The 71,703-nt window shown below is 42.7% G+C and overlaps 2 protein-coding genes and 1 pseudogene across 2 annotated transcripts; 2 read left to right on the top strand and 1 right to left on the bottom strand.

Moving 5' to 3' along the window:
• Window positions 1-3,575: 3,575 nt before the first annotated feature.
• LOC127690829 (upstream-binding protein 1-like) lies at window positions 3,576-7,494 on the top strand (annotated as a pseudogene).
• Window positions 7,495-18,689: 11,195 nt separating this feature from the next.
• Window positions 18,690-36,626, bottom strand: Dydc2 (DPY30 domain containing 2). Its single transcript, XM_052190685.1, has 5 exons — window positions 36,546-36,626; window positions 33,290-33,338; window positions 26,940-27,095; window positions 26,501-26,623; window positions 18,690-19,418 (listed from the first exon to the last, which is right to left on the bottom strand). The coding sequence occupies exons 3-5, from the start codon at window positions 27,084-27,086 to the stop codon at window positions 19,269-19,271; spliced, it is 420 nt and encodes a 139-aa protein (XP_052046645.1). The 5' UTR covers window positions 27,087-27,095; window positions 33,290-33,338; window positions 36,546-36,626; the 3' UTR covers window positions 18,690-19,268.
• A 1,620-nt stretch (window positions 36,627-38,246) lies between these two features.
• Dydc1 (DPY30 domain containing 1) lies at window positions 38,247-54,706 on the top strand. The gene is made up of 6 exons (XM_052190202.1): window positions 38,247-38,393; window positions 38,830-38,931; window positions 41,157-41,249; window positions 44,831-44,884; window positions 50,345-50,449; window positions 54,677-54,706. Exons 1-6 carry the CDS (start codon window positions 38,247-38,249, stop codon window positions 54,704-54,706), a joined length of 531 nt encoding a protein of 176 aa, XP_052046162.1.
• The last annotated feature ends 16,997 nt before the right edge of the window (window positions 54,707-71,703 follow it).

The raw sequence follows: 71,703 nt of genomic DNA on the forward strand, positions 1-71,703 counted from the left end.
AAGGACCATTCCTCCCACTGATGCCCAACAAAGCCTTCCTCTGCCACATTTTTGTCTGGAACCATGGAAAAACACAGTTTTTCATTCGCATTTAGCAAGGTTTGCTTAAAATTATTTTCTGCAAATGAAAATCTTTTGTGCATATGTTTTGAGTTTTATAAAGGACTCAGAATCGTGTGAGAGAACTTGAAGCAACACAGAAAAGCATAATAAAACACAAACTTAGTAGTAATCCTATCACTCAAATGACCATCTTTCTAGACAGCTCTTCACACATACATATAAATATACATGAGCATCTGCACATACGTATAAGCACGCATACATAAACACATGAATGCATGCATGCATGCACGCACACACATGTTCACCCTTCGACGATGCATTTGTTAGGACAGCTGACTTAAGTTATCACTCTCTCAGCTACATTAGAGCCACAGTTCCATAATGAATTCCGTTTCATCTAATTATATACCTGAAATAGTTAAGAAATGTAAGTGCTGTGCCAAAATACTTTTTATATAATCCCTTCTCTAACGGCTAAGTTCACATTTGTGCTTTTTTTTGTTGTTGTTTTTGTTCTGTGAGGGTGCTTAAGGAAATGTTCAGATCTTTTAAGAAAAGGGTTGCCGGGCGTGGTGGCGCACGACTGTAATTCCAGCACTTGGGAGGCAGAGGCAGGCGGATTTCTGAGTTCGAGGCCAGCCTGGTCTACAGATTGAGTTCCAGGACAGCCAGGGCTACACAGAGAAACCCTGTCTCGAAAAGAAAACAAAAGAAAAGGCTAGATGGTATGCAGATCTATACATCAGAATCTGGTGTATAGAGCAAGATTATGGAGTTTAATCCACTAATCGTGAAACCTAAAATGTTTACAGGAGGAGATGGTCTTCAGGCGGGTCGCACCTCCTCACTTGCCTCTCATGGCTCTGTGCTGCCCTCTTGTGGTGGAGAGGTAACTGATGCTGTTCTTAGCAACCTCCAGCTAAGCCTGTTTTTTTTGTTGTTTGTTTGTTTGGTTGGTTTTTTTTTTGTTGTTGTTTTTTTCCTTCTTTCTCGGGTATTTAAAAGAAAAAAGTTATAAAACGAGGAAAGGATTGTTTGGTGACAAAATTTTCCCTGGAGAGACTCAATACACATCTACTCACAACTGACTTTTCTGCGAAGAGATGAATTGAGATTCTGGAACTGACCTTCATAAAGGTAATTTCTGCAGGGAAGAAGCCCTAGGCAAGTCTTTGTGATAAGGCATGGGCTCCGGAGCACAGTGTCCGTTCAACCTGGCTGCACACTGCTGCACGTCCTCAGGCTTTGGGGTTGGCTGTCTTCCCCTGAAGACTGTGCGCCTCTGGGCTCGCTTGGGAGTTTCACTCACCGATTCTTTCTCAGCACTCCTCAGTTTCTTCTGGGACAACTGCCTTCCCCAAACATCACTCTATTCGGTCTCCTAAAGAACTGACTTGGGTTTTGTCATTACGGAGCATTAAAACCCCCAATCTTCAGGAGGATATTATTTAAACATGTGCACATGAACTGCGCCTCCCTATATTATACTGTTAGTTTTGGGGAGAGTGCCTAAGAAATTTGCTCTTAACCTGGGAGCTTTACCCAGGGCAATGATAAATCCTCTAACTTTCCATTCAGGAAGGATGTAATTATGGTTATTAATGCAAATGTAGGCATAGTCTTTGAAAATCCCTTTGCGGATTTCCTTAGTTTTGTTGTTTCTCGCAAAGTCAACGATTCACTCTTTAAAATCCTCTCCATTAAGGGTTTTGTTCTAAATATCTTGATCTTTGGATGTTATTTTATATAAAAATTATCTGAACATCTTCTATTCTAGTTAATCCTATTGGTAAAGATGTCTCTTTTCCCCTCCATAGTTGGAATCGAACCCAGTGTGTGTGTGCTGGGAAGCACTCTACCATAGAGCAAATCCTTAGCGTATTTTTTCATTTCATTTCATTTATTATTTATTTATTTATTTATTTATTTATTTATTTATTTATTTATTTATTGGTTTTTTCGAGACAGGGTTTCTCTGTGTAGCCCTGGCTGTCCTGGAACTCACTCTGTAGACCAGGCTGGCCTTGATCTCAGAGTTCCGCCTGCCTCTGCCTCCCAAGTGCTGGGATTAAAGGCGTGCACTTTATTTTTTATGTGGGTGTTTTTGTGTTTTTTTTCTTAAAGACACGAGACGATATCTCACTATGTTGCCGAGGATAGCTCTTTGCTCACTCTGAAGCCCAGGCTAGACTTGAAGTTCTGATATCTGTATCTCTGCCTCTCTGATAGATGGGACCATGCCCCCAGATCCACTTCTAAGGCTAATATTTCAGCTAAATACGTTCTAATTGTGGTACTGGAAATGTTTTCACCCCAGACAGAATTTTGGGAATTTTTTTATTTCTAGATTTATCCATCAATTTGGCTCAAATAATCTGAGAAATACATGTGAGATGTTGTATGTTGGTTAAGCTCTTTGCAGTGTGGTGACCTTTAGTGAAATACTGTCCTATTTACATTTGTATATTGATGGCATACCCATTGATATCACTTGAGGAAATGTACCCTCAAACACCCTTACAAGTCCCTCTCTCTCTCTCTCTCTCTCTCTTTCCCCCTCTCTCTCTCACACACACACACAAGCTAATGTACATGCACATACACACATACATACACATACTCATTTACATAAACATACAAAAACACACGCTCACACCACGTGTTTTGGACTTGAGTGTTGAGTTCTTTGTATGAGGATCCCAGGTTACTTCATGGTTAACTCATTTTGTAACAAGTGATTTTTGAGAGGTCTCATAAACATGTATTTTTTAATTCTTATTGGGCATTTAAATAATCTGATTACCTGTTCCTCCACCCCCTTCAAATGCTGAAACTCAATCCTCAATGCTATAGCAAGAGATTGAGCCTTCAGAAGGCAGTTTGGGCATGAAATTCTGCAGGTAATGTATTCGTTCTGTCTGCTTGAGGACACTCAGAAGGCACTATTCATGTATTAGATACAAAATATACCAGAAAATTAATATTGGGCCACATACAGGCTATACAACTATAAACAAGAAATGATTACATTTCATAAATTCCCCAGTCTTAGGACATTTTGTCACAGCAACACACGGGAACCAAAACACTATCGTTCCTGAGGATTCTCATTGGCTGAGCTCATGTATAGAATTTATTTCCTATGGTGATAATTCTTGCAAAGTCTCAATTTAAGCTATTTGTAGCCATGTAGCTCATTTCCTGAGACTCATTTCCTGGCCCACTAGGGGCTTAGAATATATTCTTTTTCTATGGTGACTTCTGTTGTTGTTGGGATAATTGCAGTTTGGCGACTAGGGTGGCATCATTAGGGCCAATGACTCTTCATTAATTTACACTTTCTGGACATTGTATGCAGAGTCTTTTCAGCTGTCTTTAAAACAAGATTTTTAAAAATTAAATTGTGTATATATACATATACTGTATAAGCACATGCATGTGAGTGCAGGTGCCTGTAGGGGTCAGGGGCGTCGCCTATGTTAGAATTATAGGCAGTTGTGAGCTTCTCAATGCGGGTACCGAGAACTGAACCCAGGACCGCTGAAAGATCAGTATGCACTCTGAACCCCCAAGCTGTCTCTGTAGCCAGCTCTTTTTCAGGTGTCTTTTGTGGAACGATTTTGCCTAATAAATCTTAGCTATAAACTGTACATTTTTTTTTGTTATTTTTTTTCCCAATGATTGTTGCAAGATGTTTCCTATTTACTCACATTGAGGCAGTGAGAGGCCAATGATTGGAGGGGAGGGAGGAGGAGGAGCTAAGAGAAGCGAGGGGTGGAGAGAGGCTGGCTGGACCAGATGAGCAGAGACGCAATATCCAGATGGCTTCAGACGTTATTTCTGGTGTTTTGGAGAGGTTAGAAATATTGGGATAAGACTTATCATTGTAACTTGGCATTATGTAATTGGGAGCTTTATATAATAAAGATATTTGGTTAACTATTCAAGTTTAAGAGTCATGCTTTACCGGATACTTGGATGGAGTGGTGCCAAGGCTTGGTGGGGGGGCGAAACTCTTTATCAACTAATTACCCACTACAAGTGATGAGGATACAGACCAGGGTCTCATATGTACTACACAAGTGCTGTCCGCAGAGTCACAGCACAAGCCCTCTGATACTTTTTCTATTATTATTATTATTATTATTATTAACCTTTATTAACAGGTTCTTGAAATTTGTTGACTTTTTTTGAAAAAAAATCAAGTTGCAAACTTTATTACCAATTAAAAATGAAGTTCTTAAAAATCTCAGCTCGAGGAGCCCGAGCCAGAGCGGCGTCTAAGCTGTGTCTGGGCTGGCCGAGCGGAGGGCCGCACTCCGCGCCGCTGCAGGTGGCCACTCCTCCGAGACACCGGAGGCTTCACCGTATCCTCCCTCCGGACGCGCCCTCGGAGCTTGGGCGCCTTCGCCCGGGACCCGGAGGCCGTGCTGTGCTGGGCTGCAGCGAGGCCGGAAGATGGCCTGGTGCTCAGTGTGGACGAGGTGATCAGTATGGAGTCCGGGCTGGTGCGCGACTTCAACTCCAGCCTGTCCAGCATCGGGCAGGAGCTGAGCCTGTACAGCATGGGTGATGTGTTGGCATTGCCCATTTTCAAGCAAGAAGATTCCAGCCTTTTCTTGGAAGATGAAGCCACCCCCCCACCCCGCCCCATATGTAATGTGTGCTGCAACTTCGCCAGCCGCGAAACTGCACGGTGAGACTTACTTACTTGAACCAACAGCCTCATAAGGGTGGTGTTCCAAGCCAGACGGCTACAGTGCACACATCATCAGCTTGAAGGCTGGAAGTGGAATGACCCAGGAGACAGGCTTCTCGATTTGGATATTCCAATGTCTGTGGGAATAATTGACACAAGAACAAATCCAAGGCAGTTCAATGCAGTTGAATTTCTGTGGGACCCTGCCATGCACACACATCTGCCTTCGTTCAGGTACAGTGTATCAGCGCAGAATTCACCCCGCGTAAGCATGGAGGTGAGAAAGGAGTGCCCTTTACGATCCAAGTTGACACCTTTAAGCAGAATATAAACGGGGAATACGCAGATCATCTTCACTCAGCTAGCTGCCAAATCAAAGTCTTTAAGCCTAAAGGTGCGGACAGGAAATGAAAAAAAAATGACCGAGAAAAGATGGAGAAGAGAGCGGCTCATGAAAAAGAAAAGTATCTTATGACACCACCATTCTCACAGAGGCTTCTCCGCGGCCCGACACCCCTACAGCCTGTGTGACTAGCAGCCCTTCCCTAGCACCCGCTTTCACCCCCTCACAGCAGAGCACATGCGGTGTCCCAGAAAGCAATTCTTTTTTTTTTTAGTTTTAATTTAACTACTTCCTTTTTTATTATATATTTTTATTTTCTATATTCTTTGTTTACATTCCAAATAATTTCCCCCATCCCAGTTTCCCCCTCCCCATATGTCCTATAAACCTTCTTCTCTCCATCCATTCTCCAATCACCTCCCTCCTTTTTCTCTGTCCTTATATTCCCCTCCAATGCTAGATCAATCCTTTCCAGGATCAAGACCCTCTCCATACTTCTTCATGGGAGTCATTTGTTATGCTAATTGTGCCTTGGGTATTCAGAGCTTCTGGGCTAATTAATATCCACTTATCAGAGACTGCAGTCCATGTGTATTCTTTTGTGATTTGGTTATCTCACTTAGGATGATATTTTCCAGATCCAACCATTTGCCTAAAAATTTCATAAATTCATTGTTTTTAATTGCCGAGTAGTATTCCATTGTGTAAATATACCACATTTTCTGTATCCATTCCTCCATTGAGGGACATCTGGGTTCTTTCCAGCTTCTGGCTATTATAAATAAGGCTGCTATGAACATAATGGAGCATGTGTCTTTATTGCATGCCGGAGAATCCTTTGGGTATATGCCCAGGAGAGGTATAGCAGGGTCCTCCAGAAGTGTCATGTCCAGTTTTCTGAGGAACCGCCTGACTGATTTCCATAGTGGTTGTACCATCTTACAACCCCACCAGCTGTGGAGGAGTGTTCCTCTTTCTCCACATCCTTGCCAACACCTGCTGTTTCCTGAGTTTTTAACCTTAGCCATTCTGACTGGTGTGAGGTGAAATCTCAGGGTTGTTTTGATTTGCATTTCCCTAATGACTAATAATGTTGAGCATTTCTTAAGGTGCTTCTCGGCCATCCGAATTTCTTCAGATGAAAATTCTTTGTTTAGCTCTGTACCCCATTTTTTAATAGGGTTATTTGGTTCCCTGGGGTCTAACTTTTTGAGTTCTTTGTATATATTGGATATTAGCCGTCTATCAGATGTTGGGTTGGTGAAAATCTTTTCCCAATTCGTTGGTTGCCTTTTTGTCCTTTTGACAGTGTCCTTTGCCTTACAGAAACTTTGTAATTTTATGAGGTCCCATTTGTCAATCTTGATCTTAGAGCATAAGCTATTAGTGTTCTGTTCAGGAACTTTCCCCCTGTGCCCATGTCCTCAAGGGTTTTCCCCAGTTTCTTTTCTATTAGTTTCAGTGTGTCTGGTTTTACGTGGAAAAGCAATTCTCAAATTCATCTGGAATAACAAAAAACCCAGGATAGCTAAAACTATTCTCAACAGTAAAAGAACTTCAGGGGGAATCAGTATCCCAGACCTCAAGCAATACTACAGAGCAATAGTGTTAAAAACTGCATGGTATTGGCACAGTGACAGGCAAGTGGACCAATGGAATAGAATTGAAGACCCATGAATGAATCCACACACCTATGGTCACTTGATCTTCGACAAAGGAGCGGAAAAACATCCAGTGGAAAAAAGAGCCTTTTCAACAAACGGTGCTGGTTCAACTGGAGGTCAGCATGCAGAAGAATGCTAATTGATCTATTCTTATCTCCTTGTACTAAACTCCAAGTAGACCAGAAAGCAATTCTTCACCCCCAAACCACCAGGGAGCTGGAGTTAGTTGCCCAAGCATCTGGGGAACAAATTCAGCCTCCACTCTCTAACTTTTCAGGTGCTGAATCATTAGAGCTGACGAAAGAGGATGTAGTTCAGATCTGTGGTGCAGCCGATGCATGGAATTCGGCTCTATAATTCCCTAAAGTCAAGGTCGGTTAGGCCAGGCTTAGCCACTGTGTCTGCCAGGAGCAGTCGAGCAGCAAGGTGCTTCAAGGGCAGCCCCAAGCTGCAGGCGGTGGAGGCGAAAGTGGCGGTGGGACGCCTGGCGTTTCTCCTGCAGTCTACATGGAAGAAATGGTTGCCTCAGAAGTTGCTCGAAAACTTGCCTCAGTGTTTAATATCGCTTTCCACCGAATTAGCCAGGTTTACAGACAGGGCCTCATTGCTATCCACATTCTTGCTAGTGACCAGATGGTTCAGAACTTTCAAGATGAGACTTGTTTTTATTCTCCACAGTAAAAGCTGAAAATAACGATGATATTCACCTAATTCTGAAGTGATACCTTATACGGACTGAACACTATTCAGTGCCGAGTAAAGTCAATGCTTAAAAATGTGTTTTGGGGTTGGATTTTACTGTGAAATGTATCATATTGAAAACACACAAAGACGACCTTCCTAATGAGCTGAAGGAGAGACAAGTCTCCTCACTGTCACTGTCACTGCCATAGCCCCAGCGTCCTCGTGAGAGCGAGCGTGTCAGGTGACATGCAGCCCAGCTTCTAGCCTTGCTGGGCACAAGGACTTGCTTCCCTGGCAGGGGCCGATGGACAAAACCCCTGGAAGCAGTCGCTGCTGCTTTTCACACTGTGTGCGGTTTGAATTGAATGTCAGACTCCACCGTGGGCATTTACCTTTCTGTGCCAGTTTGGCTTTTGTTACCTGACCTGGGGAGGAAACAGGGTTGCCTCCGGGGGAGCTGCTCTGTACGCAGGTGAGGACAGGTGAGGTGGACATCAGAGGGGATCACGTCAGACCATCAAAGAGCCGAGAGGATGAGCAGACTGCACTGCTAGCCAGACCTTGTGCGAGGTCAGTGTAAACCCGAACAGGTACAGAGACTTGGGTGTTTGGCTTTTGCTTCCAGTTTTAGCATTCTAGTTTCTGGATTTCACCTTTGAGACCTCCTTGCCTTTTAAACTCATGAGGTTTCCTTTCCTCATCTCCCCCGCCCCCCACGAGTCTCCCACTCCAGGTATGCACTCACTTGTCTTGTGCCTGCTCTGTTCTTAAACAGGTCTAAAGCCCTTCCCCGGACACCAGAGCTAGGTGAGGGAATGGGGGAAACACTATCACTGTTGATATAGGGATTTTTTTTTTTTTTTGAGTGAGACAAAATTACCCATGGAAACACTAGATGTCATAACAAGACACTAAAATGTGCCATAAACCTTCCCTTTCCCGCTGAGACGCTGACTTTCAATACAATCGTGGATAGTGTGGTGAATGGTGGGGGGCTCTACACTCTGCATCCTTCTTGCTTAGTCCATGACACACGTGTCCATGAGTCATGCATGCTTGCACGCCGCTGTGACCTCTCATGAGGCCTGCAGCATATGCGAGTTTTTAAAAACTTACTTCCATTTTAATTATGTAGCATTTCCACCCATTCGCTCGGCTGCTGGCTGTGTTCGCGCTTGTCTGACCATTGTTATTCAGGTGGGTAGGAATAATTACGTTTTAAGTGAAATCTCTCCCAGAAGACAGGCTACTTCAATAGGTAAAGGCTTTAACAGCTAACCTTAGTCATACTAGGGGTTAATTACTTGCCACAAAACAACCTGTCTCCATGTTTCCCCCCTGGGTTTGGTAGTGCTGTAGCCCTGCAGGCCCTGCAGGAGGGAGCTCCCTTCTGTCCTTCCGGCTGTCCTTCCCTTTGCATGTGACCACGTGCTTTCTGTACCCTTCACTTACTTGGAAAAGAAGTGGATTTATCTCCTAATTGCTTTACAATTTTGCTTGTCTCTTTAGCTCTCTTTTTCAGATCTCATGATTTATGGAACAATAAATGTCATTTAATGCGGGGGGGGGGGGACAAAACAAAACAAAACAAAACAACAACAACAACAACAACAAAAACAACCCTTAACTTGACCAGATATGAAACAATTTAAAAACTGTTAAAGTATTGAGAAAAAACAGGCCTTTTTTTTTCCCTTTAAAAACAGGTTTGCCATTACCAAAAAGAGACATCTTTAGGTAAAAATAATAACCCCCATGCCGCATGGATAATGCAGGTAGTTCTAGTGTATCTGGTCAAGGGGCAGAAGCAAGCATTGAAGGTCTTCATCTCTCCCTGCATCCAGCGAGCCTCTGGTACTCTTCCTTGTTCCACACGGCTTCGCCTAACCTTTCCTACAACGGAGAGTTGTTGGGGCGGTGAGAGGCTTGGGTCCGGTCACTTCCTTTGTGGAGATGATCCTTCAAGATGATGACTAAAAAATATCCAAGCAATTCTTTTGGAATCAGTGTGTTTTGAACAGGAGTTCTTCAGGTCCAGGAGGTCCAAAGTGGAGCCCCGGGGTCTGGTTTCTGGGGACTCTTACAGACAGGGACTCTTGTTCCTTTGTGGCAATTGTCTATTGTTGAAAGACACCGGAGGAACATTTCTTTCTTAACAAATAGGTTCAAACAGGAAAGCAGGGAGACCTGGAATTTTCTTTCACTTCATTTGGCCTGTGCTGTGACTCACCAGGCAGCCATGCAGCAGGAACCGGGATCTCAAATGTCTGACCATCTTCATACACAGATCATGAATTTTAATACTGCCTGGAAATTTTATACATCAGCCTTACTTAGCTGGTAGGCATCTTCTGACACCCAAACTTTTAATTGATTTAAACTGTCTCAATTCTCCTCTCATTTTATGTTTTATGATAGGTTCTGATGTAGCCCAGGCTGTCTTTGAACCCAACTTGCCAAGGATGATACAGAGCCTTTGACTCTCCTATCTCCTACCTCAGGCATATGTGTTTCCATTCTTGAGCATAGATCTTCGGGAGCGGCTTTTATCTATACCACTTAAAAAGCAGGCCTTGTTGGGGAAAATAAACTTACTCAGACCTTCAATTTGGCCCTAGTAAATGAAAGATGGGAGTCATTCTGGCCCTCTCCCTCACCATTGAGCCTGTCTTGCTAGCCTTCTCATATCCAGACCTTCCTATGTGCCCCTGAGCCTCTGGGGCAGTTCCTGTAAGCATCTCATACTTACGCTCCAGTGAGTGCTCACTGCCGTGGCCTGTGCTCTTACAAGTGGTGCTCCTGTCTTGAGATGTGGTGTCTTCCACCAGCCTGTTTATGGCATCTGTTCCTCAGCACCAGGAATGTTGAAGTAGTCATTGGACACCTCCTGCATGCTCGGGACGAAAGGTCTCAGCCCTCCTCTCTGTCACAGTAGCCCTGAGAGGTAGACATTGGGGGTAGCAAGCTGGTAAGCACAGGAACAAGGAAGTGAGGAAACCAATACAGTCTCCTCAGCTTACTCGTGAGAGCCCGGCAGGCCTGGCTGGAGCTACAATATGTAATGGTATCATCCAGAGAAAGAAGTGGAAAAGACTGCCCCGGGTCCCCTTAGAATGCATCTTTCAGATGAGGCATTGACAACGACTTCAAAGTCCCTACCTTCTGAAGGAGGCAGGAGCTGGGCCATTTACTTTATGGTGCTCAGTCCTTGGGCAAGTAACACTCTGGGACTGTCCCGCCAGTGCACGTAAATGCACAGTCAATAGTTGCCAAGGCATGTGGCTGAGCGTGTCCTATGGAACTTAAGAAAACAGTAGATAAAAAGCAACAAGCACCCTGTTTCTGGCATTTAGCTGGGTGATACCAAGGCAGGCGAGAGATCCCTGCTTGGTGACTTTTAGTGGAGGTGGTCCTGTGTTGCTTGATGAAGGTATCCATTTTGAGAAATCTATTGCTGGGCAATTAATTAATTAATTAATTAAATTTGGTTTTTTTGAGACAGGGTTTCTTTGTGTAGCCCTGGTTGTTCTGGAACTCACTGTAGTCCAGGCTGGCCTCGAACTTAGAAATCCGCCTGCTTCTGCCTCCCAAGCGCTGGGATCAAAGGCGTGTGCCACCACTGCCCGCTTGCTGGGCAGTTGTATCATTGTACAAACATCTTATATACTCACAAACCTAGAAGGAGTGCCTATTCAAGCCATGTGGGACAGCCGATTGCTCCAGGCTGTGAATTTGCACACTACAATCAATGATCTTTAAAAATAGCTAAGCATCCCTAAGCACAGATCATGTACAGTATAAATGTTTTATAAAAGATCAAAAACTGGTACACCTATACAGGGCTTTTCCCTTCAGTGGAATTTGCCTGGCTGGACATCACTTGGGGGGTTTCAGAGAGTGAGTACCCACTGACTATAATGGTCTAGGCCATGGCTGTGCTGTTACTGGAAGCACTGCAAACAGCTACATAAAGGCCACATTAAGTTTGTCTTCTTTCTTCAGTAATGCACGTAGTTTAATGTAATTTTTTTACTTTATAAACTTCAAAAATGTATTAGATCTTTAATAGAAATGCTTAGCTTAAGATGCAAAGACAAAACTATTTCTTTTTAAATAGATGATTATTTTTTTTCTGAGACAGCGCTTCTTTTCTTTGTAGCCTTGGCTGTCTTAGAACATGCTCTGTAGACCATGCTGGTTTTGAACTCACAGAAATCTCCCTGCTTTTTACCTCCAAGGTTTCATTAAAGGTATGCACCACCACTGCCCAGTTAGAAAGACTTGAATTTTAATCATGCGTATGGATATGCCTGTGTGCGAGTCTGCGCATGTGCTTGTGGAAGCCAGAACCGGGTGTTGGATCTCTGGAAACTGGGGATACAACCTGATATGGGTGCTGGGAACTGAACTCGGGTCCTCTGTAAGAGCAACCGATGCTCTTATCTACTGAGCCCTCTCTCTGGCCCCTTCTTTTGGTATATTTTTATCTATATACTTGTCTGTTAAAACTTTTATTTTGAAAGCTAAGGATCTTGCTCAATTGGCCAAGCACTTGCCAAGCATGTTCAAGGTCTTGAGTTCAATCCTCAGAACCAGAAAGAAAAATATTTCCAACTGGGCCTGATGGTGCCGGCCTGTAGTCCAAGCTACTCAGATGAGGTAGGAGCACAAATTCAAAGCTTGCCGTTGCTTCTTTGTCAATGGTCAACTGACTATGCTTATTTAGGGTTTTCTGGGATCTTTATTATGTCCCAATGATTTATTTTCTACTCTTTCCCCAAGATTGTATCATCTTAATTGCAGTAGCTTTACTCTAAGACTTGACCTTGCACCATTTCTGACACTGTGTAAGTTTCTGTAAGCTTTGGGGGAACTTTTATCTCTCCATAGGTATCTCAGAACCATTTTACCAGTATGCACTTGTTTGCTGCTATTTTTACTTAATTGCACTGAATCTATAAAATTGATAGTAACTGATATCTTCTCAGCAGTGGACCTTGCTACCCACGAAAGAGAACATTTCTTTCATTTTAGTTCTTGATTTCATTCATTGGAGCCATGCAGTTAGTTTAGTTTTCTTCATAAAGATTGTGTGTGTTGCTCTGTGTGTGTGTGTCTGTCTGTCTGTGTCCCAATCATTGGTGTAGGAACAAAGAGTAAAGTGCAAAAGATTCTCTCTCTCTCTCTCTCTCTCTCTCTCTCTCTCTCTCTCTCTCTTTCCCTCTCTCTCTCTCCCTCCCTCTCTCCTTCTCTCTTTCTTTCTCTCTCCCTCTCTCCATCTGTGGGTATTTGACTTATACCTAAATATTTTTGATGATGCCAATTTAAATATTATAGTATTTTTTGTTTGTTTTGTTTTTTTGGTTTGGCTTGGTTTGGTTTGGCTTTTATTTTGAGAGAGGGTTTCTCTGTGTAGCCCTGGCTGTTCTGGAACTCACTCTGTAGAACAGAATGGCCCAAAACTTGGAGATCCACCTGCCTCTCTTTTCCAAGTACTGGGATTAAAGGTATATGCCACCACTGTCCAGCCTGGCCGTAGGTATTATGTCTTAATTTTGATTCTTGTGCTAATTGCTGATGTGTAGGCATATGACAGTCAGTGCTGACCCTGCAGCCTGCGGTGTGCAAACTGCTCATCATATTCAAGAATCGTTTGCTCTTCGTTTCTTTTTCCTACATCAACAATTGGGACATCACAAGGAAAGCAATTTGAATTCATCCTTCCTATGGACTGTACTTTTCTGTTCTTTATTTGAAATAAATCTCTCAGATAAATTCTGTAAGCTGATGAATCACACAACTGAACACTTGGAGAGGAGGACTGTGTAGCTCAGGCTGGCTGAGAACTCACTTCATAACTCAAGTTGACTTTGAATTCATAACCCTTCTCCCTCAGTTTCTCAAGCACTGGGGGTACAGATGTGCATCTGTCTTAGGGTTTTACTGCTGTGAACAGACACCATGACCAAGGCAACTCTTATAGGGACAACATTTAATTGGGGCTGGCTTACAGGTTCCAAGGTTCAGTCCATTACCATCAAGGCAGGAACATGGCAACACCCATTTAGGCATGGTGCAGGAGGTGCTAAGAGTTCTACATCTTTATCTGAAGGCTTCTAGTAGACTGATTTCAAGGCAGCTAGGTTGAAGGTCTTAAAGCCCACGCCCACAGTGACACACCTACTCCAACAAGGCCACACCTCCTAGTAGTGCCACTCCGTGGCAGAGCATACACAAACCATAACAGCATCTTTCTCTATTTTACTTTGTTTTGTCTTGTCTTGCTGTATTAGCTATGGTTGCAGCAATGACATTGACAAGGAGTGGTGAGAAGGGATATCATTACCTTGTTCATGATCTTAATGGGAAAGCTACCATGTTTAACCATTAACGTCAGCTAAGCTAGTTGTGGGACACTTATGAGCTTGCAGCGGAAAGGTAGTCTGAGGCCTAGTCTGAGCTGCATAATGACTTCAAGGCCAGCCTGAACTATGTAGATAAATTCTGTCAAAACACATGCAGCTCACTCCACACAGCAAAACCCTCTGTGGAGTATTTTTTATTGAGAGTAGAGGGAACTAGATGGCAGGAGGAGTAAATCAGCTGGAGTTGAAGGAGGATAAAATGGGGTAATAGAAGGTGAATGCAGTCAAAATATATTATGGAAATGTCATAATGAAACCTATTCTTGGAATAATTAGCATATGCTAATACAAATTTTAAAAAGGTCTTTGCATGCCATTTCAAGTAACTCAGACTTTAGTCTAAGGATGGGTGATGTGCTAGTTGATAGATATTTGGCAACATTACAAAACGAAGAGGTTGAATTATAGTCTTTAAACTTTAACTGTGGAACATTTAGGTGTTATTTTAAACTTGGACACCTGGTCAGTAAGAAGCAGCATGGATTTTTAAAAGTTAGTGTTTATTCTAAAAGCTCACAAGGTAGGAACATTTCTCAATGATAGACTTGCAGTTCTCAGTGGGAGTTTATCTTTCCTGAGGTCAGACTGGGCTCTCCTTATTTCCATGTCATTGTTTCCCAAGCAGCCTGCGTTGAATGACTCCCAGTTTTCCCCAGTGTACATATCTGTTTGTTCTTTAATGGTGGTTTCTCCAGGGTTCTCCACTGGTTCAATCTCCCTTTTCCATCCATCCATCCTTCAGCCCCCTGGGTCTTTGATCATCATTGCTCAATGAAAGGTTTCTCTAGTGCATGCACCTCATTGACTCTGGTCACTGAATTCCTCATGTACTATTTTATACTTGTAGTCAAAACCCTTTGTTTCCTGAAAAGCTTTTTATTTAGTGCAGAGCTCTGAGGTTACTTTGGGGTTCTTATTTCTTGGTGTATGTCTGTGGTGTGTGCTTGTGCGTGCCTGCGGGCAAGGGCACGTGCACAGAGCTAGTGAAAAACATGGAATATCACGACCATGACTGAACTATAATCAAGTGACTCTGAGTCTGTTAAAAGTGAAATTGCTGGGCTAGGTATGTAGCTCAGTTGGTAGGGTGCTTGCTTAGCATGCATAAAGCCCTAGGTTTGATTCCCTGGCACTACAAAACTGGTTATGTGCCTGCAATCTAAGTTGTGAGGAAGTGGAGGCAGGGGTATATTGTACAGTGAGTTCAATTCCATTATGGGATCCATCAGATTCTATCTCAAAAAGAACAATAGAAGTGTGAGAGGGGAACCTCAGGTCTCTAGTAAAGATGGTTTCCATGGACAGCACTATGGTTCTACCTCAAGACTCCATAAGCTGCTTGGTCCTATGACCTAAGAAACTCATGGGTGTAGTTCTAAGCTGCTATGTAGTGGTATTTGTTGCTCAGTGAGAGAAAATAAATATATCTAGTCTTCTGTATTATGATGGAAGACGTGTTCTTACTCTTGGATGTCCCAACATATGCCTGCTTTTTAGTCCCAGCAGTTGGACATACCTTCTGGGCCTTGAATGCTAGTTCCACAGGGAACTTACTAATGAAAGAGGTCTTAGTTAGGCTTCCCATTGCTATAATGATGCAACACTGACCAAAGTAACTTTGGGAGGAAAGAGTTTATTTGGCTTACATTTCCATATCACTGTTCATCACTGAATAAAATTAGGACAGGGAATGACAGAATCATTAGACAGGGAAGGAACCTGAGTATAGGAGCAGGTGCAGAGGTAATGGAGAAGTCTGTTTACTGGCTTGATCAACCTGATTTTGTTTAGAACCCAGGACCACCAGCCCAGGGATGGTAACACCTACTATGAGCTAGATCCTCCCCACCAAGCACTAATTAAGAATATGCTTTACAGCTGGAGGTTATGGAGTCATTTTCTCAATTGAGGTTTCTTCCTCTCAGATAACTGTAGCTTGTGTCAAGTTATCACAGAACTATCAAGCTCAGAAGACATAGCTTGAAAATCACTTTGAGGAATAATCATAAGACCATTCTAACTCAGAGTTGGCTTTATACTACCACCAAGAAGTACCATTTTGTTTTATTTTGCTTCCATTAACATTAACAGTAAAACTAAAAAGCAAAATTTAATGTTTTTTCTAGGATAATCTCATAGTACTTTATCACTTGCAAGAGTATGAATCATACAAATAGTGGTTAACAGAAATGGGCACTTTGAAATAGAGTATATATAGGATTTGTAATTATTTGCAAAAATATGCCACACTTTGATCATTATTCCATTATACAATTCCAAATGATGTTTAGCAGAACCATTTTAATACAAGTTTAAACATATCTAAGAATGGATCTGTGAGATGGTCTAGTTTCCCAAGGCAACATAATGACCAAAGTTCCACCCCCAGAACACACATGGTTCTCCTAAAAGTTGTTCTCTGACATTTACATGTGTGCTGTGGTGTATGCATCCACACACATGCACACAAGTACACATACTCCATATACATATGCACATGCACATATACAAATACACATACACATACATGCATATACATATACATGTAACTGCTAAGGCCTGCGTGACTATATGCAAAGGATGGCATGACATGGTTCCCACCTCTGGAGCAGAGCCAGTAGGTCATGGGTCTCTATGAATGTTGCCAGTTTCAGAGTGTAAGACTTGTTTGTATATTTTACTTTAGTTCCTCCTTCAGGGGGATGTCCTTTCTGGCAAGGTTAATGACCCTATGATAATCAGAGACAGTAGTAATCCAGGAGGTAAGAGTGTGTTTAATGTCTTTAGCAAGATGGAAAATACTGTGACCTTCAGGATAGACCTTAAGGCTGTAGGAAAGAACACTGAAAACATGAGTTCAAGAATGTATAATTACTGAACTATGCAAAATATAAGGATGCAGTATGAATCATGAGGAGCTTCTTGAACCTAATAAAACAGAGGTAGCTGCACTATGAGCTAGCTTGTCAGAAAGATAAAGATAAGAAAGAAGATAAAAAGATTTGGGGAGTGGTGATTGCAGAGCAAGATCTAACTCAGCTAAGTTTATTGTTTGTGCTGACAAAAGCAGGCAGATTCCTGAATTCAAGATCATCCTGGGACAGGCCCAGGTGTGGTGGGAATATCAATGTCAATGTGAGATCTCACTCAGATTGCTTACAAAGGCAGGAAGATCTCCGAATTCATGTTTAAAAAAATGTACTTGCTCTCTCTAAGAATCAAGGGGCTAACGTCATAAAATACTGACTCATGGAATAATCAAAAGGGAACCTGGGGTAGACAAAAGAATTGATGTGCAAACAAAAGACTCTGCTCCAGCTGAGTTATCTGGATGAGCTGTCTGGAGATCTCTGGAGAGAACTGTCTTGAGCAAACACAAGGCTGTGAGCTTGTACACATGAATTGACTTCAAGTCATTCTTTTCACTGCTCCCAAATACTCCTTCCTCAGGACTCCAAACCAAGCCCAGGCTGGTCCTTGGTATGTAATTATATTATATAGCTCTCCTCCCCCTCCCTCTTCCTCTTCTCCTCCCCTCCCTCTCCCTCTCCTTCTCTCTCTCCCTCTCTCCTTTCCCTCTGGTCCTGAGGCCCACTTCAGATGAATAGAAAATTTTCCTCCTGATCTAGCATCTTACAGAGGAACCAGGCCTGCCCTGAGTCTCTGACTATTCCTGGGGTTGGGAGAGCAGTATCCCAGAGTTGCTCTCTTTTGTGATTTTCCCATGCCTGTCCTTTACACATACCATATACTCAGCACATCACATTTTTTCTTCTATCCTATACTGAAAGAAAAACTACCTCCATCCATGTTGCAGGATTTTCCCTGTCCAGTCACATTAGGGCAGTGGAAGGCCTGTGATTAGACAGGAAAGGGGGGGCAGAGCTAGGAGTTGGAGAGAAAAGAGAGGTCGCAGGAAGGGAGAAGGAGAATCGAGATACCTTCAGACATGGACCTGTGTGGCATTTACTAGTCACAAATAGCTATATTTTTATAAGGTTAGAAATATTGGGATAACGTTTTTATCATTATTGATTGGCTCTAAAATTATTCTATTGACATCTTGTAAGTTGTGATATTATTTATACATAAATCTGATTAGTTAATTAAGCATTAAGAGTCTTGATTCTATCAGGTAATTAGGTGGTGAGGAGGCAGATCGTGGGGTGAGGGGCATTGCGTGGTAGTGAGAGGAACTCAGAGGTTCCCCACCATAGAGCTGGTGGGCAGAGGGACTGCTGAGTGAGCTGGCCCAGTGGAGGCCCTATAGTCCTGCAGGGCCAGAGAGTTTTCGGGTCTAGAGACCAGCATCTCCAGAGAGTTGGTGGTGGCAGGAGCCTGGGAGCATGGTGATAACCCATGGAGAGTTGGTAGGTCAATTTTTTTAGTATTTCCCGAAACACATCCACTCCTGGGACACAATTGCAAACCACAGTAATCATCCTAGATGTCCCTTATTCTCAGTCTCTTTATCCTGTCAACAAATGAACCCCCTTAAGTTTCCTTATTTCTCACATCTACAAGGCAACAAACTGCACGATTCAATGCTTATATTCTATGCATTCCCTATTAGGGTAGAATATTGGTCAGTGTTAAGAAGGAAAGAAATTCTGATTCATGTTAAGTATGAGTGAACCCTGAGGACATAGTTTGCCAAATAAAAGCTCTAAATCCTAGCCATCAGAACACCAAGGATAGCTACAGAATTTTAAATGAAATCACATACACACACACACACACACACACACACACACATTCCCCCTCCCCTACTACTATATGATTCCAACTATATGAGTATAGTCATTGGAATAGTCAAAAGAACCCAGACAAAGTAGAATGATAGTTTCTAGGGTTTTGGGGGTGGGGGTAGAATAGAGTTATTGTTTAATGGGACAGAGTTTCAGTCTTACAAGGTAAAAAGATATAGTTTGCATGCTGGTTGGTAGGAAGAGTTGCATAATATGAATGTGTTAAGGTCACTAAATTGTGAATTTTATGTCATGTGTTGTATCATAATAAGAAATGGAAACATATTGTTTTAAATAGTGACATAGAGTGAAGACAACATCTGTTATTAGTGACACTGACAGCCTCCAGGACACTGGTAAGGATTACCAGAGCCCTGACTGCAAAGCACAGCTAAAGTTAAGATGAGTATAGTAGAGGGGCATGCTCTCACTCTGTAATGTCAGGAGAAAAAGGCCTCACTGGTTTGATGACTTACTGCTTTTAATTCTTGTTCTGAGTTCACTTTTCTCTAATAGCTAATTCAAAACTTCACATGATTAAAGGTAGCTATGGCTAGCAGACCAGAGAGTCTGTAGATCCCTCCTTCCTAGTCTCCTAAATCTTAGATGAGTGCTCCTCTTGCAGGCCATCTTTCTTTTTTATGAGGGAATAGCCCTTTGAGGCATATCAGAAATCACACGCGAGACACCTGGTTGAGATTCCTGCACCATAGTTGTCTCCTCAAGAGGTGCTGTGTCTTCCTGCAGGGTTGAGGTCTTGTTTGAGGAGAGAGTGGTGGAGGGAAGTTCCTAAAGAGAAAACACAAAGAAAGAAAGTTAAGCATAGAAATAGCAAGCACACAGAACTGCTATTTTTATGCCAGACACTGACAAAGAACAAAGCTGAAATCAACCTGCTCTACAGAATCTTGAGATCAATCTCACTGGGATCAAAGTGGTGAACCAGGGAGTCAACAGCTTGCAGGGATAAAGCCTAATACAGCACACTCTGGACTCCCTGCACATCAACTTCATGCACATAGAAAGTACTGGACAGATGAGGAAGGAGGCAGGCACAAGCCATTAACTCCAGTATGTCACGGATGACGGGAATAACAGACAGGGATTTGAAATGGTCAATATTTTCATAATCTCAAGGGAGAAACACAGACATAATAAGTGAAAATTAAGGAGGACAGTCAAGAAGTAAAGGCCACCCAGAGACTGCCCTACCTGGGGATTCATCCTATAAACAGTCACCAAACCCCAACACTACGACAAGAAGTGTACACCAAAAGGAGCATGCCATAGTTGTCTCTGGAGGGGCCCTGCCAGAGCCTTACAAATACAAAGGCAGAAGGTAGCAACCAACTATTGGACTGGGCATGAGGTCCCCAATGGAGGAGCTGGAAGGTGGTCCAGAGGAGCTGAAGGGGTTTATATCCCCATGGGAAGAACAATGATTTTGGCCACCCAGACGCCCCAAGACTGCCAGGGACTGAACCATCAACCAAGGGGTACACATGGTTCCAATCAAAAATATGGCAGAGGAAGGCCTTGTTGGGCATCAGTGGGAGGAGTGGTTGGTCCTTGGTCAGGTAAAGGCTCAATAGAGGCCCCAACAAAGGGAAACCAAGGGGGGAGGAGGTGGGAGTGTGTCATGTAGAGGGGCATATATGTGGAGGCAGGGGGTGGGAGGAGGGGTTGGGGGTGTTTGGGGAGGGGGGAAAATCGGGAAAGGTTTTACTATTGGCAATGTAAATGAAGACGATATTCAATAAAAAAAGGGGGGGGACAGTCAAGAAAATGGAAATAGAAGAACTCTAGAGTGGGAAAGTATATCTGCATTTTAAAACATCATAGAGGATTTTGGAGAGATCATTCAACCAATAGAGAAGTTTGCTCTTCAAGCAGGAGGCCATGAATTTAATCTCCAAAATGAAGCAAAAATCAAAACAACAAAACAAAACAAAACAAAACAAAAAATCAGGAATGGAGGCATGTGCTTGTAATGTCAGTGTTGGGGAAGCCAGGATGGGCAGATCCCTGGGGCTCACTGGCCAGTCCACCTAGCCTAATCATTAATCTGCAGGCTAGTGAGAGGCCCTGCCTCAGAAAACAAGATGGGGGCTAGAGAGATGGTTTAGTAGTTAAGAGAATATGCTGCTCTTGCAGAGGACCTACGTCTGGTTCTCAGTACCCACATGGACACTCATAACTGCTTGTAATTCTAGTTCCAGGGGACTCCAACAGCCTCTTCTGGCCTCCACAAGACCTGCACACACATGGCACACTTATACACATGCACACAAACACTTGTTAACATAATGTAAAAATAAATAAATCTTAAAAAAACAAAACCCAAGATGGATGGCTCATGAGACTTCCACATGTGGGCATATATACGTAACCACTCACACACAAAAGAAAAGGAAGGTTATCACGGAAATTCCAAATAGAATGCTGGCCCTGGGAGAGAAAAAAAAAAAGGCTTATCCTTGACATCAAATCAAGAGAAATAATCCAACCTGAAGCTAAGAAAAAAGGTGCTGAGAATAAGTGCTTTGATTGTTTTGATCCTCAGCCTGGAACAGAACATCTTTACCACTTCCTCCAAAGAGGGTAGAAAGTCATAAGATCAGAAGGAAGGGGTGGAACAGTGGTGAACACTGTCTTCGGGGCCTGGCATGCCCAGGAGAACAACAATGAGAGGGCTGAAGAGGTGGTTTGTGGGTAAGTCACTAGTGCCAAGAGCAAGCTAGTTTGTAGACTAACCATTTCAGGAAGCTCTGTGTCCAACTGAGCGATCCTGCCTGGATGAATAAGATGGAGATCAGTTGAGGGAGTCTCCTGACATTGGCCTTAGGTTTGCACACTTATGTGTACACATGTGCATGGGCAAACATGTACCACACACAAATATGTTCCACATTCAGACAATCATATGTGAACACTCGAATACAACATATGCAGAAACCAAGGAAACCAAAGCTCCAGTGATGTGTGGAGTAATAGTCCTGCTGTCCCTTGCCAAGATACTTGGAACTGAAGCTTGGTGGGTTAATTCTACGTAGTATTTGTGTGGAAGCCCCAGAAGTCCATTCTACAGTGTGAACCCCACAGATCATAGCAGAGTGCCATGGCACACCTCCCCGCATGGTCTCTGAGACCTTTCTAACTTCACAGTGCTGAGGCTATGCAGCAATTGCTTGTGCTAAGATATTTGTGTGATTCAGATGGGTTGCCTGATTAGAGTCCCTCTGCTTAGTAAATGGAAACCACCTGAAGACCATGTCTGCAAACTTCTTCATAGGCTGAACTCTGAGCTACGTTCTCCATGACATTCTCCTGGACCCCCTTTTGGATATGGTTCCTACCACATTTGGGACTCGGTTTCTATTCCTCTTTTGACACATCCACTTCTACTAGCAACATCTGATCTGAGAACCTCAAAGACATAGATCCAAGCATAGTTTTAAGGGAGTGAAAAAGTAGGGCATGGTGCCTCATGCCTGACATCCTAGCACTGGGGAGGTTGAGGCTGGAGGATTGCTATGAGCTTAAGGTCATCTTAGGTTACGTTGAGAGTTCCAGGCAAGACAGAATCATACAGTAGGAACCTGTCTCAAAAAGAAAAAAACTCAAAAACAAAACAAAACAACCAAACATGCCATAAACCCAAAACTACCAAACCAAACCAGCCCACCCACCCCAAAAAGGAAAACTCTTGAAAGAAAGTGCATGTAAGGTATTAGGTAAACCAGCAAGCCATCTGAAAAATTGCTGAAGTTATCCTAGGCCTGTTCGAAACCGCTTCCCACTACTAGTGACACAAAACAATAGGAAGGTGAGCAACAGAAAGCAGTAATTTGAAATCCACACCAAGTCATCCAGGAACCAGAACCTGGCATTTTTGTTACTTGTTCCATCCCTCACCACTTTTCCTAATCTTTTCAAATATTTGGATATTAACACACACCTGAGTGAGGAGACCAGCAAGCAATCTGATCAGCTTGATTCGGTCCCAGGCTTCTAACAAAGGGAATCAGTGTCCATGACTACACCATACCTATAAACACTTTTCTTTTTTTTTTTTAATTTATTTTTTATTCGATGTATTCTTTATTTATATATCAAATGATTTCCCCTTTTCTGGGTCCCCACTCCCCGCAAGCCCCATAAGCCTTCTTCTCTCCCCCTGTTCCCCCATCTATTCCTTCTCACTTCCCTGTTCTGGAATTCCCCTATAGTGTTGCACTGAGTCTTTCCAGAACCAGGGGCCACTCCTCTGTTCTTTTTGGACATCATTTAATATGTGGATTATTTCTTGGGTATTCCAAGTTTCTAGGTTAATATCCACTTATCAGTGAGTGCATACCATGATTGATCTTTTGAGACTGGGTTACCTCACTTAGTATGATGTTCTCCAGCTCCATCCATTTGTCTACCAGGTTCATGAATTCATTGTTTCTAATGGCTGAATAGTACTCCATTGTGTAAATATACCACATTTTTTGTATCCATTCCTCCATTGAGGGACACCTGGGTTCTTTCCAGCTTCTGGCTACTACAAATAGGGTTGCTATGAACATAGTGGAGCATGTGTCCTTATTACATGCTGGGGAATCCTCTGGGTATATGCCCAGGAGTGGTATAGCAGGGTCCTCCGGAAGTGCTATGCCCAGTTTTCAGAGGAACCTCCAGACTGATTTCCAAAGTGGTTGCACCATCTTAACAATTCCACCAACAGTGGAGGAGTGTTCCTCTTTCTCTACATCCTTGCCAGCACCTGCTGTCTCCCTAGTTTTTGACCTTAGCCATTATGACTAGTGTGAGATGAAATCTCAGGGTTGTTTTGATTTGCATTTCCCTAATGATTAATGATGTTGAACATTTCTTAAGGTGTTTCTCAGCCCTCCGAAGTTCTTCATGTGAAAAATCTTTGTTTAGCTCGGTACCCCACTTTTTAATGGGGTTATTTGGTTCTCTAGGTTCTACCTTCTTGAGTTCTTTGTATATGTTAGATATTAGCCCTCTGTCAGATTTAGAGTTGGTGAAGATCCTTTCCCAATCTGTTGGTTGACGTTTTGTCCTTTTGACAGTGTCCTTTGCCTTACAGAAACTTTGTAGTTTTATGAGGTCCCATTTGTCAATTCTTGATCTTAGAGCATAAGCTATTGGTGTTCTATTCAGGAACTTTTCTCCTGTGCCCATGTCCTCAAGGGTCTCCCCCAGTTTCTTTTCTATTAGTTTCAGTGTGTCAGGTTTTATGTGGAGGTCTTTGATCCATTTGGAGTTGAGCTTAGTACAAGGAGATAAGAATGGATCTATTTGCATTCTTCTGCATGCTGACCTCCAATTGAACCAGCACCATTTGTTGAAAAGACTATCTTTTTTCCACTGGATGCTTTCAGCTCCTTTGTCGAAGATCAAGTGACCGTAGGTGTGTGGGTTCATTTCTGGGTCTTCAATCCTATTCCATTGATCCACTTGCCTGACATTGTACCAATACCATGCAGTTTTTAATCACTACTGCTCTGTAATAAAGTTTGAGGTCTGGGATACTGAATCCCCCTGAAGTTCTTTTACTGTTGAGAATTGTTTTAGCTATCCTGGGTTTTTTGTTATTCCAGATGAATTTGAGCATTGATCTGTCTAGCTCTATGAAGAACTGGGTTGGGATTTTGATGGGGATTGCACTGAATCTGTAGATTGCCTTTGGCAATATGGCCACTTTAACTATATTAATCCTGCCAATCCATGAGCATGGAAGATTTTTCCATTTTCTGAGATCTTCTTCGATTTCCTTCTTCAGAGATCTGAAGTTCTTGTCATATAGGTCTTTCACTTGTTTGGTTAGAGTCACACCAAGATACTTTATGCTGTTTGTGGCTATTGTGAAGAGTGTCATTTCCCTAATTTCTTTCTCAGTCTGCTTATCCTTTGAGTATATAAAGGCTACTGATTTGCTTGAGTTGATTTTGTAGCCAGCCACTTTGCTGAAGTTGTTTATCAGTTGTAGGAGTTCTCTAGTAGATTTTTTTGGGTCACTTAAGTATACTATCATATCATCTGAAAATAGTGATAGTTTGACTTCTTCCTTTCCAATTTGTATCCCTTTGACCTCCTTATGTTGTCTAATTGTTCTAGCTAGGACTTCAAGAACTATATTGAAAAGATATGGAGAGAGGAGGCAGCCTTGTCTAGTCCCTGATTTTAGTGGGACTGCTTCAAGTTTCTCTCCATTTAGTTTGATGTTGGCTACCAGTTTGCGGTATATTGCTTTTACTATGTTTAGATATGGGCCTTGAATTCCTGTCCTTTCCAAGACTTTTAGCATGAAAGGATGCTGAATTTTGTCAAATGCCTTTTCAGCATCTAAGGAAATGATCATGTGGTTTTTTTCTTTGAGTTTGTTTATGTAGTGGATTGCATTGATGGATTTCCTTATATTGAACCATCCCTGAACTCCTGGGATGAAGCCTACTTGATCCTGGTGGATGACTACAACATACCTATAAACGCTTTTCAAAAAAAAAAAAAAAAAAAAAAAAGCTTGTCCTCGTCTGGGTGTCACTGGCTCTAGTTTCCCACCTTCCCTTACAAGGCTTCCTCCCACACTTGGGAAAAGAATGTCAGGCTTTTTGTTTATCTAACTCTTGCTATGGGGAGCAAAAGCCCTCTGAGGAAAACAGGGAGGGCCATTTCACACTGTTAGGGTAATTAGTGTAAGCAAAGCTTTCTCCAATAAAGCAGCAGAACAGAAGGTGGTGCGGGGCAGTCACATCTTATCTTCTGATTTCTTTCTATTCACAAGAAAACAGTGCTGGAAAATGATTGGCATGGACAGGAGAAGTGAGAAGTTTGTTGAATGTGTCTCCTTCTCTTCCTTCTCAGCTGTTCTCTCTCCTGCATGCCCAACCTCCAGATACTGCAAAAAACGCTGTTAACTACAAAGTTCAAGTTTGAGACCTGTGCAGCGGGGTTACACAAAAGTATATTGTAATACATTCACCCAATTTCATAGCTATTTTGGAGTACATGGATTGTGATTGTGAAAAGTATATTAAACTAACTTTCTGAGAAGTATGGCAGCACATGGCTGTAATTGTTAGTGCTTGGCAGGAGGAGGAGGAGGCAAGAGGGTGACAATGAGTTGCTGGGTTGAGTAGTGAGTCTCTCTCTCCTCTTCCCTTTTTCTCTTCCCCCCCTCCTTCCATTCTACAGGATTGTACCTAGCACTTGTACATACTAGCCCACTCTCTAACACTGAAAGACAGTCTCAGCTCTTCTTTAAGATTTTTATTTGTCAGGCTGGCCTTAAACTTACCGGTAGCCCAGGCTTCCAAACTTAGTGTATTTTCCTTTTAATTTATTGACAAGACAGGCAAGCCATACAAATAAGCCCATTAATTATGAGAGTTTATCAGACTACTGAATATCTTAGCATAATGTAAACAAGGTTAGTGTCTTCCAATTTGGCTTTGGGAACCAGCAAAGCTGGCAAATGTACAGGACCTCACTGAGGATACTGAGGACATAATTGATTTTTAAGACATCTTGTCTGGTGTCAATCCCAATATTAAAGTTGAGTGACTTTTCTAATCAGGTACTGTGTAAAATGGCACAACTTTTAGGGGTTTGTACAAAAGACTAGGGGATACTAAAGTTCTGCTTGCCAATCTGAAGAAGGCAGAATTGCTTTCAACTGTTTGGAGTTGGTACCTGATGTCTGTATTACATCATAAAGGGCATGCTTGATATGTGGCTATGAGCGTCAAGCAGGCCCAGGCTAGCTTCAGTGTGCTTTACCCTGTGCTAGGTACATTGAGGATTTCCTGAAACCCCTGACCGATAGAGGCTGAGCTGAATTTTCCATTCTTCCTTCTTACCTGGTGACACTTTTCACACTTCTGCTGGATCTGATAGCCTTCTTCTTTCAGCATTTCTGTTGGTTTTACTTCCTCAGAGCTTCTTTCATACGCTTCCTTAGGCTGTAGCGCCTCCTGACGTTTCTAGGGATATGACAGAGACAAATCAGCTCACATCCCTTAGAAAGAAGCCCCCCTTCATGTGAGATAGGCCTGGGCCAGTGAGGCCTACTGAACTTCCTATTGCAAGCATTAGCTAACCAGTAGCTGCAAACCCGACTCCGTAACCCACCACCTCCTTACCCCCCTGAGTCCTCATACTTCAGATAGCTGGGACAAAGCAATCCTTAGAAGGTAGGTGAGCCAAAAGCTCTCCAGGCCAGCTCAGGATGAGGACTGGGATTTCAAGTTGTTCTGAGCAAGCTGCACCCTCCCCAAGCAGGCCCGGGACACAACACACCTTTTCTTCAGCTTTAGTTATATTCCTGTAATGGTAAAGCCAGTGAGCCAGGTACTCTATTGGGTCACTGGGCCGCACTCTTGCAACCTCTGCCAGTGCCTGGGTCAGGCTGCTTCCAAAGCACTTCTTCAGGTAGGCAGTTTCCATGCTGGGGACCTGGAAGACACCAAACCAAATACTCTACTTTACAAACGCAATCGAACTTTTAAAGTAGACCCATTCTAACAAGTTAGATTTGTTCCAGGAAAAATAAATATTTCTGTATCACCCTTAGTGTTTCCATTACTGTGACAAAATGCTTGGTCTCTTCAACTAAAAAGGCTCTGTGATCCTTTGTTCCCGTCACTCTTGGCTTTTAATGAGGTTGAGCATTATAAGGGTGCATGGTGGGTAAGAGTAGCTCACTTTAGGAAAAGGTTGGAAAGAAAGAAGAAGGAAAAGAGGAAGGGAGCGACATACACTCTCAACCCCTCCCTTGTAACACACACACACACAGACAAACACACACACTGACACACACACACACACACACACACACTGACACAGACAAACACACACACTGACACACACACACACAGACACACACACACAGTCCTCTCCAATGGTTTGACCCAATGACCCAACTTCTTTCCACTAGGCTCCCTGTCTTATGGACTCTGCCATTTCCGAGTATTGCTAGATCCACAAACAAGCATTTAGCGTGTGACCATTTGGAGAGGTCTTTAAGATCTGAATCACAACCTTCTGCCACTGGCTCCCAAAGGTGGATCCTTACCTTTACAATGAAAAAAATATACTCAGTATATCTTCACGACACTCTGGAGTCTTTTGCTGTGGTCTGTTGTTGCTATTGTTTTGGTTTGGTTTTTGTTTGATTGTCTTTTGTTTTGTTTTTGTTTGAGACAGGGTTTCTCTGTGTGGCCCTGGCTGTCCAGGAACTCCCTCGGTAGACCAGAGTGGCCTGAAACTCTGCCTCCCAAGTGCCTGCCTCTACCTCCCAAGTGCTGGGACTAAATGTGCTCGGCACCACTACCCGGCTTGGGGTTTTGGTTTTGGGGACAGGTTTTTGTAGTGTGGCCCAAGCTGGCCTTGAAGTTGACATCCTCTTGCCTCTGTCTTCTAAGTGATAGGACTATGTATGGCATTTGCAACTGTGTTTGGTACTGACACCTTTAATAGTTGTAGCACTGCTCAAAATGCCAAATCCTAAGTCTTCTCTGACACCCAGGGAAAACTCTGATGTGAGCCTCTATAGAAGTCAAAATGATCGGGTTCAGGTGGCACATGTCTGCCATCCTGGCCCTTGGGAGGCTGGCACAAGAGGATCAGGAATCAGAGACAGCTGCGAAGCTGCTGGGGAGCAGTGGGCTGTGGTTACGGCTCATACCTGGTACAGGTGCTGAGAAGAAGCGTCAACTGAGCGTTTGACCTTAAATGGGACAAGTGTATCGACCCCCTTCCCAAGGTTCAAGGAGGATCACAGAAGAGGGATGGAAAGAACGTAAGAGCTGGGGGTGGGAATGGCTGCTCTGAAATGCTGTCTTCAGAGTGCAACACGGCATGAACTCACTGCAGCTACAGCTCCCTGGACAAGAGCAGATTGGTGCAACCAGTTAACATCCCAGTAGCCAGCAGTGCTAATTAGACTCAGCAAGTTCCTAATCAAGAGAGAGGAGGGAAAAGACAAGAGGCCTATGCTGGAGGTAAATGGGAGAAGTGGGAGGAGGAATTTGGGCTGCATATGATCAAAATGCATTGATTAGATGTGTGACATCGTCAGTGAATACATAAATGACATTTTTCTAAAAAAAGAATTTGAAGCCAAGGTGAACAATGGAGTGAGATTCTATCTCAAAAAAAAAAAAAAAAAACAAGAGAGCAAGTAATTAATACTTATTTCTAAGAAACAGTGGAGGTCAAGTCTGATAGCGAAGACCTAAAATTCTAGTTACTTAGGAGTCCAGTGCAAGATGACGCAATGCTCAAAGCCTTCCTAGGTGGCAGACCAACTTCAAGTCCCTTGGCATCTTAGTAAGATCCTGTTTCAAAATGAAACATTCTCAGGGGTATATAGTTCAGTGGAGGAGCTCTTGGCCAGCATACACAATGCTCCCGTTTTTATTCTCAATAGTACAAAGAGAACCAGAGAAGGAGGAGAAAGAGAGAGAAGAGATAGAGACAGCGGTACAGAGAAAACTTTCTAATAAAGAGTAAAACAGGAAAAAGAGATCCGAGCACAGCAAGACCGAAGCCCAGAAGGGCAAACCTTAAATCCTGTAGCTCATGTCTACTAGCGTAGTAGCATTATAAAAGCAGTTAAGTGCTGGACAGTCTCTTGTCTGTGCCTGCCTGGCTGCAGTCCCTGTGGCTTCTCTCTGGGGCTAGCTCTGCTCTCTACATTTCTGTCATCTCTAACTTCCTGGGTCCTCCCCCAGAGCTTTGCCTTCACCCTCACAGCCTCAGATATTGCCCTCCCTGGAGCTTCCTGCAGGGATTCTGTCCCTGTCACACACTGCCTGGTCTTCCAGGGCCTCCTTTGAGTTTTAAGTGGAAGTCTTCATGACCCTACATCCATTCTGTGTGCCTGAAAGAATACGACATGGACAAACACACAATCTGTTACCAGCATGAGCAGTAGCTGGGGTCACTTGGATCAGAGCTGCGGACGCTTTGGGATGTTTGGATGGCTAAATACAGGGAAATAAGTCTTGAGAAAGCAATTCCTTGGGCAATTCTGTGCTCCCAAAGCCATGTAACTCCATGACTTTGTTAAACGGGTTTTTAAATCTGCGATGGATAGGGCATTGCTGGCTCTTGAGATGCCCTCAAGGGATCCTTTCAATTGTCCTGATGTGAGGTAAGTGGCCACTTCTCTTTCTCTGGGCTGGGGGTAGTGGACAGTTGAGACAGGGTCTATGTAGAGAAGGCTAACCTCAAATTCATAGAGGTCCACCTGCCTCAGCCTCCCTGAACCCCAAAATGCTGAGAGTAAAGGTGTGCCCACCACATTAAGGATGTGACTTCCTTTGCAGTTACCTCCTGCTTGGCTGTGACTGTAAAGGCTCTCCTCCTCTGCTGTGGTTTTGCCTTATTGCTTTTATTATGTTAATTGGGTTCCCAAATTACACAGGAATTTGCACAACTGGTGTGTGTGTGTGTGTGTGAGAGAGAGAGAGAGAGAGAGAGAGAGAGAGAGAGAGAGAGAGACTCTTGAGGGTCCCTGCCTCCAGCTGGTTCTAATTGCTAAATAAAGTTGCCAGTGGCTAATGGGTGGCTAATGGGTGGGCAGGGAGACTGGTGGGACTTTTCCTGGGCAAGGGAATCGTGGGAAGAAGGGTTGAGAATCGCCATGCCAGGAAAGGAATCGGATGCAGGCTTGAGAGCTGCAGAAGACAGAGAACCAGCCATGTAAGAGCCAGGGAAGAGCAGCCCCAGGGGCCCCTCCCCCAACTGGGTCTGGGGAGCAAAGATGGAACATAGATTTTTAGTAAGTAATGATTTAGGAGTATTGGAGGGTTAGTGTTAGCTACACGGAAGTTTGAGAGTGATCCAGTCATTGAGCTGTTTAAGGCATGTTAAAATAAAAGTGTGTGTGTGTGTCTTTCTTTCTTTCTTTCTTTCTTTTTTCTTTTTTCTTTCCTTTTTTTTTTTTTTTGATTTTTTTGAGACAGGGTTTCTCTGTATAGCCCTGGCTGTCCTGGAACTCACTCTGTAGACCAGGCTGGCCTCAAACTCAGAAATCCGCCTGCCTCTTCCTCCCAAGTGCTGGGATCAAAGGCGTGTGCCACCACCGCCCGGCTGTGTGTGTGTCTTTCATTCGAGAATCTAGAGCATTTTGGTGGGTGGTGAGGAACTTGCTCCACAGCCGCTGGCAGGGTGATTTGAGAAACGTTAATAATTAATGCAATAGTCCTTCACTGCAAGCTTCTCAGATCCTTCTTCCTTACCTTTTACTCCATAGCTCATGGTAAATCTGACAAAAAGCAGCCCGAATGCTGTACTGTCTAGACACTTCTGCCAGATTGGCCCTACATTTAAACCCAGTCTCATGTAAAACTCAGGGCATGGACAAATGCAGACAAGTAGTTTGCCAGAATACAACACAAAGGGCCTCTAGTCCAGTTTTCAGCAGAGCCCTCCTCTCTACTGAAATCTCAGGAGCCTGTCTATTGGCTGCACATTGTCTTCACATTCTTGCAGGTCCAAAGGAAACTCCATTCCCCAGATTTCCAAAAGGCAGATGGGACAAATAGGTACCTGTGGTTTCTATTAGCAAACCAAAGCACTTGCAGGCCTCCAGCCTCCCTCAGTGTCACAAGCCTCTGTTACACAGGTCAAGTCCAGCCTCCTCTCCCACCTCCTCCCCTACCTCAGCTCCCTCAGCTCAGGCTTCCTTCCCTCCCTTAGCTACTCATTCTTCTTACACCTCCACTTCCTCAGCTATGTGCTCTCTCTGCCCCCTGCCTTCCCCTCTCTCATGTTCTCCATCTCGCTCTCTTTCTCTGTCTTTCTCAGTTTTTCACTCCTGTCTCTCTGCTTCTGTTTCCTCCTGGCCAGGTCCAGCCCACTGACCGTGTTCAGTCTATGTCTTCCTCTCTCTGCTCTGGACTCGCCTGATGCCTCTGGCTGCTCCCTCCCTCCCATCTACAGTAAAACCCTCCTCTTAACCACACATCGATCAGTCATATGGTCAGTTTATGTACTTATTGATACTCTGGTCTTCTGAGCGCTTGCCAGAACTACCCATCAAGTTCTGCTTATAGCATTGTAGGCCTGCTTCTCTAAATCTTTCAAATTCCAAAGATTTATGAAGCACATTAGCAAGTCATCAAAGCAATCAGCCTGACTTCTTGGTGCCGGTTTTCTGTATTAGTAAACTTTGTGTTGCTAGTACAGAATGCCTAAGATAATCAACTAAAGAGGCGAGGTTTACTTTCGCCCAAGGCTTTATGTCTCAGGCCATAGTTCCTTGGCTTCATTGATTTTGGGCCTGTGGAAAGCAGAGAAAACCTCAGGTTATGGAGCAACAACACATGAGGACAAAGATGCTCATCTCGGGAAAGTAAGGAGAGAGGAGTACGGGGTCAGAGTCCTGCAGTTCTCCTTCAGGACATGCCCTGCAGATGCACCTTCCTCTGGTAGACCCTGTCCATTAAGGATTCCATCAGCCTCCAACAACACTACATGTACAAACTGATGACATGACTGCCTCATGGTATAGTTCAGGGAAGGCTCTTATTGTAGATGAGAGAGAGAGAGAGAGAGAGAGAGAGAGAGAGAGAGAGAGAGAGAGAGAGAGAGACTGAACATGGCCAGTGGACTGGACCTGGCCAGGAGGGAAGTGGGAGCAGGGCATGGGAGGGGGGCACAGTGGGGCAGGAAAAGTATATAAAAATTAGCAGGGTTGTAAGGAGAAGGTTAACTGGGGAGAAGGGATGCCCATGACAGAGGGAAGTTTAGAGTACAGAGAAGGTAAGAAGACCTTGGATGCTAACAGGAGCCTAGAGGTCAGTGTGCACTTTGATATGCTAATAGGTACCACATTCTGCCCGTAATTGGGGAAATGCTTCTTTTGGTAGAGGGGAATTAATTGACTTTGGCTTCACAAGTTCCTGAGGCATGCTAGCTTAGCTTGCTTGTATCAGCTGCCAGAAATACAATCCTCCCATAGTTCAAGTTGAGTCCATTTCTGGGTACTTGGATTGGCTTTTGGAGTCTGAGGAACTGGAATTTCATTTGGAGCTAACACTACAGACTGGCAAGCAAGACCTTCGCATGTGGTTGCGGGGGTCATTTAAGATCCAAATCATAACATTACCTTTCTTAGAAGAACCAACCAAATTATACTTGCCAATAGCTGTCACAGGCAAGCAGGCTTCTTTCCTATGGCTTGTCAGCTGGAATATGTCGGACCAGGAGTCCCAGTGGTCACCAGTCTTGAGAGGGCTTGGCATATTATTTGTCAAGGGTGGTGAAGACTTTTAACCAGCCCACACATATTTACTCTTAAGTACAGAGAAATTAAGGTCCTGGAGAGAAACTCTGGGTATACAGCAAGCTGTGCTATTGTGAGGTTGGGAGTTAGTCTGTGACATAGACAACAGAGGCTCATTTACTTTGCAGGGAGAGAGAAGGAAGAAAATGATGGGCCTGTTAACCTCTGCTGACACACTACCCCACAGCATCGCTTTAGGTGGAGCTGATGATCTAGATTTCCTAATAGGTGTCAAGAGTGGCAGATAATGCTCTCCCAGACAAAATACCACATTAGAAGTTGCAGTGAACCAGAGCAGAGCCACAACAGCACAGACATCTGCCCCAGACAGACCATGTCTGGTGTTGCCACTTACAGCTGTGTGATCTTCAGCAAGTTGCTTGGTGTCTCAGAGTCTTGGTGCCCTTTGGGAAACAGAGGTAAAATACAGTCCTCTTAATATGGAAAGAACAAATTGAGCTAGCTATTAATCACATGAGAGGCACTGAGCCTGGAATACAGCCAGAGCGTAAGAAACACGAGCTATTATGGAACAAGATATTGCCAACATATGTTCCTAGCACCTAGCCCCCATATTTCCAGTTTTTCAACTTAGGAATGAATAACTAGACATTAATACAGAAAACATAAATAAATTCTACCCCTCACCAATATTAGAGTCTAGAAATACAAACATTCCAGAAGCAGTGAGTGCTATGAGCACACTTTGTTTGTTTGTTTTAATGAGACTGTCTCACTATGAACAGGCTAGCCTGCAACTCCCTAGGTAGTCCAGAGACAGTCTCACTATGAACAGGCCAGCCTGCAACTCCTTAGATAGTCCAGTGTGGTTGAACTAGTGCTTCTTCCTGCCTATCCCTTCCCTGTGACAGATGACAGGTGTACTCTACTATACCCAACTTCAAAGGGGGGGTTAAATATTGTTCATAATGTAAAGGATCATAGACCCTTAAAAAAAAGTTTGGTTCCAGGATTGGGGCAAAAGAACTATAACCAGCCAGAGACAATCTATTATGCAAGAGTCTTCTTAGACTCTAACAATATTTGTAGACCCAGGAGCCATCTTGAAGGCTTGGCCAGTATTACATTTTTGCTTCCAAGGTGCTGCTCATAGTCTCAATCCTGGAACCTGTGAATGTTATTTCATATGCTAAAAGGAGCTTTGGAATTGTGATTAAGGATCTTGAAATAGGGAGAGAGTGTATTACACAAGCAGGACATCTTAGTTACTTTTCTATTGCTACGAAGAGATACCATGATCAAGACAGTTTATAAAAGAAAGCATTTCATTTGAAACTTTGCAGTTTCAGAGGGTGAGCCACAGCCATCATGGGGACAGGGGCATGACAGCAGATAGGCAGGCATGGTGCTGGAGCGGTCCTTAAGAGCTTACATTTTGTGTCTACAAGTTGGAGGCACAGTTGTACAGATTGGGCCTGCTGTGGACTTCTGAAACCTGAAAGCCTCACCCCTCACCCCTCACCATTCAGCCCCCCCAGTGACACACCTCCACCAACAAGGCATCTTCTAATCCTTTCAAAATGGTTGCAGCAACTGGAAACCAAGCATTCAAATGCCCATGGGGACCATTCTCACTGAAAGCACCACACAGGCACAGCTGTCATCGCCAGAGTCATCAGTGAGGCCAGACATGGATCACGACACAGTGACAAAACACACGGAAGCAGTGCGAGACTCAAGATCATGCCCAAACAGAGCTTCCAGAAGTCAGAAGACAAGGACATCGACTCTATAGAAGGATTAGCCCTTTTGTAAACACATTTTGTAAACAAATGTAAATATATTTGTGTTTAAAGCCAAAGTTTGAAGTGGGTGTGGAGGTTAGGGGATTGGGGCAAGTCCTCCTCTATTTGTGCCAGTGTGTGGATAAACGGTCTTCCACATCCTTGCTTCTCTATATGATTTGATGACGAATTGTTGATGGGTTTGGTGAAGTGCAACTTCCAACATTTCAGATTCAATTCATGTGTGACTTGACAAAATCCCCAATGAATCCCCTGACACTCATCTGTCCTCATAGAATCCACCACAGCATCACCAACTGCGTTCCCAGAATGCAGTTCTGTGCCCGGGTTATTGAGTGGCTGCTACATTGCTTAAATGTGACAAGACCTATGAGGTACTACCTCTGGCACTTGTCACATACTAAGTAAGTCTGAGTGCTCTGATGTTGGAGTTTGGTGGCTAAAGGAAGGGCTCATATTTTGTTGATCCATAAGCGTTCCTTTTTTTTAAAGATTTATTTATTTATTTATTTATTTAACACATGAGTACACTGTTGCTGTCTTCAGACACACCAGAAGAGGGCATCAGACCCCATTACAGATGGTTGTGAGCCACCATGTGGTTGCTGGGAATTGAACTCGGGACCTCTGGAAGAGCAGTCAGTGCTCTTAACCACTGAGCCATCTCTCCAACCCACCAGTGTCCCTTCTTGCATTTATGAAAGCCTCTACCACTGAGCAATGCCATGCCCACAGCTTACTTTCTCTTGCTCTGATAAGCACCATGACCAAAAGTGAATTGGGGAAGGAAAGGATTTCTTTTTTTTTTTTTTTTTTTTTTTTTTTTTTTTTTTTTAATTTTTTTTTTATTTGATATAATTTATTTACATTTCAAATGATTTCCCCTTTTCTAGCCCCCCCCCACTCCCCGAAAGTCCCGTAAGCCCGTAAGCCCCCTTCTCTTCCCCTGTCCTCCCTCCCACCCCTTCCCAGTTCCCCGTTCTGGTTTTGCCAAATACTGTTTCACTGAGTCTAGGAAAGGATTTCTTAGGTCTACAGATTTTACAGTCAGTTGTCATCAAGGGAAGCCAAGCCAGGAACTCCATGCAAGAGCATGAAACATTTAACTATGAAAGGAGTGCTGCTTACTGACTTGCTTTCCCTGGCTGACTCAGCGACCTTTCTGACACAGCCCAAGCCCACCTTTTCAGGGGTGGGCACTGCCCATAGTGGGTATGTGCCTGTAATTAGCAATCAAGAAAACGCCTCACAGACATGACCACAAATCAATCTGATAGAGGCGATTCTTCATTTGAGATTTCCTTTTCTCAGGTACATCTAGGTTTGTGTCATGTTGACAAAAACTAGCCAAGCAGGCGAGGGAAAGTGCATACTAGAGCCTGGCAGAGGGTGTCTTTGGGTGACCTGAAGTTGCTTGCCCTTGAGTTCGCTCTGAAAGGTGCGAATTTAGTCTTAAAATTACTAAGCCAACAAGCCTGCAGCTTTAATCCCCAGGGATCAACCCTGATTTTCAAAGAACCGCTGATCCACAGGGCTCCTATCTAAGGACCCCAATGCAAGCCAGGTTCCAAGTCTCTGTCCTGCTGTTTCTCCACAGTGCTTCCTCTCCTGTAAATCTGTTTCTCCCTTCTGTGTCCCTCATTCCTGGCTCATCTCGATTACGCCCCCTCCCCTTCTGTGTGAATTCCCCTTTTATTTCCCTTTGCCTCCACTGATTGCGTAGCGATGGAACGTTAGCATTCAATACTTGAGCGAGCTCTCGTTGCCAGGCAACGGGACGCGACTCACTGGGAGGTGGCCAGAACGTGCATCAGTAGCGTGCACCAAGGAGGCTGGAGCGTTTACCTTCGAACCGGTCCGCTAGTGTCTCTGCAGAAGCAGTTTTCAAATTTTCACCTCGCGAGCCACAGCCCGGAGGCGGAGGCGGAGGTCTCAACGCAGAGGCAGAGGGAGGGTTAGTTCCCCTTCTCCTCCCTCCTCTCTTCCGGCTCCTCCTCTTTCTCTTCCTCCTCCCCCTTCTCCCGCCCCTTAACCACCCAAAAGGAAAACTAACCTAAGTGCCTAAGTTGGTGGCTGCCTGATTGAAATTTATTTTTATACAAATGGGTTACTTTCTAGCACAAATATACTATAAGACCATTATTTACTGATTCTCAGAAATTCAAGTTGAATTAGGTCTGCGGTAGTTTTGAGTGCTGAATCCACCACCTCCTTTGCTCAAGTCCGGAGACAGGTGTTTCTGTGGGAATGGACTTTCTTCTGTGGAGTTGGATGCATACTGGTGTTTGTTGGGAAATAACATTTCTTAGGTCAGAAGAGATGGCCATTAGTTTCCTCACACGACCAGGAAATGTATGTTACAGAAAGGGGATAACATTTGAAATGTAAATAAATAAAATATCCAATTAAAAATAATAAAAAAAAAAAGAAAAAAAGAAATGCCTGGAGGGGTTTGGCGGGATAAACAGAAGGTGAAATGAAGTAATTGTATACATGTAAATCTGTAGGGTGGAGAGATGGCTCATCTCAGTATGTAAAGGTGCTTATTGAAGTAATACAAGCCAAAAAACCCTCTATTTTAATCTTCAGAACTCACACAGATGTGGGAGAGAATCAACTCCACAAAGTTTTCTTCTAACATGGCAAATGTCACCTTCTCTCATAATAAATAAAAATGTAAAAACCTTATACAAAATGTCCTTTCTCAGAGTTGCCTTGGTCACGGCATTGCTTTACAGCAATGGGAACCCTGACTAACACAGAAGTTTATGGCCAGATTATAAGGAAACCCTCATGCTGTCTGTTGGAATTTGAATGGATAGTCTCTGGCTTTGACAATACGTGATTTTAAAGAAGAGGTGGACAATTTGTCATGTTTTATTGAAGTGTTTAGGAGAAGCATTTTAGAGTCACTAGAGTTAAGGCCCCGAGGTCAAGAAGGGAGTACAAATCCTACATTAATCTGCCAGCCCAGTGCTCACGACTGTTCAGTTAAGCTCTCTGAGTCTGGCTCCCTATCTGCTAGCTGGTCTCGGATGTTGTAGGCATAACCTGGCACCACAATTACTCGGCACAATGCTATCAATAATGATAGTGTCTTATTCTGATATTGGGATTAAGCTTGTAAGGCTTTGGGGTGTAGAAGCTATTTTAGCTATGGCTACTGATGAGTTCTTTTGTAGACAGTTTGAAGTTTCCTGGGGCCAACTTGCTTATGTCATCCCTAATTAGAAGCACCCACGACTAGTGACAGGGTGGAATGTTCAGATAGCCTGCCTTGACTTTACTTTTTGTTTGCTTGCTTGCTTGTTTTGTTTTTTTTTTTCAAGACAGGGCTTCTCTGTCTTGCCCTGGCTGTCCTGGAACTCCATCTATAGGCCAGGCTGGCTGTGAATTTAGAGATCCGCCTGCCTCTGTCTCTCTAGTGCTGGGATTAAAGATGTGTGCCACCACTGCCTGGCTTCACTTTACTTTTAATTGTGCCTACTCAGAACACTTTGGATCTAATCAAAAACTTGTGTAGCTGGTCTTATTTAGGAGTTAGAAATGGAATCAAGATATCTTCAAAAGTGCCTGGGGACATGCCTAACTCAAGGTCTCACGGAAGTTGCAAGAGTTCGCCCTTTGGATCCGATTGAATATTTAGCCTTGTGGATTTATAAGCACAAGGAAAACGTGAACATGGAGCAAATGGTAAATATGGATATCCTTTAAGGAAATCAGAAGAGCAGGGCAATTGGTTCTTGTCTATATTTTTATGTCCAATCTGTTTTCTATTACAATATATAAAAATAGGGGAGAAAATTGAAAGGGAGTTTGATCTTAAACATTTTCTTCTCTGTGTTGTTTTTCTGTTATATTTAAATATGTCAAATATGTTCATATATTTATCTGCACAGTTTTTCTTTTTTGCTTTTTCATTTATATTTATGGTATAATCTTAATTCTATGTTCTTCATTCAGCTAAAACCTAAAACTCTCCCAAATTGTTGCCTAGTTTCCAAATGAATAGACCATCATTTGCTTAACCTGCTTTCTAGTGTATGTGTTTGAGATGCTTCTGAGACTACATTTACAGATCATTGGTTCTCTAATTGTGCGCTGTTGCTTCTTTTTTACCAATTGCTAGAGACAGAGAGAAATAATTGCATTGGAGCACGAGAGAGAATTAGCCATGATGGAGCGGGAAATGCTGGAGCGACTCAAGGCAGAGGAACTCCTATTTCAGCAGGTGAGACAAGAGGGCACACGTGGCGGAAGTGGACATCACCACTGGTGTGTGCACCCACGTCCTGAGACACTGGCCATCCCTGGCCACTCAGACATGACTCTCCAGTATCCCTGTTCTTCTTTTTGGAAAAGGCTATAGCGTGAGATCATAGGGCAACCCAGAGAGTGTGTTGGAAGCCAAGGGGACACTGAAGCCAAGGGACAGTAAGTAGTTAAGGGCCCCACTGCTGAGCTGGTGCCCACTCCAAGGCCAGGTACTCTGTCTAGGAAGAGTGGACAGGGTGGAGTGCAGTAGGAAAGGCGGGAGATGGTGAGTGAGCAGGATTTCACGGAGCTTGTGATGGGAAGAGCAATGGCTTTTATTGTGATTTAGGAACACACAGAGCACAGTGAGTGACATTAGAGAATAGAAAAAAATAGTCTAGAGCCTTCTGTCCATAGGAATAAGAGATAATGGATCTGGGAAATAAGTGAATGCTTCTTATTGTACTTCAGAGACAGAGAATGGGTGGCCTCGTTTTGGGAGGGTGTGTCAGTTGGTGACAAGTTCAAAGGAGACTGTGTGCTCCTGTCTCTATCTTCTTTACAAAGTAAGAACCAACCACAAACACACACAAAGAATGAAGTGATGAGGTCAGAGAGACGGCAGGAATGGTGAAGGCCTGAAATAATACTGCAGGGGCAGAAGAATGGGCTGGCCAAGCTTCCTGTGTTGAACATCTCTAACAACAACAACAGCAATTCCAAAAAATGTTCCTAAATATGAAACTTTTTGCATGCTTACATGAGGCCAAAAAGTGGGAAATTCCACATTGTTGAACTTAGTTTTACACAAAAATCGTTAAAATAATGGTATATAGTTATTTTCAGGTAGAAGGTAAAACATAACTTAATTTCCTGTTTAGGCTTCAGTACCATACCTAAGACATTTATTTTTATTTACATATTAGGGATATGTAAATATATCAAAATTAAGAGATCTAGAGCAGATCTAGCCCAAAGAATCTCTTAAACAAGATAGTCAGCCTGTATGATGCTACGTTTGGAGACTAATATTCGTACTAGTGCTGTCTACTTGGACCAATCCTCCTTGACAGATTCTATTGCTAGTCTAGTCTGTCCTAGTGAACAGAAGCAGGAAGTCTCAGTAGTTTTCCTTCTCTGGGACAATGAGTTCACTATGCGAAGATACTCCACTTTCTTTCCCCCATCTATTTTATCCTACTTGAATAAACTTTAGCAACACTAGAAAGTAAACACTTTCCTAGCCATGTTATCCAACAAAGCCAATCTGCTGTGTGTTGAACCAGAGCATTTCATTAGCCAGGCATGTGGAATGTGTGGTAACGTTCTGCAGGAGATGCTATGGCTGGTTAAAGAAGTTGCTTTGGTGAGCAGAGATGGGAGAAGGAGGGCTGAACCAGCAGTACTTTTAAAGATCTCATCTCATACAAATCACTTTAGTCCTGTTTGTAGGTTTAAGAACAAAAGAGAAATAACTTGACTCTGCATGCACTGCTTCCTACCTTCGGCAATTAAAGAAGTGTCTTGCCTTTTCTTTTTTTTTTATTGGATATATTCTTTGTTTATATTTCAAATATTACCCTCTTTCCCAGTTTCCCTCCCTCCCAGATAGTCCCCATCCCATCCTCCCCCCCTACTTCTATGAGGGTGTTCCTCCACCCATCCCTCTTCCCTGGCCTTGATTCCCCTACACTGGGGCATCTATAGAGCCTTCATAAGATCAAGGACCTCTTCTCCCATTGATGCCTGACAAGGCCATCCTTTGCTATATATGCAGCTGGAGCCATGTGTCCTCCTTGGTTGGTGGCTTAGCCCCTGGGAGCTCTGGGTGGGTCTGGTTGGTTGATTTCATTGTTCTTCCTATTGTTGCTCAGCTGAAGGGGTTTGCAACCTCATAAAGTGTCTTTTCTAATGCTTAAGGAAATCAATCAGTGTAGAAGCTGAGTATTATTTGACTATAATAACCACCCTAATTCCCTGAGATTTAGTTGAGGTCTTAAAGGTGGCCATAAGCAGCTGTGTAGTTCCGGTAACATCAGCACTAGAGCTGTGGAGGCAAGAGGCTTGTTGTCAGTTAGAGTCCAGCCTGGACTGTGTAGGTAAGACCTGTCTAAAACAAAGAAGCGAGAAGGAGGGTAGAGCCAATGTCTAGCTATTGATGTGCTGTAACTGCCGTATGATTCAACACCTTTGATTCCTCAGCAGCAGTTGGCATTCCAGTTGGAGATGGAAATGCAACAGAAAGAGAAACAGAAGACAGATGATTTCAAGACAGGGCAAGAAAAATCAAGTAAGGTAATCTGAAGTTTCGTTACATGTCTGCTCAATTAGAAGCTTCTAGACTCTTCCAGCCATGCCAGCAGAAAGACTAGAGGATGTACAGCACAGACCCCCGCTTCCCATCAGCTGTGGGCTCCAGTCTCAGCCTTCCGTCTGCTATCCTGTTTCCCGACAGTGGTTGTGGCACAGGACAATAGGCATCACCCAGGAAGTGTGTGCAGTCACACACGTGTCTTTGTGAGCCACAAAGGTCTCTAGATGGGCTCTGCTCATGGTTTTGTCGGGAGACAGCTGTAAGTAAGGTACTTGTAATTAAGGTACTTGTTAGATAAGGTAGCCATGTGTCACTTTTCTTCATGTTACATTTATTGAAAAATCATTTACGTCTAAAACAATCTGTTCTCATGTTAATTTTCATGTTTCTTATGAAAATAAAAGAAGTGAGTTAAATTTTAAAAATACCCGTTTTCATTGGTAATAATTTCTGATATCCTGAAAATGTGTGCCATGTAGGCCAGGCTTCTGAAAAACAGTGTGTGGCTGCTTTCTTCCCTATCCAACCAAAACTCTCTTTACTGAACCCTCAATTTACACTGAAATCAGGAGCAACTTTTATCAAATGTATTTGATATGTTTATTAATACATTAAATGAGAACAAAACCATCACTTGAAATGTTTTTTGTTTGTTTGTTTTAGTTTTTTTGAGACAGGGTTTCTCTGTGTAGCCCTGGCTGTCATAGAACTCACTCTGTAGATCAGCCTGGTCTGGTACTCAGAGATCTTAGAGATGATGTTTCTGCCTCCTGAGTGCTGGGATTAAAGGTGTAGTGAACATTTCTTTAAAAATATGTAGGGTGGTAAATTGAATAAAATAGGTGAGATATTGAAGGATGAATTCAAGTATCTGCAGAGTTTTAATATCCAGTTGCTAGTCTGTTAGCTTGGGCAACAGGAACATTTGTGGGGATATATGCATAAGCTCACACATATACTAACACACCAGAGCATCACATGAATAGATCCAGCTATCAAGTCAACACAAGTTTAATACTTTGTGTCATATTGGCTTAATGACACTCATCTCCACCTTAGAAACAATCACTGCTCAGAGTCCTTTCATGGACCTTATTCCGGCCCATAGACACATAATATAAGCTATCATTCTCAAACGTATGAGGATTCCTGAGTGAAAGAGATGCCAGTCAGAGATGCTTGCCTCAGACCCCTGGGAACAAGAGTAAAGACCTAACAGGAATGGCTCCCCTGATGCACTCTGAGGTTAATTTTAGCCTCTCTCCTGATGTTCTGGTTGATGGGAAAGAATGAGGGTCTTGGAATTTACTGGGTTCCAGAGAGTCATATGTTGATGCTCCCACCATTGCAGAGGAATGGATTTGTTTTCTGGTTTAGTTAAAAAAACTGGAGGAAAGGTTAGCGTCAAATAGTCACCCGTGTGGTTGAGGGTGGTGCTCCTGTAAGCATATAAATGTTGTGGGGCTACTGTGTGGATGCAAAGTAATGACTTCCTAGAAAAGCCAGGCATAGCGGTCCACACTTTTGATCCTAGCACGCAGTGAGGCAGAGAAATCTCTGTAAGTTCAAGACCAGCCTGGTTCACAAAGAAAGCTCCAGGACAGCCAGGACTGTCACATCGAGAAAGCCCATCTCAAAAATGGTCAAAAGTAAATAAATTAAAACTTCCTAGAAAAAATTTACAATCCTCATTGCAAAATAGTACCACATATATCTCTATAATTAGGGTGGTCATATGTACAGTCACAAATTGAGTAATCTTCAAACTGTCAAACTGTCTTATATCCTAGCACAAGTCATGTGACCTTGCTGAAGGTCATAATGATGAAAAGAAGGACGTCATAGTAAATTGGCTTCGTTAGAAGAAAGCCTTCTCATTCAGAAGAGGCTTCCCATGCTGGGCAAACATTTCCACTGCAGAGTATAGGTGTTGCTAAGGACCTATGGAGACTCCTTGGGCATGGCACAGTAGCTTGGTCAGGGTTAATTAATTTAGAACTACGCATTTCTTTCTTCCTTTATAGAAAACCCAACTTCAAGTTCTCTCTAAAAATCTTATTCTAAGATGTTATTTTAATATTGTTACTTTTCATAGTTGCCAGAATGTTTGCTTCAGTTTTAATGTTTCAGCCCATCTTTAAAATTCATAATATTTATTAAGTCTTAGAAAACTCCATACAATGTATCTTTTTTATACATTTCCCTTCTATTTTTGAGATTATAATGTAATTAAATCATTTCTCTATTTTTTCCTGCCACCAAACCCTCCCATGTACTTCTCCTTATTTCCTTTCAAGTTCATTGCCTTTTCCAATTATTTCCCACTAATTATTACTTAATTTATATTAATAGTTTCCCATTATTAGGAATATATATATATATATTCCTAAATAGAACATGCTCTATCTATATAATGTAACTTTTATGTTTTCAAGGCTGAATATTTGGCATTGGATAACTAGGTTCTTTTCTCTGGGGAAGGCTATTTTCCTCCTCTCAGTATGCCTTAATTGCCTGTAGTTCTTTGTGTAGGGTTAAAGTCTCATCAGCTTTCCCCGTTCTGTTTGACTATTGTTGTCCTTGATCAGTGTGTGTTTATGCAGTCATGGCTGTGAGACTTCATGTATGTAGCTTCTGACACTACTAGGAGACAGTCTCATAGCAAACTCCCTGATCCTCTGGTTCTTACCATCTTTTTGCTCCCTTATCCATGTCCCCTGAGCCTTAGGTGCACGTGTTGTTATGTAGATACATTCACTAGAATTGGATTCCTCAATTCTGCATTTTATTTTAATGAGGTTTTATATTAATTTAATTTTAATATGGTTTCAATTTAATTTAATGTGGTTTTCTGTAATAGTCTGTTGTTCAAAAAAGTTTAGTAAGTTTCCTTAGATGAACCCAAATATTTACATAAGGGTTCCAGGACAAATATTTGGAGTGTTGCTAGGAATTATGTAGGTTTAGTAAAATGGTGGTTATAGGCTCTCTTTTAAGACCCATGAATGCACTCGGCCTGAGTAGTTAGCTAGGTTTCCAGTACCAAGCAGGATGCCCCTCTCGTCGATTAGATCTTAAGTCCAATTAGAGAGCTCTTGGTTGCCACTAAGGTATATGTACTCCTCTTGGACCATTTGGGTTATCCTGCAATACTGTCATTGTGAATATAGGCATCGGAGCCGTAACTGCTTTCCTCTGGAAGCTACATGGTACATTCTGGGTCCATAAAACCAGGTCCCCAAGATAAAAGGTACTCAGGTCTCTTTCAGGGCTGTGTGTCTGAAGGGCATGGTAGCCTCAGTAATTGAGATTTACCTTCCACCTCTGGTCCACTCATTTTTTTTTTAAATTCAAATGATTATAAATGGTTATCTCCTATTAGTATGTAACAATAAATTAAACTGTGAGTCTTTGTTTTGTGTGTACTGTATTCTGATAAGTCCTCAGAAAGTGACATCGCTTTTGCTGTTAAACGGATCATAGCACTTTATAAAAATAAAACTTAAAAATCAACCGTGGAATGGAAGTGAATAGTATTCAATGTTTTCTTGACTTTATGCAGGACATGATGAGCATGGAGAGCACAGCTAGGGGTGAGGAGCCCATGCTGTCAGAGGTGAGAGGGAAGACCTACTGTGTGTCTTGGGAAATGAACACATATCTTAGAACAGAACCTTACTTTTTGTATCAGTAGTGCCTTAGCTAGGGTTTTACTGCTGTGAACAGACACCATGACCAAGGCAACTCCTATAAGGACAACATTTAATTGGGGCTGGCCTACAGGTTCCGAGGTTCAGTCCATTATCATCATGGCAGGAACAGGACAGCACCCAGCCAGGCATGGTGCAGGAGGAGCTGAGAGCTCTACATCTTTATCTGAAGGCTGCTAGCAGAATACTGGCTAACTGCCACGGACCAACCCAGTCGGGAACACACGACCGGCAAGGAACAGGGCTTTGGTAGTCAGAACGGCACAGGTTCAGCGGTGACAAACAGAAACAAACACAGAGGCAGTTTGAATGTATTTTGCAGCTCTCAAGCAAGGATTTTTATACATAAAGAATTGGTGTTACAATTCTAAAAGATGTATCCAGTGAAGCAGTCACAAAGAACAATTAGCATAATCATTTGGCACAAGAAAATACAAAATAAATCAGGTATAATATTTCCCAGGCAATGAGTTTAGAAGATCAGGTACAAAGAACATCTTCTTCCTTGATCAGAATAAGTTATATGAAATCACCTGTAGTGAATGACAAACGTTCAGGAGGCATTTAAAAAGTCCTCAAGAACACTTGGTTATAACTCCTAGGTCCTGACCAAGTTAATGAATTTCCATGAATAATCCTTATCTAACATCTAGCTTCTGTCTCATTAAAAATTCTCAAAATTCAATTTAAAACTATACTTACACAATGCTTTCCATACAACAATGTCAGAGCCAACCTCATCTATACACCCATAGCCATACAAATTCATATGTTGTTGGGAGGTTATTTTATCAATGCATTATGTTATAATTATGTAAAGGATTATGAAGCAAAGCGCTGGAGTTCTCAGAAAAGAGATCATGGCCAGTGACTCTCATCCAAATTACTCGTTTGGATTCTCTCGGCCCAGGCTATCAGGAACATCTCGTGAATACAAGAAAAGAATAGGGAAAATCAAAGCAGGCAAACGGCCATGAGCACTACAGCTCAAGATTATTCTCTGGCTGGAGAGTTCCACAACCGGTTCCAGGAGACCTCCTCCTGCAGGAGCCTAACGCCTCAGTCTGTGGAACTTGTCACACAGCATCTACTGGGGTTGGTGTGACATTTCTCCCTTTTTTATTTTTTAATTGAAGCTTGTAGATATCTCTTTTGGCAGTGAAAACAGAAGAGAAGACTAGATTGAAAATGAGTGGAAGAATAAAGAGAAGAATTATTCCTGTAGCCACCATGACGACAATAATCCAATGTAACCAACTTACAGGGTTCAAGGACCGCAGACCAGCACCAATAGACTGAGCCAAATCCTCTAGGCCAGCGAATCCATCATGCGCCTTGCTCATAGCTGAAATTTGAGTTTTTAATTGAGTCATATCATGAGTAATACCATTGTCTTTCCAAATTTCCAACAAATGATTTTTAGTAAGAGTCCAATTATGTTGTTTATCATAGAGTAATGGTGTTACTCATAAGTATCGAAAGCTGGCATGACACCTGGTAGAAAGCTGAACCTGATTATTTTCTACCTCTTGTCCTAATTCTAAAACCACATCCTCTAAAGCATCAAGCTTTGCTTCTAATTTCTTATCTATAATTTGTTGCTTTACTAGTGCCAAAGAAACATTTTTATTTAAATCATTAACTAAATGTGCAGTCTTCATTTCTGAGACTAAAGTGACTGATGAAACTGTAAGTGAAGTCACAATAGCTATTAAAGCACTAATACCTAAAATCAAGGCTGCCACTAAGTGCTTCAGTCTAATAAACTCATTAATTCTTTAAAATACTTGTAAGGCTTCATTGTCAAACCAAGCATTATCTTTCAAATCTACAGGAAGCACAACATAGGAAGGTCTTTGCAATATCAAATTGAGTGAATAAGACTCAGCTAGCTTATGGTCAACACAATTAGTCAAAATACATTTGGAACAGTTAACCCTATAAGATCGTTCTAATTTAGTAATTTTCAAATCTGTAGGTCTTCCAGCAAGTATACTATAAGGATAACCTAAATAAAATGTAATTGCTACAGGAATGTGTTTAGGTTCCTGAGGCTTTTTTAAATAAACTATACTATCTGCAGCATAAAGCCTAAATAGTCCTGGGAATGTTTTCAAAATATCACCTGAGGGAGAAAGACTGACACAAATAGGTTCTACCCATCCTGGTGTGAACCACCTATTAATAGGCTCTCTTGTAAATACATCAGGCTTAGACCCACGATACAGTTACTCTTCTTTATGAAAATAGGGTCTATAATTATTGTATGGTGAAACTATAGACTAATCATAAATTTTTTCTTGAGTATTCCAAGGATCATGTACTGCAGCCAAGTACTCAAACCCACATTTAAGCCAACTCGACCTTACACTTCTCAGCGGAGATTGCCATACCTTGCCCTTGTCCCTATGTTCTCTTACACACGATTCCATAGGAATATCTTCTGATAGCCTTACCAAAGTTTCATTACTATAAACAGTCCCCAAGATCTTTATTCTAGTCTCCCACATGAATCTTCTATGGTGTGGAAGGTTCCTTCTCTGGAGGCAATCCATCTGGAGCATCAGAAAGAAAAGTTCTATAAGCAGTGGAAAGACAACCCATGGGAGCTGTTCCTGCTATATCAATACAAACTGGGGCAGAATCAGACATTACTTCATATTTAATTACAGTCGAGGTCAAATGGGAGGAAAAAAACAGCGTGTGTCCCCCCATCGGGGAGTCCCATCCTTGTGGAACTTAGGTTTACATTCATTTCTCCAATGCTTTTTGGCAACGAGGCCAAACTCCTGGAGGAACAGCCCTTCTATTGGAGTCCCTATTATTATTTCCTGGACATTGCCTTTGCATATGTCCTGATTTTTCACATTTAAAGCAAGTAGGCTCGGAGGTTCCTTTTCCTCCTCCACCATAAGTCTGCTTAACATAGGCACTGAATTTCTGACCTTTCATAGCTGCAGCGTAGGCCATTCCTTGCACTACGGCTGGTGAGGCATCTACGCAGGCCTTTATATAGTCCCGCACTGTTCCTGCCTTTCGAATAGGCCTTCTAAGGTCTTGACAAAGAGTATTAGCATTCTCCCAAGCCGACTGCTTGAGCAGAATGTCTGGCCCTCGGATGGAGGCAGCATTCTAAAGACCGCCTCTTCAAGTCGAGAGACAAAACTTTGATAAGTTTCCTCATTGCCCTGCTTTATTCCAGAGAGGGTTGTTCCGTTGGTTCCAGGAGGTAGCAACTTCCTCCAGGCGTGCCCAGCATTATGTGTGATTACTTCCAACACATCCCTAGGTATGCTCACCCGAGTCTGAGGAGGAGTATATGCTCCTATACCTAGCAGCATATCCATCCCTGGCTTGGAACCGTTTTTCTTAAGAAACTGAGTAACTGTCTGTTTTGATCTGTCCTCATATTCTGTTCTCCACAAAACATAATCTCAGGTTCTAGTGTAGCTTTAGCTGTCTGATGCCAATCATGAGGAGAGAGCCAATGACTGGCCACCATATCTAAGACCTGGATCGTATATGGAGCAGAAGGACCTGATGTCTTAACGGCTGACTGCAGCTCCTTCAGCGTCTTTAAAGGGAGAGGTTCCCATAAAGGCTGTTCGTCTCCCATACCTTCTACCCCTGGAAAGGGGAAGGTTAAGTCTGCCTTCCTTCTAGCTGCTTCTACTGCTCCCTGGAAGCCCCTTGGGGCTAAGGAGCACCTTCCTCTTTTCCCTTTCTTGACTGCAGGAGCTGTGAAAGGAAGATCTTTGTCACAACAAGGATCCCTTTCCTCTTCATCCAGGTCCCAATCTAAATCAGCATCATCATCAGAATCTTTATTATTAGCCTTTAGTGGCATCTTAACAGAGCTTGTGCCCTAAGAGCGTGCAGGCTCGTCTAAAGGCTTCGCTTCTTTCTCATCTATTGAAGAAGTCTCATGAACAAGTCCCTCAAACTCTGTGGTATCTGACAAAAGGTCCCTCATCTGCAGCCACAGTGGGTAAGCATGAGGGGGAAGTTCTCCTTCACCATGCTCCTGAACACACGTTCTCATATCTCTGCCTGCTTTCTCCCAGTCTGATAGAGACAAGGAACCTTCCTCCAGGAACCAAGGGCTTATTTTCTTTAGGAAGTCAAAGAACTCCCTGGTTGTACTTTCTGAGACTTTCAACCCTCTACCGGCCATCATATGCTTAAATACTGAAAGGAACATTCATTCCTGTTTTGACTCAGTCTGCCCCATATTACCACAAAAATTACTTGCACTTGACCGATGATCCTTTACCGGTGGGACTGCAGTTCCCAAGCGAGAGCCGACCAGAAAGAGGGGGGAAAAGATTACCTGTCCAAACATCCCTGTTCGAGGGCGCCACATACAAATTCATATGTTGTTGGGAGGTTATTTTATTATGCTATAATTATGTAAATGATTATCAAGCAAAGCGTTGGAGTTCTCAGAAAAGAAGTCATGGCCAGTGACTCTCATCCAACTTTCTCGCTTGGATTCTCTCGGCCCAGGCTATCAGGAACATCTCGTGAATACAAGAAAAGCATAGGGAAAATCAAAGCAGGCAAACCGCCATGAGCACTACGGCTCAAGATTATTCTCTGGCTGGAGAGTTCCACATCCGGTTCCAGGAGACCTCCTCCCTTTGGAGTCTAACGCCTCAGTCCGTGGAACTTGTCACACAGCATCTACTGGAGTTGGTGTGGCAGCTAACAGGCAGCTAGGATGAAGGTCTTAAAGCCACACCCACAGTGTCACATGTCCTCCAATCAGGCCACGCCTCCTGATAGAGCCACTCCCAAGGCCCAGCATATACAAACCATCACAAGTGGCTGAAGTTTTAATAAGGACGCTGTCAATACTAGGATGGGCACGGTGGCATGCCCATGTGATCACAGTGCCTGAGGTTGAAAACTTGTAATCCCTTCTGGGCATGCCTAAAGCTATGTAGTGAGACCCTGCCTTAACAAAACCAAAGCAAGAATAAAAACCCTATGAAAGTGATGGTCCAGATGAATGTTTCAGTGACAAGGCACAAGTGTGCAGTGCCTTGAAACAAATTTCAAAGCGAATACAATTTGGACATTCTGTAGGTACTGGTATATTTTAAAGCTACAATGTCCTGTTATGTTGCCCATTGAATTGCTTACACATTATGTATATTCAAGTTTCAAGTGGATTTAAAAATAATTTTTAGTGCTTCATCCTAGAATTCTCATACCACTAGCGGGCAGCGGTAGACGTGAATTCTACCAATTAAAAGTGTCGAGTCTCAGTGCTTAATTCAGAAATTTTATTTCAAAATTGAAAGAAAAGGGGCATGATCATTTTGAAGCCATGTGAAAGTAGAAACTGGATTTTACGTCTGTAGGAATCGATGATGGACACGGGCAAGACCCTAGCGGAAATCAGCGATCGGTACGGGGCACCTAACTTGAGCCGAGTGGAGGAGCTGGACGAGCCAATGTTATCGGATGTAAGTATCAAGATGTGTCCTCCCAGGACAGATCGCTTTTCATGTTGATAAAGTCTAGTATGTATGGGTTTCCAAATCATAGTTTTCCTTATGCAAAAAAGACCAAAATCGCTAACCAAATTGTTTTTTTAAGCCTTTATTTTATGTAAATGGATATTTTGCCAGTATGTATGTATATGTCTGTGTACCATACACGTGCAGTACCAGTGGAGGCCAGAAGAGGGAGCCAGATCCCTCGGGAGAAGGGAGAAGCTTGTGAGCTGTTATATAGGTACTGGGATTCAAATCCAAGTCCTCTCCAACAGCCAGTGCTCTTAACTGCTGAGCCACCTCCCCAGCCCCACTGACCAAATTATTAACTGGTGTTCTGCTTGTGACGGAGGCACCACTGGTATATCTCTGTTTACATGTATAGCTCTAAATCTATCTATGCTTCTATCAATATATAATAAACTGTATCTACATATTTTACAGTTAGAATTTGAAAACATCAAAACTTCCTATCACCAGCCTATTAAAAAAAAAACTTCTTAGAAATACATGTGTAAGGCAGTGGGAGAGGGCTAGAATGTAAATAACAATAATAATAATAATAATAATGATAATGATAATAAACTACCAAGGTCGCAAGAAATAAAAAATATTAAAAAAGCGATATATCTCTGTAAAATAATTTTGTGAAATATGCAATCCTTAAATTCAATAGAGAAAGAACCATTTTGGCTCTCTTGAACAAACTCTGCAAACACATAAATAGTTTAGTGACAACAAGTTTATTAAAGTTTTGGTCATGATCGGCAAAGGTCGTCCTGACTCAGTTCTCTTTCACCGCCCCCCCCCCCCCCCCCCATATATCCCCAGGATTCTCCTTCAGGCCTTCGGTTCACCTGTCGCTGCAGGCAGCAACAGTATATAAGTGCACGTGTTTGTTTATCGAGCATATTGTGATGTCCATGTCAGGCACTGTGCCAGATGCGGTGGGGAATAGGGCAGCTTCTCACCTGCTCCAGTTTCCTGTTTGGAGGAGGAACACAATCTGAACTGCATTAGGTGCTCATCATGAGAGTGATCAGGAAATCTACTATCCATACCAATGTGATTTATGGCTGAAAGAAAGGTCTATGAGTAACTGGGTCAGATCATCAGGGGGACTCTTGCCAGGAGCACATTGTGATGTCTAATCTTAGTTATCGATTTGACATACCTGGAATTGAATTTGAATTTCTTCCACCAGATTAGCCTGTGGGGCATTTTCTTGAATGCTAATTGATGTAGGAGAGCTACTGTGGGCTTGGGCTGAATAAGAAATACAGGAAGTGAGGGAATCCACCAGTAAGCAGTGGTCTTGTTAGGGTCTGAGGATTGCTGAAGGAAGACCCCAGGCTCAAATAGTATGCAAAGACAAAGAGTATTTATTCTGCAGAAACAACCAGTATGCGTGGGGGGTCAGCCATTCATCGAAATGGCCAGTCCAGAGGAGTTCCCAGCCCCTTTTAATGGAGTTCCCCTAGGGCTAGAGGAATTTTCCTGAAGGATTAAGCAATCTCTAATGTGATCAGTAGGGGCCAAAGTGGTGACATTAGTAGGATTTTGATTGGCTGCTAAGTTCTTCTATATTTTGTGAGACCTTAGAGAGTTGGTAACCTAAAATTTCACAGGTGGGCAATGGGGATGCTAAATTGGTGAGCTTCTGATTGGCCTGGGCCAGGTGGTCTGTGGTCTGCGTTTCCAGGCCACGGGATGAGATACCCAAACCCTACAGGGCTGCCCAGCATAGATGGCCAATCCTGAGTTATTTCCCCGTTCTTGTGGTTATCTCCAAGCTGTCTTTGGATGGGGGATTTTATGGAGCTGGTGACCTAGGACCTAGTTCCTGAGACAGGTGTCTTTCCCTTTGAAGTCAAGCCTGGTCCTGAGATGGAGACGTTGTCCCTTCAGTCTGGCCTAGTCCAGTCATCCATGGATTTTACTTCAGTTCTTGGCCCAGATTCACGTAGTGATGAACTGTGATCTGGAAGAATAAGCAAAATACCCCCAACCCCTGCCTGCCCACCATGTTGCTTTGGCTATGGTGTTTGAACAGGGCACATCTTGTTACTTCATTCTGTGGGTACTGAGAGGGTGGGGCATGATGAGGGCGGAGCAAGTTTCAGGAGGATAATTCTGGAAAGAAGTGAGGGACGGTTACTCAGCCGTGGGGAAGGGGAACTCTGAGGGAGAATTACAGGTGGAAAACACAAGAGGGTTAAAGACCGAGGTAGGAGAGCGCAATGATCAGGAGACAGCAGGCGCCAGACCCTGAAAGGACTTGTATTTCCTACTCAGGGCCTCCCTCTGATGGTTACCTGTAAGTGGTGCAGGGAGAACCAGTCAGAGCTGCACTTTGGAAAGAGCATGTGCTGCTGGCTCTAGTGTGGGAGGAGAAAGGGGAAGAAATAGTGAAATGAGCTAAGGGAGGGAGTGCCGCTAGTGTGCAGGTGAAAAGGGTTGTAGGCCGGGGTGGGAACCGCTGGGAGCTACAATATTTAATAGCGCCCATTGGAAGTAGAAGAAGAAGCTGTTTTCAAGAGCTTTTCAGGAAGCAGGGCTAGAAAGACTTGGTGCCAGACAGCAGGGAGCTAGACATTAAACAGTTCCTTCCCTTTGAGCCCATGGCCCATTGGGAAGGGGTCTATAAGAGACCAGGCAAGGAGACTTGGAACTAGCAACAGCAAGGAGCTGCCACATAGCCCAGCGTTTCAGCTCTGCTTCACAGAGCTGGGAGAAGGGTGAGACTTAAAGGCGGGCATGGGGGGGTAGAGGGAAGGCCAGATCATGTGGGGGTTGTGCATGCTGGTGTGGGGCAATGGACCTTTCCAGGAAACTTGGTAAGGTAAAGGAGGTTTGAGTCCCGGGCAACTTGGGGTACACACTTGAGATGTTAGGTGACTCCCTGTTCCCTGCCAGATTCCTGGCCTGGAACACGTGCCACACTTTCCACACAAGGAAACGTGACCCATGGTTATATAGGCCCTGAACAGAGTTCTCCATGCTAATGAGGTACCTAGAGGCCCCGAGGGTTTAGCCAATATGCTCCCCTTCCCAGACACTCCTCCCTGCCAAAAGTATTTAATCTCTGGCTTACCCCGAGAAATCGGTCCGCATCCATTTTCCATGATGAACAATAAATGAACAGTTTTGAACCAAGGACTGTCTCTTTCATCTACTACCACCAGGGGGCGCATGGAGAAGGCCTTCACCTACAGAGCTGCACCTCCTAAGTCTCCTGTAGAAGGCCTCTCTGTGCTTCCAAGCAACTTCCTCCAAGCTAAAGACAATTGCTGCTGAGCTAAGCCGGAGCTCCCAGCCTGGGCCCTGGGCTCGATGCAATCCTCAGCCCGTGGGTCCCCGCTGGTTCGGCCTCATTGCAGGCCAGTGGACCGCGGATCCTTCATTCCTGATCCTCTATGTGGCACTCTGGTGGCGACTAGATGTCTGGGGGATGGGGTGGGGACAGGGAATACCAGCTTAGGCTTCCCACATCTCAGACTGCGTTTTCCTACCCCCAGAATGGTGTCTCGTTGCTTCCCTGAAGGCTGGCGGCAGCACAGTTATAACCAGAATAGACTTAAGCTTGGCTCAAGCGATGGGGGAGAGGGAGCCAAGAAGGAAACCCAGCCTTTCTCCCCGAGCGGCTGAGCTGTGAGTGTTATCATTGGTGGACGTAAGAAAAGGAAGTAGGGCTTTTGCACAGGGAGGTTTTAACCATGGAGATGTTGATTTTCAGGTGATAATCCACTTTATGTATGCTATAGCTGTGGTAGGGACAGGAGGGTCATACAGAAGATTCGGACTCAGTAGGCAAGGGTATGTGTGCTGAGATAGGACAGGAAGCACAGCATTGAGCACCGTGCGGCGTGTGAAGGCCTGAGGTCTAGCTAGGAAGAAGCCATTAGGAATTCCAGACCTTTAAAGGCCAAGGCTGACATCAACAGGACAAGGCTTCTGTTCCCGCTAGGGGGTGGCTCTGGAAAGGCAGCACTTCTCGAGAAGGGTGAGAAAGGTGTGGATAAGACATTGTTTGGGAATATCATTTATAATTACATCCTACTTTGGTACTCTCTGAAATCACCTGAAACTCAACCAGCTACCTTTATAGACTCACACTGGCATTATTTAAGCTTGGTTTTCTTTGCCTTGTGTCTTTTCATTGTAGTGAAGTTTATTTACCTTGTATTTTGCTTTTAGGTTGCGTTAAACATTGATCAAGATCTGTAGGACCAACCAACCGAAAAGAAATATTTCCTACCTGTTTCAAGTTCCAAATTACAAGGGCCCTAATACGTATTTTTCTCCTTCCAAACTTGAACCCTACCCCCCTTCCCCCAACTCGCTAACTTTATCAACAGGCTTCAAAACCGTATCCTTAAAATAAAGTTTAGCTATCTCAGTACGGATTGGTTACTTGTGATGCATTGAGGAAGTGTGACAGAATTTGTTGAAGCAACAGAAAGAAGCAAGAGATGAGCCAAAAAAAAAACCGTACATCTCTACACACAACAAGATGGCCTGGAAGGAAAGTTCGAGAGACTACTACTGTACAAAGGACAGAGGTCTGAAGAGTTTCTCCCACACTCAGATTGCTTCTCCTTTGAGACTGCACTGCAAAGTATTTTCCAGATTGCTGGCAGGTGGAGCCTCTTAGAACATTTAATCAAACTCCGACAATGTAGGCAAGATTGGAGGGAGTGTTTTCCCCATTGCCCTGGAAGTGTCTGCCCTAGAGCTTGGCTCAGCCGTGCTTGCTGGAGAACAAATGTGTGTGTGTGTGTGTGTGTGTGTGTGTGTGTGTGTGTGTGTGTGTGTGTGTGTGTGTGTTTGTGTGTGTGTGTGTGTGGTCCTTTTCTTTACACTGTGCAGTCGGGTAGCCAGGTCCTGTCTGTCTTTTCAGGGTTTGTGAAAGTAGGGTTCTTGCAATGAGTGTGCACACAGAGACAGTGAGCGGGAAACACTCTTGGAGAACCTGAAGATTTTTTTTTATTGAATATATTTTTTATTTACATTTCAAATGTTATACCCTTTTTCAGTTTCCCCTCCTCCCAGAAAACCCCCAACCCATCTTCCCACCACCTGCCTCTAAGAAGACACCCCTCCACTCAACCCACTCCCACCTACTGCCCTCCAGCCCCGATTTCCCCATGCTGGGGCATCTATTGAGCCTTCATAGAACCAGGGACTTCCCACCGATGCCGGACAAGGTATTCCTCCGTTACAATTGTGACTGGAACCATGTGTACCCCTTGGTTGATGGCTTAGTCCCTGGGAGCCCTGGGTGGTCTGGTTGGCCAACATCTTCGTTCTTACCATGGGGCTGCAAACCCCTTCAACTCCTCCAGTCTTCCCTCCAACTCCTCCATTGGGGACTCTGCTCTCAGTTCAATGGTTGGCTGCCAGCATCTGCCTCTATTTATAAGGCTCTGGCAGGGCCCCTCTGGAGACAACCATAACAGGCTCCTTTCAGCAAGCACTTCTTGTCATCTATAATAGTGTAGGGGTTTGGCGACTGTTTATAGGATGAATCCCCAGGTAGGACAGTCTCTGGGTAGCCTTTCCTTTAGTCTCTGCCCCACACTTTGTCCCCATAATTGCTCCTGTGAGCATTTTGTTCCCTTTCTCAGAAAAACTGAAGCACCCACACTTTGGTCTTCCTTCTTCTTGAGCTTCTTGTGGTCTGTGAGTTGTATCTAGTTTATTCTGAGCTTTTGGGCTAATATCCACTTATCAGTGAGTGCATACCATGTGTGTTCTTTTGAGATTGGGTTACCTCGCTCAAGATGACACTTTCTAGTTCTATCAATTTGCCTAAGAATTTCATGAATTCATTGCTTTTAATAGCTGAGTAGTACTCCATTGTGTAAATATAACACATTTTTTTTGTATCCATTTCTCCGTTGAAGGACATCTGGGTTCTTTCCAGCTTTTGGTTATTATAAATAAAGCTACTATGAACATAGTGGAGCATGTGTCCTTATTACATGTAGGAGCATCTTCTGTGTATATGCCCAGGAGTGGTATAGCTGGGTCCTCACTATGTCTAATTTTCTGAAGAATCACCAAACTGATTTCCAGAGTGTTTTTACTGGCTTGCAATCCCACCAGCAATGGAGAAGTGTTCCTCTTTCTCCACATCCTCTCCAGCATCTGTTATCCCCTGAGATTTTGATCTTAGCCATTCTGACTGGTGTGAGGTGAGATTTTAGTGTTGCTTTGATTTGCATTTCTTTAGGTTCCATTCGAGTTTCCTCAGTTGAGAATTCTGTTTAGCTCTGTACACCATTTTTTAATAGGGTTATTTGACTCTCTGGAGTCTAACTTCTTGAGTTCTTTGTGTACATTGGATATTAGCCTTCTGTCAGATGTAGGATTGGTAAAGATCTTTTCCTAGTCTGTTGGTTGCCATTTTGTCCTATTGACAGTGTCCTTTGCCTTACAGAAACTTTCGCAGGTTTATGAGGTCCCATTTGTCGATTCTTGTTCTTAGAGCATAAGCCATTGGTTCTGTTCAGGAACTTTTTCCCTGTGTCCATGTGTTCAAGGCTCTTCCCACTTTCTCCTCTATAAGCTTCAGTGTATCTGGTTTTATGTGTAGGTCCTTGATCCACTTAGACTTGAGCTTTCTACAAGGAGATAAGAATGGGTCGATTTGCATTTTTCTACATGCTGACCTCCAGTTGATCCAGAACCATTTGTTAAAATTGCTGTCATTTTTTCCACTGGAGTTTTTTAGATCCTTTGCCAAATATCAAGTGACAATAGGTGTGTGGGTTCATTTCTGGGTCTTCAGTTCTATTCTACTGATGGTCCTGCCTGTCTCTGTACTAATACCATACAGTTTTTAACATTATTGCTCTGTAGTAGAGCTTGAGGTTAGGGATGGTGATTCCCCCAGGAGATCATTTGTTGTAGAGAATAGTTTTTGCTATCCTGGGTTTTTTGTTATTCCAAATGAATTTGCAGATTGATCTTTCTAGCTCTATGAAGAATTGATTTGGAATTTTGATGGGGATTGCATTGAATCTGTATATTGCTTCTGGCAAGATGGGCATTTTTACTATATTAATCTTGCCAATCCATGAGCAAGGGAGATCTTTCCATCTTCTGAGATCTTCAATTTCTTTCTTCAGAGGCTTGAAGTACTTGTCATACAGATCTTTCACTTGCTTGGTTAGAGTCACCCAAAGGTATGTAATACTATTTGTGACTATTGTGAAGGGTGGCATTTCCCTAATTTCTTTCTTAGCTTGTTTATCCTTTGAGTAGAGGAAGGCTACTGATTTTTTTGAGTTAATTTTATATCTAGCCACTTTGCTGAAGTTGTTTATTAGTTGTAGGAGTTCTCTGGTGGAATTTTTGGGGTCACTTAAGTATATGATCATATCATCTGCAAATAGTGATATTTTGACTTCTTCCTTTCCAATTTGTATACCTTTGACGTCCTTTTGTTGTCTAATTGCTCTGGCTAGGACTTTGAGTACTATATTGAATAGGTAGGGAGAGAGTGAGCAGCCTTGTCTGGTCCCTGATTTTAGTGGGATTGCTTCAAGTTTTTCTCCATTTAATTTGATGTTGGCTACTGGTTTGCTTTATATTGTCTTCACTATGTTTAGGATGGGCCTTGAATTACTGATCTCTCCAAGACTTTTTAACATGAAGGGATGCTGAATTTTGTTAAATGTTTTTCAGCATCTACTGAAATGATTATGTGGTATTTTTTTCTTTGAGTTTGTTTATGTAGTGGATTATGTTGATGAATTTCCATATATTGAACCATCCCTGCACCCCTTGAATGAAGCCTACTTGATCATAGTGAATGATCATTTTGATGTATTCTTGGATTTGGTTGGCAAGAATTTTATTGAGTATTTTTCCATCAATGTTCATAAGGGAAATTGGTCTGAAGTTCTCTTTCCTTGTTTGGTCTTTGTTTGGTTTAGGTATTCGTGTTATTGTGGCTTCATAGAATGAATTGAATAGGGTTCCTTCTGTTTCTATTTTGTGGAATGGTTTGAAGAGTATTGGTATTAGGTCTTCTTTGAAGATCTGATAGAATTCCTCATTAAACCCATCTGGTCCTGGGCATTTTTTTGGGGGTTGGGAGCCTGTTAATGACTGCTTCAATTTCCTCAGGATTTATGGGAATATTTAGGTGGTTTATTTGATCCTGTTTTAACATTGCCACCTGGTTTGTATCTAGAAAATTGTCCATTTTGTCCAGATTTTACGATTTTGTTGAGTGTAAGTTTTTGTAGTAGGATCTGATTTTTGAATTTCCTCAGTTTCTGTTTTTATGTCTCTCTTTTCATTTCTGATTTTTTGAATTTCCTCAGTTTCTGTTTTTATGTCTTTCTTTTCATTTCTGATTTTATTAATTTGGGTACTGCCTCTGTGCCCTCTGGTTAGTCTGGCTAAGGATTTATCTATCTTGTTGATTTTCTCAAAGAATCAGCTCCTGGTTTTGTTGATTCTTTGTATAGTTCTCTTTGTTTCTATTTGGTTGATTTCTACCCAGAGTCTGATTATTTTCTGGGATCTACCCTTCTTGGATGCATTTGCTTCTTTTTGTTCTAGAGCTTTCAGGTGTGGTATTAAGCTGTTAGTGTAAGCTCTCTCCATTTTCTTTTTGGAGGCACTTAGCACTATGAATATTCCTCTTAGTACTGCTTTCATTGTGTCCCATAAGTTTTGGTATGATGTATCTTCATTTTCATTAAGTTCTAAAAAGTCTTTAAATTCTTTCTTTATTTGTTCCTTGACCAAGTTATCATTGAGTAGAGCATTATTCAACATCCATGTATATGTGTGTCTTTTGTTGTTTTTGTTTGAATTTAAGACCAGCCTTAGACCTTGGTGATCTGTTAGGGTGCATGGAATTATCTCAGTATTCTTGTATCTGTTGAGGCCTATTTTATGACCAATCATATGGTCAGTTTTGGAGAATGTGCCATGAGGTGCTGAGAAGAAGGTATATTCTTTTGCTTTAGGATGGAATGTTCTATAAATATCTGTTAGATCCATTTGATTCATAACTTCTGTTAGTATCATTGCATCTCTGTTTAGTTTCTATTTCTATGATTTTTCCATTGCTGAGAGTGTGGTGTTGAAGCCTTTCATTGTTATTGTGTTGGGTTCAATGTGTGCTTTGAGTTTTAGTAAAGCTTCTTTTATGAATGTAGGTGTCCTTGCATTTGGAGTATAGATGTTCAGAATTGAGCGCTCATCTTGGTTGATTTTTCCTTTGACCAGTATGATGTGTTCCTCCTTGTCTTTTTTGACAACTTTTGGTTGAAAGTTGATTTTATCTGATATAAGAATGGCTACTCCAGATTGTTTCTTGGGACCATTTGCTTGGAAAATTGTTTTTCAACCTTTGAGGTAGTGACTGCCTTTTTCCCGGAGGTGGGTTTCTTGTATGCAGCAAAATCTTGGGTCCTGTTTACGTATTCAGTCTGTTAGTCTATGTCTTTTTATTGGGGAATTGAGTCCATTAATGTTAAGAGATATTAAGGAAAAATTATTGTTGCTTCCCGTTATTTTCCTTGTTAAAGGTGGAATTCTGTTTGTTTGGCTGCCTTCTTTTGGGTTTGTTCAAAGAAGATTACTTTATTGCTTTTTCTAGGGTGTAGTTTCCCCCCCTGTGTTGGTGTTTTCCACCCATTATTCTTTGTAGAGCTGGGTTTGTGGAAAGATGTTGTGTAAATTTGGTTTTGTCATGGAATTTCTTGTTTTTTCAGTCTATGGCAATTGAGAGTTTTGCTGGGTATAGTAGCCTGGGCTGGCATTTATGTTCTCTTAGGGTCTGTATGACATCTGCTCAGGATCTTCTAGCCTTCATAGTTTCTGGTGAGACGTCTGGTGTAATTCTTATAGGTCTGCCTTTATATGTTACTTGACCTTTTCCCCTTTTAATATCCTTTCTTTGTTTAGTGCATTTGGTGTTTTGATTATTGTGTGATGGGAGGAATGTCTGTTCTGGTCCAGTCTGTTTGGTGTTCTGTAGGCTTCTTGTATGTTCATACATCTCTCTTTCTTTAGGTTAGGGAAGTTTTCTTCTATAATTTTGTTGAAGATATTTACTGGCCCTTTAAGTTGTAAATCATCACTGTCTTCTATACCCATAATCCTTAGGTTTGGTCTTTTCATTGTGTCCTAGATTTCCTGGATATTTTCAGTTATAAGCTTTTTGCATTTTGCATTTTCTTTGACTGTTGAGTCAATATTTTTTCTTTCTTTTTTTTTTTAAGATTTATTTATTATATGTAAGTACACTTCAGAAACACCATAAGAGGGCATTGAATCCCATTACAAATGGTTGTGAGCCACCATGTGGTTTCTGGGATTTGAACTCAGGACCTTTGTTTTTGTTTGGTTTTGTTTTTTTTTTTCTGATAAAACTGGAGATTTTCTTTTCTTTCTTTTTTTATTTTTATTTATATTTTTATTTGACAAATTTTTTATTTACATTTCAAATGATTTACCCTTTTTAGGCCCCCCACTCCCCGAAAGTCACATAAGCCCCCTTTCCTCCCCATGTTCTCCCATCCACCCCTTCCAACTTCCCTGTTCTGGTTTTGCCCTATACTGCTACACTGAGTCTTTCCAGAACCAGGGACAACTCCTCCATTCTTCTGGTACCTCATTTGATGTGTGGATTAGGTTTTGGGTATTCCAGTTTTCTAGGCTAATATCCACTTATCAGTGAGTGCATACCATGATTGATCTTTTGAGACTGGGTTACCTCACTTAGTATGATGTTCTCTAGCTCCATCCATTGTCTACGAATTTCATGAATTCATTGTTTCTAATGGCTGAATAGTACTCCATTGTGTATATATATCACATTTTTTGCATCCATTCTTTCATTGAGGGATACCTGGGTTCTTCCAGCTTCTGGCTATTATAAATAGGGCTGCTATGAACATAGTGGAGCATATATCCTTATTACATGATGGGGAATCCTCTGGGTATATGCCCAGGAGTGGTATAGCAGGATCCTCTGGAAGTGATGTGCCCAGTTTTCTGAGGAACCGCCAGACTGATTTCCAGAGTGGTTGTACCAGTTTGCAACCCCACCAGCAGTGTTGGAGTGTTCCTCTTTCTCCACATCCTCACCAACACCTGCTTTCTCCTGAATTTTTAATCTTAGCCATTCTGACTGGTGTAAGGTGAAATCTCAGGGTTGTATTGATTTGCATTTCCCTAATGACTAATGAAGTTGAGCATTTTTTAAGCTGCTTCTCAGCCATCCGGAAGTTCTTCAGGTGAAAATTCTTTGTTTAGCTCTGTACCCCACTTTTTAATAGGATTATTTGGTTTTCTGGGGTCTAACTTCTTGAGTTCTTTGTATATATTGGATATTAGCCCTCTATCTGATATAGGGTTGGTGAAGATCTTTTCCCAATTTGTTGGTTGCCGATTTGCCCTTTTGATGGTGTCCTTTGCCTTGCAGAAACTTTGTAATTTTATGAGGTCCCATTTGTCAATTCTTGATCTTAGAGCATATGCTATTGGTGTTCTGTTCAGGAACTTTCCCCCTGTACCAAAGTCCTCAAGGGTCTTCCCCAGTTTCTTTTTTATTAGCTTCAGAGTGTCTGGCTTTATGTGGACGTCCTTGATCCATTTGGAGTTGAGCTTAGTACAAAGAGATAAGAATGGATCAATTCACATTCTTCTGCATGATGACCTCCAGTTGAACCAGCACTATTTGTTGAAAAGGCTATCTTTTTTCCATTGGATGTTTTCAGCTCCTTTGTTAAGGATCAAGTGGCCATAGGTGTGTGGGTTCATTTCTGGATCTTTAATTCTGTTCCATTGATCGGCCTGCCTGTCACTGTACCAATACCATGCAGTTTTTAACGCTATTGCTCTGTAGTATTGCTTGAGGTCAGGGATACTAATTCCTCCAGAATTTCTTTTGTTGTTGAGAATAGTTTTAGCTATCCTGGGTTTTTTGTTATTCCAGATGAATTAGAGAATTGCTCTTCTAACTCTGTGAAGAACTGAGTTGATATTTTGATGGGTATTGCATTGAATCTGTATATTGCTTTTGGCAAAATGGCCATTTTAACTATATTAATCCTGCTGATCCATGAGCATGGGAGATTTTTCCATTTTTTGAGGTCTTCTTCTATTTCCTTCTTCATAGTCTTGAAGTTCTTGTCATACAGATCTTTCACATGTTTGGTAAGAGTCACCGCAAGGTACTTTATATGGTTTGTGGCTATTGTGAAGGGTGTCATTTCCCTAACTTCTTTCTTAGCCTGCTTATCCTTTGAGTATAGGAAGGCTACTGATTTGCTTGAGTTGATTTTATAACCTGCCACTTTGCTGAAGCTGTTTATCAGCTGTAGGAGTTCTCTGGTGGAGGTTTCAGGTCACTTAAGTAGACTGTCATGTCATCAACTCAGGACCTTTGTAAGAGCAGTCAGTGCTCTTAACTGCTGAGCCATCTCTCCAGCCTGAGTCAATGTTTTCTATGGTATCTTCTGCACCTGAGATTCTTTCTTCTGTCTCTTGTATCCTGTGGTTAATGCCTTCATCTATGACTCCTGATTTCTTTCCAAGGTTTTCTATCTCCAGAGTTGTCTCCCTTTGTAATTTCTTTATTGTTTCTACTTTAGTTTTTAGATCCGGGTGGTTTTGTTCAGTTCCTTCACTTATTTGTATGTGTTTTCCTGTAATTCTTTCAGGGATTTTTTTGTTCCCTCTTTAAGGGCTTCTACCTGTTGACCCATGTTCTGTATTTCTTTAAGGGAGTTGTACTTCTTGAAATCCTCTATCAATATCATGAGATGTGATTTTAAATCCAGATCTTGCTTTTCTGGTGTGTTGGGGTATTTAGGACTTGCTGTTGTGGGAGAACTGGGTTCAGATGGTGCCATGTTGCCTTGGTTTCTGTTGGTAATGTTCTTGCATTTGGCTTTTGTCATCTGGTTATCTCTGGTGTTAGCTGGTCTTGCTGTATCTGACTGTGGCTTATCCTGCAAGCCCATGTGTCTGTACTTTTGGGATTCTCATTCTCTCTATGTACACAGGTATGTAGGCACTCCTGGGAGAGCAGATCTCTTGTGGTGGTATTTGTGTATGTATCTCGGTGGCTCAGGATTAGCATTGAACTCTCGGGGTTCTCCACAGTCCTGGGAGGTCAGCTATCTCCCTGTGCCACCTGGACATGGAGCACTGTGGCAGAGGATGTTACCTAGCCAGAGATAGAAACTGGAAGGCTCCTGCCTGATGGTTCTGGGTGGGTTCCTCTGAGTAGCGGGTCCTACCTGTGCTCTCAGATCTCTCTACACTCCTTCAGAGGGTCTGGCAGTGGAAGGGGCCAAAGTAATGGAAGGGGAGTGTTATTCTGGAGGGTGGGCGTTTCGGTGGTTGCTGGGTAGTGAGTTCCTCTGGACCCTCAGCAGCAGCTCTGGAACTCCAAAGGTGGGAGGGGGTTCTTACCAACTGCTCTGAGTGCAGAGGGTTCTCTAGGATGGATCAGGAGATGGTGTCTTTGCTATAGCAGAACCACCAAGAGTCTGCCGCAGCAGAAAGGCCAGGTGGCAGATGGGGTGGAAGGACAGAATTTCTTTTTTTTCTTGATCAGTCTGTAGGCACAGGCACTAGGGCACTTTGGTCAGACAGATTTTTGGTACCTACAAAGTTTCAATATGTAGGCTCTTGTTCAACTAGGGCTCTTGGGAGAAATCCCTTTATAGAATTCTTATAAATTCAAGATTATGGTGTGAGTTTTCAGTTCTTAAAGACATGGTTAAAGGGGCTGGAGAGATGGCTAAACAGTTAAGGGCACTGACTGTTCTTGCTAAATGACTGGGGTTCAAATCCCAGCACCCACATAGCAGCTCACAGCTGTCTGCAACTCTGAGATCTGACACTCTCACATAGACATACATGCAGGCAAAAAACCAACACATAAAATAAAGATAAGTAAATAAATAAATGACGTGCGTATAAAACCACAAATGTTAGAAAGAAACCTTTTGCTTTTAAATATGCTTTTTGTATATAATATCATTTTCCTAAGTAAGTAGAGATTTTCCCCTGGATTTTAAAAAAATCTAATTTCATAAATATGTGTGTGTGTGTGTGTGTGTGTGTGTGTGTGTGTAGGGCAGATGCCTGTGCGCCATGGTGTACATGTGGAGGTCAGAACAATATTGGGAAGTTGATTCTTCCTTCCACTGTTAGGCACTTCTTTCTGTTTTTTGTTTTTTCTTGCTGCATATTCCAAGCTAGCTGGCCTATGAACTTCTGGGTAATTCTCCTGTCTCCACCTCCTACCTCACAGTGCTGGGAATGCCGTGAGACACATAACACCACATTCAGATGTTTTATCAGGCTCCTTTTATCCACCGAGCCCTCTCCCTTACCTTGGTTTTCTTTTAATTGATGGCTAAGATCAAGTGTGAAGAATGCAGAATGCTCTTGCAGAGGACCCAACTTTGGTTCTCAGCACGTAAATCAAGAGCTCTGAGCTTTTTCCTGTTGTTCTCTCTGACCTGGAGAGTGGGATAGGAGACATCTGTCCAGGAACATTGGAACTGACGTAATGGTGACATATTCGAGGAGACTAGCAGCTAAACCATATAACTCACATATACGTGGCACACTGTCCCAATGTGAGCTACCCATTGAAAAGACATATAGATACCTGGAAGCAGTGACTAAAAAGCGAAAGCAGAAACCCAGATATTAAGAATTCATTAAATTGTACTTGTTTCTGGTTGTGTTGCTGTAGTACTTATTATGACCACTAGATGTCGCAACGATTCAATACAACCTGAGCCTTGCCTTGCCTTACAGCTCAACAAATCTACATTTAGTATGGCCATCCTATCAACCATTATAATTCAGTGTAGCCCAACATCAACATGCTGGGGAGACTTACTTTAAGTCTATAGTTAGACAAAATCATTTAAAGCTAATGTTACAATAAAGTGTTCAATACTTGGGTGGTATGTTGCGTGTTGTATGGAAAGTGAACAGAGCTGGTGAACGGGTTCCTAACTCACAGAGCTGAAGGTAATGCGGTCTTGAGGATGTTTAAACCATCTCACTATCATTGCTTGCAGTAGCTATGCTGACACACTCATGAATTTATCTCTTTCCCGATGAGACTCAAGAGCAGGAGGCAGAAGATGCAAGGGCGTCGATACCAGCTGGCTTAGCAGGTACGGTATTTGTTGAGAAGGTGTTGGCTATCCCATTTGTTTCTTCTTTTGACATTTCTTTGTGGTGATTAGGAGCATCCTGCATCTGCCTGTCTGGATCTTGTAAACCTGTGGTGTTCACCTCTTCTAACTTTTGTGCCCTGTGATGAGAGTGCCTCGGACCCCTGCCAGTTCCCTTGATGTGAGATTTCTTGGTGCCTCTGCTCCAACTTGGTGAGTTCTGTCTTCGTCCAGTTCCCTAGGTAGTCATTGGAAAGCTCTTCAGCCTCTGTCCCAAGGGGCTTGTGAAGATCTTTATCAACACCCCATTCTGGATGTTTCCTGACTAAGTCTCAGACAGCTTAAGTCACACATTTTCTGTCACAGGGCACAGGCAACATGTTAATTGGGACCATTTCTTCACAACACAAACCTTCCCTCCTCTCAGAAGCCTTTAAGATTAGAAACTTTGCCAGACAAAGGCAGGGCTGATGCTTCTTACTTCAAACTCCCACCACATTGCGTGCTAACGCACTAGAAAATCTCTTGCCTTGAGAACAACCCCAACTTTTGAGTATGTTTTTAAATTGTTTTCCCAAATGCCACTGGTGTGTCTGGCGTGACTTCTCCTGATGCTTCTGCAGCATTTCAGACAGGAGAACATTAATACTATTCAAAAGTTCTGGTAGCTTTCATTTAGATTTGATCATGTCCAATGGCCTGAGCAACCGTTCGTTGTAAATAGGATGCTCTGAAGAAAGCTCTTGCACATTGGTGCATTGGCTGAATGAGTGCAGTCACGGTTGGTGGTGAACGTAGCCTTTACATCAGTCATCAGCGTGGATGGTACCCATGTACTGTGGATACTCACAGGGTCAGAAGACTCTTGAATGTGATGCTATTTTAGCCTGTGAAATACTCTGGCTTGTAGAATAAAATAGTCGAAAGACCAGTCTTCAGACAATACTGTCATTACCCAGGTTTTCATGTTCCGGTGATAAAAACTGGCACAAAGCTCTTGGGGAGTATTCACAGTCTTGAATATTTCAGGCTTCTTTAGCTGTAGGCAAGGAAGGCCTTTTGTTTGAACCCTGCAACATCTCCACCCCAAAGCAGCATCTCAGAGTTAGACTGCATAGGCTTTCTGCTTCCAAGACAGGCTCCTTTCATCAATATTAAGCAGTCATTACAGTTTTTTTTCTCAACCATAGACACCCCATGCAACTCTCCCTCCTGGGTCAGTACTTGTTCCCTACTACTGACCTTCAGATTTAAATATTACGATGTGCCAACTCCCACTCAGTAAGTCTGAGCTAAGGCTGAAAGACTTACACTCTTCTGCTTTTCCTCTGTTTATTTAGGAAGGGTCGAACATAGCCTTGACCTCCCATTTCTCCTGCATCTACCGTAGCACCCTGATTGAGAATTAGTATTGCTACTACATTTCCAGCTTTAGACGCGGTGCTCTAGAGAACACTAGGGGAAATTGTGAAAGCCTCGGGCATAGGTTGTGTCCATTCTCAAGATCCTAGAGAGGGTTACATTGCTTTCCAAAGTACTCATGCGAATTCCCACAGCTCTCTCAGCTGGGCATGGGAGTCCCTGTCGCAGTCTTCCTTTCTGGTACTTGGGAATGTTTCACTTCTATATTCCCTACCGTAGAAACACTCTTCATAGTTTCTTTGTAGTTTCATTTGAATTTTCTTCTATTGCTCATAAGATGATGCCTGTTTTGTGTTTACTGCTAATTGATTTGCTCCTCCGGGAACTGCATGCTCAGTATTTACTTACACACTGTATTGATTGGTTTGTCTCTGTCTTATTGATTTTCCTTGTTGATTATATGTTGGGAAACCACTCAGGTGGTAAGCTGACTTCACTTGCCTTACTGTGCTTACTGTTTGGAAAAAGCACTTGGAAATTTAAATATTTCATCCATGTCTTTAACCACTTCATAAACTAATCAATTGTTTTTTAATCTTCTAGGATAGGTCAATTGGCCAAAGGGTTATCTTTTCAAGTTTATTCTATTCCAAGATGACCCGTAATCAAACTTAAAATTTAAAAGTGTGGTCAAGTGCACTGTTAGCAGCTGTGTTGACTACAAGGATTCTGGTTCTCCACTTGCCTGGGGCGGAGGGCATTGAGGTGCTGAAGCTGGGCTGATCTGCGGCAGCGTAAGCATGTCAGCCTCACTCCCAGCCTTGCTGCAATTTTAAGGGCTCTGACCTCCTGTCTTCAGGGAGAAAAGAAAGATTTCTTGAATCCCAAAGTGCAAGTTAGTGTGGGAGTATTTACATCTGGGAGGCACACAGACTGACTTTCCAGGCTGTGAGACTGATCATGGTTGGTGGATGGATTTTATGAGTCACAAGAAATGTTCATGCTCCAAAATAACTCCTAGACTACTCTGCCCAGCTGGGTATTTATTTGCGTCAATCCTATTTTGAAATTCAGTTACCTCTGGCATTGTGTCTCATTCCTTTAAAAGGGAGAAAACATGTACTATGATCCACACATGATGCAAGACTCTACACTATCTGGATTCAGTTTGGCTTCGATCGTCTCTGTATTTTATAGAGGCAGAAGTGCAAGTTCAGATAGCATGGACTGGAGAGGGAAGGAGTTGGGCAGACATGGTCTGCGGGAGACTCTGAAAGTGGAGCAGAGCACCAAGGAAGGCATGGAAAGGCTGCCTCTGGTGGGAAAGTCTTTGGCCCACAGTTCAGGATCTGAATCCAGTCCAAGGGCTGCTGTCACTTTACCCTTTCTGATGTTACAAGTGATCATTAATCAGAAGTTGCGGGTTGAACCCTGTCTTAGTCAGGGTTTCTATTCCTACACAACAGAAAAACCGCAATACTTAGGAGGCAAAAAAAGAGAACCAGGAGTTCAAGGTCATCTTTGGTTACATAGGGGTCTGTGGCCTAAGATACATAAGAAACTTGGGTGGAAACAAAAAGATGACACCAGGTTGGCTCAGCCAGTAAAGGTGCTGGCGGCCAAGTCTGACAGACCGAGTTTGATCTCTTGAACTCAGGTGGTGAAGGAGAAAACTCATTTGTTCAGTTCCAGCATTGGAGGCCAAGGCCAGAGGATCCTTGGGTCTTGGTGATCAGCCAGGCTAGCTGAATGAACAAGGCTCAGTCAGGTTAGTAAGAGAAGCCATCTCACAAGTAGAACAAAGCCCAGGCTGTCCTCCACTCTCCATTTACATGTATATACATATAACACCATGCAAATATGTGGGGCGGGAGGGAGGGAGGGAAGGAGGGAGGGAAAGAGAAAGAGAGAGAGAGAGAGAGAGAGAGAGAGAGAGAGAGAGAGAGAGAGAGAGAGAGAGAGACTGAGACAGAGTCTAAGGGCTGAAGGGATGGCTCAGCAGTTAACAACACTTGTTCCTCCTGCAGTTTGTTCCCAGCACTCATGTCTGTAACTTCAGCTTCAAGAAATCTGACACCCTTCATCGGCACCCCCTGCACATACATACATACACACACACACACAGAAATATAAAGAAAAATAAATCTTATAAGTTTTTTTAAAGCACAAAAGATAATAAAAAAAATCAAGATCTTTCTCGTCATCTTTCCTCCATAACCTCTGTCTTTGAAGTGTTGTAAAGCCCTGCTTTATTGATGTGATGGTGATTTGTTTAGTGGAGGAGTTGTTTTCGGGGAAAGATGAACTATCAGTGCCTTTGCCACAGCTGTTGGTAATATTACCCAACCCTAGGCTGATGACTTAATATCAGCTAGGGAAGCAAAGGCTGAGGTCATTCAGTTTGGACAGTGTGTATTTTCTAGCTTTCCTATTTTTGTTGAATTTCAATGAGTTGATTTAGGACATATTTGAAATGTCTATAAATTTAATAAGGTTTTTTTGAGACCATTTTGAAAACAAGACCACTTTACATTAAGTAGCTATGGCCATGCTGACCTTATTTCAAAGTGGCTTGAGGGATGCTTCCAGATGTCTACATACTTCTCAACACATCAGAACAATGCTATAAATGAAAAGGTTTAGAATGGAGAGGCAACATCAGATTCCTTGGAATAGAATTTAACATATTAATTGCTATAAATTGATTAATAGATTTGGCCTAGTAACTTCTTGAAAGTATTGGAAACCCTTCTAGAGTAGAGTTCGGTTAGCTGGATAGAGTCCTCAGCAGCACTCATATTTCCCGACACTCCCATACTGGGCATGCGTCATGTTCCTCTTCCTCCCCTCACTGTGGTTGCCTTGGTTGGGAGATGGACTGGCCAATCCTACCCTGCTCTTCCATCCCACCCAACTTTTTCTTCTAGAATTATTAGCTAACTCTAAACATACTCATGCTCATTTTAGTTTTGACACTGCTGGAATATTTATCTTGGTGAGTGTGTTTGCTTATGCAAGGTGAGTTTTGTTGACTCAGTGATACCAACAGACTTCAGAATATTGTGTAATTAATAGACTCATATGACTCTACATGACTTGTAAAAATTTCCCTTTTTGCCAGAGTTTTTAATTTTACATTTTTCATCCACAAGAGTTTTACTTCACACTTCTTAGTTAGATTCTTGTTAGATAAATCCTTCACACTGAGAAAGATGTTCAGTTACCCATACAAGGGAATTATATAGTTTTAGCATAGTAGAAAGGCCAGGTAAGATCCCTAAGAGTAGCCACTCTTACCCAGGGCACCAGCACTACCTCATGCCTATGCTGGGCACACTATTTGTGTCTCTTGCTGTTGTTATTTCTTTTGGACTATTGTATATTTATTCAGGCCAGAAAGTTGGAAGTCACCCCTGAATCTGCCTACTGCTCTGTTTACCATAGTCAATGAAGTATCAGACCATACTCCTACTTTCTGACTACACCAGTCAATGAGGTCCTCCAGGGCAGTCTTGTCTAGTCTAGTGGCCAGCAACATGTTTACAAACAACTCTATCTGATTACATTCCATGTCAACTGACATAGTTTGCTTGTCAGCCTTCATGAATTTACCTTTGTCATCAAGACTAAACTCCTTATAGAACTCAGAGAGCTCCTTTTAGTATGGCTTATGAGTCCTTCTCTGATGCTCTCTGGATGTTTACTAGACTACACTCCATGCCCCAGCCTCACAGCACACCTGAAGCGTCCCTAAAATTCCATGTTAGTTAAAATTCTAACTCCTGGGCTTATATCTTTTCTTTTTGTTGCATCAGATACTTTTACTGTAGAGAACCTACCATGGGGTTGGTCTATGGCAGGTGTTTAAATCACATTCAAAGAATATATAGAATGGTAGGATGATGGATGAATGGATGTCTACATGGCCAATTCAGAGACAGGTTTCCAGCATAACAGGAAGACTTCTATTTAAATTTTGACCCCCAGCACTGATCTGGCTTAGAAAGGTCAAGGATTTCTGACATAACTCTAGACTCAGAATAATAGTTACTAGGATTAGGAGAGTGGGTTTCCCCTTAGGGAATTCAAATTAATTGGTTGAGAGACAGCAATTTGTTCCTCTTTTAAAGTCAACCTCTTTAGTTGTCAGGTTGTCAGGTTGTCAGGTTGTCAGGTTGTCAGGTTATTTGATGTCCAACCTTAGCGGTCTTTCAAGGTTTTCTCTATAAGAAAGACTCAGGAAGTCAATTTTGAATTTTGAACATAGTTACTAATTCTTTCTAAAGCTTAAGCATCATGTAGTGTTCTTTGTTTCACTTCTCACTGGATGAGAAGCATAGAAGCAGGAACATGGGCAGCTAGTCGTGTTATAACAGGACACAGGGGATGATAGTGCTCCCAATACAACCTAGAAACTGGCCCAATAGGAATTCCAAGTTGTAGGCTTATATTTTTCAAACCTACTCCCTAAAGTTAGGAAAGGAAATATGGTAAATAGGACAAGGGGTTGTCATCCTGTTGAGAAGTATTCTTTGAGGTGATTCCAGTCTCTGTTGTCCAACAAAGTTGATACCAACAGTCCAGTTCAAAAGTTTCACCAAACAGGAATCAGCAACAGTATCATGATCCAGCAGAAACCACCAGGTCTCTGCTGAATTGGCAGAGTCAGTGGGAGCAACC

This window comes from Apodemus sylvaticus, chromosome 8 (assembly GCF_947179515.1).
Source record: "Apodemus sylvaticus chromosome 8, mApoSyl1.1, whole genome shotgun sequence".
In the NCBI taxonomy this organism is placed as follows: Eukaryota; Metazoa; Chordata; class Mammalia; order Rodentia; family Muridae; genus Apodemus; species Apodemus sylvaticus.

Coding starts and splice junctions, on each gene's coding strand:
- Dydc2 (XM_052190685.1), bottom strand. CDS start 27,086: ATGGAAACTGCCTACCTGAAGAAGTGCTTTGGAAGCAGCCTGACCCAG. Junction 26,624..26,939: donor TAACTAAAGCTGAAGAAAAG/GTGTGTTGTGTC, acceptor TCATATCCCTAG/AAACGTCAGGAGGCGCTACA. Junction 19,419..26,500: donor AGTGTGAAAAGTGTCACCAG/GTAAGAAGGAAG, acceptor TTTTCTCTTTAG/GAACTTCCCTCCACCACTCT.
- Dydc1 (XM_052190202.1), top strand. CDS start 38,247: ATGGAATCAAGATATCTTCAAAAGTGCCTGGGGACATGCCTAACTCAA. Junction 38,932..41,156: donor AGGAACTCCTATTTCAGCAG/GTGAGACAAGAG, acceptor TTGATTCCTCAG/CAGCAGTTGGCATTCCAGTT. Junction 44,885..50,344: donor AGGAGCCCATGCTGTCAGAG/GTGAGAGGGAAG, acceptor TTACGTCTGTAG/GAATCGATGATGGACACGGG.